Genomic DNA, 72,089 nt, shown 5'->3' on the forward strand with positions numbered 1-72,089 from the left:
GATTCTGTGACCTACTGGTACCCCAGCTCCCTCGCCCATGTGACTTGTTAATGCAAATGTATACCAGAAATAACCTGGCGAGCATGGTGTGTGAGAGCAAGTTCATAGAATCCCTATAGTGTAGAAGGAAGACATTCAGCCCATGGAGTCTGCACTAACCACAATCCCACCCAGGCCCAATTTCACTAACCTCACATTTTTACCTTGCTAATCCCCAAACACTAGGGGCAATTTAGCATGGCCAATCAACCTAACCCGCACATCTTTGGACTGTAGGAGGAAACTGGAGCCCCTGGAGGAAACCCCTGCAGACACGGGGAGAACGTGCAGACTCCGCACAGACAGTGACCCGAGGCTGGAATTGAACCCGGTTCCCAGCGCTGTGAGGCAGCAGTGCTAAGCACACATGTAGCTGAGAACAGAAAAGAATTCGCCTATTTAGTGTCCGCAGGTGTTCGAGGAGAAATAAAGTCATTTAGCCCATTTTTTGCATTCCAGAAGAGGCCACTGTGACATTCCGGAATGAATGAAGGTTTGCACCAATCATTATTATCTTTAGCACACTGGTCACCCTGATCTGCCGGAGTGGGCAGCCAGTGTGCAAAGAGAAAAGTTAAGCACTCCAGCCTCCCACTCTCCACTCGTTCCATTGCAGAACACGCCGCCGCGATGAAGTACCATCTCCTCTGGCTGCTCTCCGTCTCCTGGGCGGCCCTTTCCTGCTCTAACCCCCTCCCGATCCAAGAAACCTTCAATCTCCGGCCAGATGAACTTATCCCAGCGCCAAAAGGAACTGGGGACTTTCAAATTGTCGGTAAGAAGCGCATTCATTTCCACCCCATTGGAACACAAAGGCAGAACTTTGTAACGTGGGTGTAAATCTGATCGTTTTTGCTAAATGATCTAAAGCAGTCATTATAAAGTTAAGGATAAAGAGCGTTCTAGTTGCAGATGAACTTTGCATTAGTTGTAAAAGTGTCGTTCAGATTGATTCCATCTGCGAATATATTTTGCGATGTTTTTGCTATCCTCTTTAGCTGATGCAATGAATACATTTCCCATCCAGTGAGAGTTGTACAGCATGGCTATTGTCCCCCCGCTGCTGACCTGATTTCACAGCAATGTTGTACCATGTCTGAGAGGCATTACCATCCCAATGGGGGCACTGGTGTGTGTTAGCTATTGTAGTCACATCGGAGGCATACACGCACAAGTTACTAAGGACAGCATTGCAGGGTTTATTCTCTTACAACCAAAAAATAATGCCGGTTAGCATTCAGTCTGTGGCTGTTTGATCTCTGGGACTCGTTTTCCTGAAGTATCTGATGACACTGCATCTAAACAGCCTGGGCTGCACACTATCTCTCCACTTGGATCTCTGCACAGCACTCAGATACCAACAACAGTCTGAATGAGGTCGAGATTAGCACTGCTGCGTCACAGAGCCAGGGACCTGGGTTCAATACCAGCCTCGGATGACCGTCAATGTGGAGTTTACACGTTCTCCCTGTGTTCGCATGGGTTTCCTCCAGGTGCTCCGGTTTCCTCCCACATAGAATCCTACAATGCAGAAGGAGGCCATTCAGCCCATCAAGTCTGCACCGACCACAATCCCACCCAGGCCCTATCCCCATGCATTTACTCTAACTCGTCCCCCCCGGTACTACGGGAAATTTAGCATGGCCAATCCACCTAACCCGCACATCTTTGGACTGTGGGAGGAAACCGGAGCACCTGGAGGAAACCCACTCAGAGATGGGGAGAATGTGCAAACTCCTGCATCTTGAGGGGAATTGCTTGATAGAGCAGACGCAGCACGGTTTCGTTAAGGGAAAGTCGTGTCTGACAAATTTATTGGAGTTCTATGAGGATGTGTCTAGGGCGGTGGATAGAGGAGAGCTGGTGGATGTGGTCTTTCTTGATTTTCAAAAGGCCTTTGACAAGGTACCTCACAAGAGGTTATTGCAGAAGGTAAGGGGGCATGGAGTTGGGGGTAGGGTGTTAGCGTGGATAGAGGATTGGTTGTCAAATAGGAGACAGAGAGTGGGGGTTAATGGGTGCTATTCGGATTGGCGGTTGGTGACTAGTGGAGTGCCCCAGGGGTCGGTGCTGCGGCCTCAGCTATTTACCATTTATATAGATGACCTGGAGGAGGGAACCGAGTGTATGGTGTCGAAATTTGCTGATGACACCAAGATTGGTGGAACGGCAAATTGCGCGGAGGGTGTGGAGAGTCTGCAGAAGGATCTAGATAGGCTGGGCGAATGGGCCAGGAAATGGCAAATGGAATTTAATGTTGGCAAGTGCGAGGTGGTCCACTTTGGTAGGAATAATGGTAGGAAAGACTATTACTTACGGGGCGAAAAACTGCAGCAGGCGACTGTGCAGAGGGACCTCGGGGTCCTTGTGCATGAGTCGCAAAAATCCAGCCTGCAGGTGCAGCAGGTGGTCAGGAAGGCTAATGGGATGCTGGCCTTCATAGCGAGGGGGATTGAATATAAAAGTAAGGAGGTCTTGCTGCAGCTGTATAGGGCATTGGTGAGGCCGCAGCTGGAGTACTGTGTGCAGTTTTGGTCGCCACACTTACGCAAGGATATTTTGGCCTTGGAGGGAGTGCAGAGGAGGTTTACTAGGCTGATACCGGAGTTGAGGGGTTGAGCTATGAGGAGAGGCTGAATAAACTAGGCTTGTACTCGTTAGAGTTTAGAAGAATGAGGGGAGATCTCATTGAGACGTATAAGATGATGAATGGGATGGATAGGATAGAGGTGGAGAGGCTCTTCCCGCTCAGAAAGGACAGTAGGACTAGGGGGCACAGCCTCAAGATAAAGGGGGGGCGGTTTAGAACGGAGTTGAGGAGGAACTTCTTCACTCAAAGGATGGTGAATCTCTGGAATTCTCTGCCCGTTGAGGTGGTGGAGGCTGCCTCGCTAAATATTTTTAAGACGCGGGTTGATGGGTTTTTGATAAGCGAGGGGATTAAGGGTTATGGGGAGAGGGCGGGAATGTGGAACTGAGACACGACAGATCAGCCATGATCTTATTGAATGGCGGGGCAGGCTCAAAGGGCTAGATGGCCTACTCCTGCTCCTATTTCTTATGTTCTTATGTTATGTTCCTCACAGACAGTGAGCCAAGCCGGGAATTGAACCCAGCTCCCTGCCACTGTGAGGCAGCAGTACTAACCACTGTGCCACCGTACCATCTCTGAACAGTACAAAGATGTGCAGGTTATGTTGCTTGGCCATGCTAAACTGTCCCTTAGTGTCAGGGGGATTAGCAGGGTGAATACATGGAGATAGCGGGATAGGGCCCGGGTGGAATTGTTGTTAGTGCTGGTTTGATGGGCCAAATGGCCTCCTTCTGGGATCAAATGGCACCGCATTTTCTCAGCAAGTGACTGGCCTTATGGGTGCACTGCCACTATCTAAATATCAGTGAGAATAAACAATGCCCAGTGAATTTGCAATGGTCAGTGATTAAAACTTTCATGTGCCTTTTACAGAACCAGACAGTACTCTTGTAGAAGTGGGTTTGGAAGGGTTGAAAGGTGTAATCTTCATTTTTTTAAATTCATTTATGGCCTGTGGGAGTCACTGGCTGGGCCAGCATTTATTGCCCATCCCTAACTGCCTTCCATTTTACAGAACATTTGAAAATCAACTGCACTATTGTGGGTCTGTAGCCACATGTAGGCCAGGCCAGGTAAGGATGGCAGATTTCCTTCCCCAAAGGACATTAGTTAACCAGGTGGTTTTTAGGTAATTTTCAATGGCTTCATGGTCATCAGTAGACTTTTAATTCCAGATTTTTATTGAATTCACAGATCAAAACTGCCGCGGTGGGATTTGAACCTGGGTCCCTGGATCTTGCCCGGGGTCTCTGGATTACTAATCCAACGACAATACCATGACGACACTAACGCTTCTACCTGTCCGCAGACATACATGGCCCCATTGTATTAGACCATAAGGTGTAGAAAACAGAAGAAAGCTACTTACCCCATCAAGTCTGCTCTGCCTTTCAATGAGATCATAACTGATCTGATGTGATAATCCTCATCGCCACTTTCCCACCTTATCCCCATAACCTTTTGTTCCCTTAAAAATCTGTCTATCATCGCATTGAGCTATTTAATGAACCAGCCTTCACAGCCCTCTGTGGTAAAGAACTTCACAGTCACTATCCTCTGGGAGAAGAAATTCCTCCTCATCTCTTTCTTAAATGGGTTACTCTGAGATTCGGCCCTATGGTCCTAGACTCTCCCACAAGCGGAAACAATCTCTATCCTGTCAAGCACCTGAAAATCCTGTGGGTGGGTTTTTCTGGCCACGCATACCCCAAAACCAGAAAATCCTGCCCGAGGTTAAAGCACCTTTGCATGGTCTGCCCCTCATCCGCCAAGATTCCCGTGGTGGGCGGGACAGGAAAACTCCACCCCCCCCGCCCCATATGTCTCAATAAAGTCAACTCTCAGTCTTTTAAACTCCAGTGAGTATAGGCCCAATCTACTCAACCTGTCCTCATAAGAAAATCCCCCCATACCTGGGATCAACCTTGTGAACCTCTTGGATATTTTGCCTCAGCCTGGTGCTGAGGCCATGAGTTTACACGTGCAGCCTTGGCACTGATCTCCTCAGCTGGTCAATTGTTTTCTGCTCACACAGCTGCAACAATGTGAATTGCCAGCAACAGTATCTGTGTCTGAAAGAGGCTGGCAGTAGGAAGAAGACAAGAGTAATAATTAAAGCGGCATAGAAATTAACAACATTGAGGACACAAGAAACGAGAAGTTTTTTTATGCCATGAGCAAAAGTGAATTCTTTAAGGACACTCCTTAAGCAAAGGAGGAGAAAGAGGGTAGACAAAAACAGAAAAATGATGGAAAATCTCAGCAGGTCTGGCAGCATCAATGGAGTAAAAAGTCTGACAACACCAGGTTTCAGTCCAACCGATTTATTTGACTATCACCAGGTTTCAGTCCAACCGACTTATTCGACTATCAAATAAATCAGTTGGACTGAAACCTGGTGTTGTCAGACTTTTTACTGTGTTTACCCTAGTCCAACGCCAGCATATCCACATCATGAGCATCAATGGAGAGAGAATAGAGCCAGCGTTTTGAATCTAGATGACCCTTCATCAGAGTTGGGTAGAGATAGGATTGAGCAGATTTAGGAATGACAGTGAATGAAGAATGAGTACATAAATGAAGACAGCAAGGAGCCGAAATGTGAAAACAGTACAAAATAAATCATAGAATCCCTACAGTGCAGAATGAGGCCATCGAGTCTACACCGACTACAATTCCATTCCCTATCCCTGTAACCCCATGTATTTACCCTGCTAATCCCCCTGATGTGGAGATGCCAGCATTGCACTGGGGGTAAGCACAGTAAGTAGTCTTACACCAGGTTAAAGTCCAACAGGTTTATTTGGTAGCGAAAGTCACAAGCTTTCAGAGTGTTGCCACTTCGTCAGATGAGTGGGAGTTCTGTTCACAAACAAGACATATAAAGACACGAACTCAATTTACAAAATACCGGTTGGAATGTAAGTCTTTACAAGTAGTCAAGTCTTAAAGGTACAGATAATGTGAGTGGAGAGAGGGTTAAGCACAGGTTAAACAGATTCATGTCACATTATTTGTAACCAACATGACTTGCCTGGGTTTGCAAAACCTCACTAACTGTCCTGGCTGGAGACAATACACAGTCTTTAACCTGTGCTTAACCCTCTCTTCACTCATATTGCCTGTACCTTTAAGACTTGATTACCTGTAAAGACTCGCTTTCCAACCATTATTTTGTAAGTTGAGTATACATCCTCCTGACACCAAGGGAAAATTTAATATGGCCAATCAAGCTACCCGCATATAGAATCATAGAATCCCTAACAATGCAGAGGAGACCATTTAGCCCGTCGAGTCTGCACCAACCACAATCCCACCCAGGCCCTATCCCCATACCACATGTATTTATCCTGCTAATCTCCTGACACTAGGGTCAATTTAGCAAGGCCAATGAACCTAAGCCTCACCTCTTTGGACTATGGGAGAAAACCGGGGCACCCAGAGGAAACCCATGCAGACACAGGAAGAATGTGCAAACTCCACACAGTCAGTGATTGAGGCTGGAATTGAACCAGGGTCCCTGGTGCTATAAGACATCTTTGGAGCATGGGAGGAAACTGGAGCACCTGAAGGAAACCCACACAGACACGGGGAGAACATGCAAACTCCAGACAGACAGTCACCTGAGGCCAGAATTGATCCTGAGTTCCTGGCACTGTGTGACAGCAGTGCTAACCACTGTGCCACCATGAATAAGAACTAATAAATGAGAAAAGGTGCAAAAGGACAATAGTTTACAAGAAACGTATTGAGTCGAGGTCACAATGCAGGAGTCATTCATTGCAGGACAATTTAATATTCCCTCAAGTAGAATTCCCAAAGTGCAAAGGTAATGCCTCTGAAATTCTCACCTGCAAAATGTCAGGTTACCCTGAGCTTGGTGCAAGATGATACCTGATCATAGTCCCATTGCATTTGATGCCAACCATACCATTAGCTTATGAGGAAACAAGGACCAAATGCAGATGGACATAATTCACATTGGTAGAAATCATCCCTTTGTGTTAACCAGAAGTCAGTGGGTGTGAGGTGATGTGGGGGAAGGAGTTATGTTTGGATGGAGAATGTGCATTTACATCTTCAGGATGGTAGTCCAGTGCTGGTAATGCATTCATTTCTGTGTACGTAGCAGAATATTGAATTTAAGAACTGATTTCTCCAAAGCGTGCAAGGGAAATCGAGGCCCTAAAGGTGGACATGATGACCGAAAAGATATGTTGGATATTTGTAAATATTCAGTTGGCACTCTTTACTAATGCTTGCATTATTCAGGAACAAACTATATTCATATGGTAACTTTCACTCCCTCGAACTGACCCAAGGGGTGGGATTTTCCGGCCACACTCACCTCAAGACCAAAAATCCTGCACAAGGTCAGTGGACCTTTGCCTGGTGCTGTCCCACCCATTACGATTCCCAAGGCGGGCGGGAAGGGAAAATTTCGCCCAAGGTGTTTCACAGCCAGTGGAGTACATTGGAAGTGTAAACACATGCAGTAGAGGGGAACACAGTCACCAGTGTTTCGCATGGTAAGATCCCACAAATGACAATGAGATAAATGATCAAATGGTTCTGCTGGCCAGGTTTGACTATTAGCCAAGAGATCACCCCTGTTTTTCAATTATTCAATTTGCAAGATAATGGTTGGAATGCAAGACTTTACAGGTAATCAAGTCTTAAAGATACAGACAATGTGACTGGAGAGAGGGCCAAGCACAGGTTAAAGAGGTGTGTATTGTCCCCAGCCAGGATAGTTACTGAGATCCTGCAAGCCCAGGCAAGTCATGGAGGTTACAGATAGTGTGACATGAACCCAAGATCCTGGTTGAGACAGTCCTCATGTGTGCAGAGCTTCTTGTAAATTGAATTTGTATTTGTATATGTCCTGTTTGTGAACACAACTCCTCACTCATCATAATAAGATAATAATAATAATAATAAGATCAGCCATGATCTTATTGAATGGCGGGGCAGGCTCAAAGGGCTGGATGGCCTACTCCTGCTCCTATTTCTTATGTTCTCACTCACCTGAAGAAGGAGCGAGACTCCGAAAGCTTGTGCTGCCAAATAAATCTGTTGGACTTTAACTTGGTCTTGTGAAACTTCTTACTGTGCCCACCCCAATCCAACGCTGGCATCTCCACATCATTTCAATTATTCCCACAGGATCTGTTACATTCACCCAGAGACAAGTGGCCCTTCTTTTGACTTTCTATAATTTTCATTCCTGTGATGTTTGTCACTAAACGCTGCTTTTCTTTTTTTTACAAAATATGGAATATTTTCAAACATCCAAATTAAAAGTGTAATTGCCCACAAGCAAAATGCACAATTGTTTAACAAGCTGATATTTTGTGTGTAATCCGCAGAGATACCAAGTGAATTTGCAGCATACGATGTGAACAAAGATGGATCAATCAGTCTCAGTGAACTATCAAATGTCACGGAAACAAATGAAGGTGATGCAGACCAACCATTTCACACTGCTGATGTTGACGGTAAGATCACCCAGACTGGAAAATATTTCAGTCCAAAAAGCATTGGAAACCCAGGAAGCTAATGACAGGCAGTGTGTTTAAATGAGAGTTTGATTCCTAAACCTTTGAGTAATGTTAATCCAAATCATTCATTTTATGTGCCTCCAAAGCAAGGAATGACAAAGCAAGGGAGTGATGCAAATGATCGACAACACAGGATGTATCATTTAAAATATATTTTTATGAAAACCAATGCCCATAAACGTGGCTCTGCTGTTTTGATTATCTGTAACTAGATGAGATTATTTGCAACCATTGTTTGTGACAACGTCTGTAATAACTATGATTCTCTTTTCAGCAAACAGCTATCCTTAAGCTATGGGAGAGTGTGCAATGTATCCAGAGGGTGTAAAGTGTTCTGCTTGGACATTTTTTAAGTAAATGAGTAATTTGAACCAATAAAAGCAGAAAAGCAGAGACACATACATTCTGAGGAGATTCTCTCTGTCTCCCATGGCAACACCGCACAAAGGGCATTGGAAGCTGCTCTCAGCCATTTGCGTTGTTTCTCAAGGAGTTCAGCCTGTTACCTGCCAATGTCATGGTGGGAGGCTACAGGAATCACTGCAGAATTTCAGGACCTAACTATATTTCAGTATTTCTCAAAACAAAATGAAATGAAAGTATTTTGGCATCCGGCTGGAAATCAAATTTGTAATGGGATTGAAGAAAAAAAATCATCACGAGATGTACCTATTCCGGCAGTTCATAGAGTCTCTACAGTGGAGGAGGCCATTCAGCCTATCGAGTACACTCTGACCATATTCCACCCAGGCCCTATCCCCATAGCCCCATGCATTTACCCTGGCTAGCCCTCGACACTAAGGGTCATTTTAGCATGGCCAATCCACCTAACCCGCACATCTTTGGACTGTGGGAGGAAACCCACGCAGACACAGTGAGAACGTGCAAACTCCATGTAGACAGTGACCTGAAGCCGGAATTGAAGCTGGGTCCTTGGTGCTGTGAGACAGCATTGCTAACCACTGTGCCACTGTGCTGTTCTTCTGAAATAAAATCCCCCTGAATGGTTAACACAGTGGGCAGCTTTGATCCAAAATAAAAGATACAGGACCACTTTTATGTTTCACATGGATATCTCACTTTATTTAATCTTTCTGGCGGTATTGAATAAGCAGCCATTTTTACCGTCTGAGGAATATTTTGAATGCAGTGAAATTGAAACTTTCACTTCTTCAGCAACCAGATGCTTGTGATTTTGAGGTCATGTCAAACTTTAAAGTAATAACAATCTATAGTGGGATCTGTTGTTAAGGTGATGACATAATCGGGTTGCTGAGCTGCTAAATTCAGAAAGAGCCACAATTTTCTCTAATTATTATTTGCTTTCTCTAGATTACAAAGTAATTTGTTATGTTTTGTCATTCAGTAAACTCCACGTGTGTGCTGATCATGTTTGAACTAAAAATAATACAAGAATGAAAAAGTCTATTCCCACAACAAATCTAGTCTTCCAAAAACTTTTTGATTTGATTTATTATTGTCACATGCATTGGGATGCAGTGAAAAGTATCGTTTCTGGCACTCTGTATAGACAAAGCATACCGTTCATAGAGTACATAGGAAAGAAGGAAAGGAGCATGAAGTGTTACAGCCATAACTAGGGTGTAATGAAAGATCAACTTAATATGAGGGATGTCCATTCATAAGTCTGATGGCAGCATGGAAGAAGCTGTTCTTGATTTGCAATTAGTCTTCTTATGGACTCCACCCAATTTACATGCGTAGATTAGCGGGATTAGTGGAGTAAATAGATGGGGTTACACGGATAGGGCCTGGGCCTGATTCTTTGTCGGAGAGTCAGTGCCGGTTTGATGGGCTGAATGGCCTTCTTCCGCACTGTAGGGATTCTATGTAGGGATTCTGTATGACCTACCAACATATATTCCCATCAAATTTACCAATGTATTTTGTTACTTCTCAAATGTAAAGTGGTGTTATTTTGGAGCTTATTTTGCCCATTTTCAAATGTTTTCCACGGTTCATGCAGCTCAAAGGCTCTTATTACAAAGAAGCTGATCACCTCTGTCTCTCGTCTGCCTTACAGACAGGAATAATTTTTCTTCCTGAGTCGTATTTGAAATTGATATGAATGCCGTGTGCAAAATCTTCCAAATATTGTAGAGCAAGAATGTTGTAATGCCCGACAGCAACAAACAACTTAGAGGAACATATTTCTCTTCCATCCCAGGTAATGATGTTCTCACTGAACAAGAATTTGAGGTCGCTCCGTGGGTATTTCATGTCCCAGAGGATATTGTCAACCCAGTGAAAGAAGACAAATATGGACATCTATTATTTGAAAAGAAGCATAAAGAAGATGAATAGTTCAACAATCTCTCTTTCAGCGCAACAAAAGTGTTTTTTTTTTAACTTGCATCTTTCAAGTTGTTACTCCCAACTCCCTTTACTATCATTCTAGCTGCAGAAAATATTCCAAGACTTCCAGAAGCTCCAGGGAATTCTGGGGTTGCTTAGGCTTGATCATTTGACATTTAAGTTTGCTCACTACAAGGCTGAAATTCCTAAAATGTTCCAATTAAATTGCTATGATTTCAGGGATATCTTTATTATCTGAAATTAGCCAACTTTAAAGACGTCCAGCTAGATTTTAGAGACTACTCGCATTTTGCCAATCCTCCTTTTTCATCCTGTTCCATTTCTTTACACTTACACAGAGTTCTGCTTAGACCACAGTACCTAGGGTGCTGTGAGTCCAGCAGCATCAGGCCAAAGAATTAATCAATTGGGCTTGGAGTGAGTGCAGTACAGATTTCCCATAATTAATATCTGGACTCGGTGGGCTTAGGTAGCAAGGAGAAATGACACAAATTAGCTTTATACTGCCTGGAATTTAGCAGGTAAAAGGATGGATTGATCAACTTTTTCAAAGTGTTAAGGAAAATAGATGGGATAGATGGAAAAGAACTATTTCCACCTGTTTGGGTAGTCCAGAGCATAGTTTAAGATTAGAATCAGATCTTGAAGGAATGGAATTAGGAAACACTTCTACACATTGAGGTTGGTGGAAGTTTTGAGTTTGACTCAAAGGCTGGATAAATTATAAATTTTAAACTGAGATTGGTAGATTTTTGTTAACCAAAGGTGTTAAAAGATACAGGGCAAAGGTAGGTTTATGTAGCCAGGTCACAATCAGACCATTGTATGTTGGAACAGGCATGATGGGCTGAATGGCTTCCTCTGATCCCAATTATTTCTACCTTCATTTTATATATTTTTTTACTCTTGTGACACAGTTCAGACTATACATAATTGTCCAGGGATAGGATTGTGGATGTCAAACTCAACTCTTTGGCTGAAAATTGGATTCAAAAAGTTGACTTGTCGACCAACCAGGTGACAGAATATTGAACCTTGACATGGTCCGGTTACTAAAGTGTGATCTTATAAGCTCCTTAACTGACATTTGCAAGATTGAAAAAAACCATCGAAATAACTAGCTCAGTAGGGAAAGTAATGCTAGAAATATTATCGCCAGATTTAAGGCATTAAAATATTTCCTAACACTGTCAGTTTAGGGCAACACCATGCTAAAGTTTCACATGAAGAAAACTGAATGAACTTTAGAAGCAAGTAAGTTTTTGAAATTAGAACATACACTGGGTTAAGCAAAACAATTGATACACATCATGTACAGTGTATATCTCACTGTTAATTCCAGTCTGTATTCCATATAAATGTTGTAAGCCATATCAATTTTTTTGAAATTTCACAGCCATGAGAGTAGAGCTAGATATTTGGGGGAAGATCCCAGACTAACATCTGAGCTGGAGAACATCTGCTTTACAATTTGTCTCTTGTTTATACGTATACTACGCGGTCTCATTAAAAGTATAGTTTAATACTCGAAGATTAAATGAATAGTTTTTTGTTCGTCATTTATTAAACAAACTATTTTAATCAATCATCACCAAATGTTGGCCCAGTGCCCTTACCCAATCTGCAGGTGCAGCAGGTGATCAAGAAGGCGAATGGAATGATAGCATTTATAGCGAGGGGGATAGAATATAAAAGTAGGGAGGTCTTTCTGCAACTGTACAGGGTACTGGTGAGGCCACAACTGGAGTACTGTGTGCAGTTTTGGTCGCCGCATTTGCGAAAGGATATATTGGCCTTGGAGGGAGTGCAGAGAAGGTTCACTAGGCTGATACCGGAGATGAGGGGGTTAGCCTATGAGGAGGGATTGAATAGACTGGGTCTGTACTCTTTGGAGTTTAGAAGGCTGAGGGGGGATCTTATAGAGACATATAAGATAGTGAAGGGGATAGATAGGGTAGAGGTAGAGAGATTCTTCCCACTTAGAAAGGATAGCAGAACTAGAGGGCACAACCTCAAAATAAGGGGGGAGTCAGTTTAAATTGGAGTAGAGGAGGAACTTCTTCACTCAAAGGGTGGTGAGTCTCTGGAATTCTCTGCCCATTGAAGTGGTGGAGGCTACCTCGCTGAATATACTTAAGTCACGGGTGGATAGGTTTCTGATAGACAAGGGAATTAAGGGTTATGGGGAGAAAGCGGGAAAGTGAAACTGATCCAATTCAGATCAGCCATGATCTTATTGAATGGCGGGGCAGGCTCGAAGGGCTAGATGGCCTACTCCTGCTCCTATTTCTTATGTTCTTATGTATTCTTAAGTTAAAAAAGATTGTGGGTCCAAACCCCATTATGCCTCTAGACCCATTACACAGCTGGGTCTGGAGGGAGAATTTAACTCCCTCCATCTGATAGAAAACAGCCATAACAGGAGTTAAAATTACAAGTCACGAATGTTGACCTTAACAAGGCTGTTATGGTTTAAAATGTTTTCTTTCGTTTAAGCAGAAGGGGCTGGTAATCATACTAAATGTCGGCCTGGACACAGGCCCATGTGATCTGGTTGTCATTGGCAAAGAAACCCAAACCGAAATATATTGAAAGTCAAGCGACAACTTTCACATCTAGACACAAAGAGATTAACAGCTGATTTTTTGGAGACAAAGAGACACGAAGTGAGAGGGACAAAAGAATTACAGCTGTGTGGAGAAGCAGCAGCTACTGCTGTGAAGAGGGGAATGAACGGTGTTTGTGTTAACAAATAAGTAGACTGCTTATGAAAGATGCAAATGAAATACAATCGTTAACATCACCCTGGTGTCTCATGGAGAATCCCAGACTGCCTTGCTGCCTAGGAGCTAAAATGCCTACTGGATATCAGTGTGAACCAAATTTGGCCAGAATTAGGCGTTGCGTAGGCAGGCATGTGCCCCACCCAAAAGCATGTGACATTGTGAGACAAGATGTCAGACGCATATTCCAACATCATTGTACAACATTTTGGTTGGCAGGTGCACACAGAAGCCAGAAATGTGCCCACAGACGATCAAGCAAGCAATTATGCCCATTAAGGGGCCAACCTTTTTTATTTGTTCATGGGCATGAGTGTCGCTGGCTGCCTAGCATTTATTGCCCATCCCTAATTGCCCTTGGAGGGCAGTTGAGAGTCAACCGTGTTACTGTGACTCTGGAGTCATATGTGGACTATACCGGGAAAGGATGGAGGATTTTCTTCCCGAAAGGACATTAACGAACCAGATGGGTTTTTCCGACAATCAACCATGCTTTCATGTTCATTAGTAAATCCTTAATTCCAGATACTTTGTTTAATTGAATTCAAATTCCACCATCGGCCATAGCAGGATTCAAACCCAGGTCCCCTGAACATTAGTAATAATCTAGCAATAATACCACTAGGCCATCACCTCCCCTGGGTGCAATTTTACATGGCCCATCTGTTCTTACCATTGTCAAGTGGGCCAGAGTTTTACCTTCATTCTCGATCCACCTGGGATGAAATGAAATAATATTAAAGAACATCAGGCGTGTGAGGTTTGTGTTTGAATGTGCTGACTAGATGCTCTTTGCATGGTTTTTCCATTGCAATATTTTTTTTGCAGGTCAGCAGCTGCCTGAGAGAGCTCCGCAGTGGCTTTCCTCCTCAGAGGGCATGTTAGAAGTCCTGTCCACCCTCTCCTTTTTCTTGGCACCTGTCTTGCTCCCATCCTCTCTGGCATTGCTGAGCCTTTCCCAATGCACAGTTCATGCCCGCATATTGGCCAGCCACTGTGAAATCACATTCCGAGGCTGACTGTGGCTGGAAGTGAGTGTTGTGTCCACTCCCAGGCTTGTCCAGTGTGTGCGTTCTGACGGACGAAGAATTCAGGCCCTCATCTTTTCAGGAATTGATCTGAAACTTAGAATTCAGTCACTCTTCTGTTTGCCACATGAATTCAAAGTGGAATGCGTTTGAGTGGCCCAACTCACAAAACTGGTGAACATTTATCCGTAGATAAAAACATCACCGTTATATCTTATTGAGAAAGTATGAGGTTGGCATGTTTTAAAATGTTTGTTTATTAGTCACAAGTAAGGCTTACATTAATACTGCAGTGAAGTTACTGTGAAATTCCCCTAGTCACCACTTGTGCAGGTCAATTCACCTAACCAGCACATCTTTCAGGGAGGAAACCGGAGCACCTGGAAGAAACTCACACAGACATGGGGAGAACGTGCAGACGCCACACAGACAGTGACCCAAGCTGGGAATCAAACCCCGGTCCCTGGCATTGTGAGACAGCAGTGCTAATCAGTGTGCCACTGTGCTGCATGGGTGGGAACTGTCACATCTGCCTTCTCAAGTGGACATAAAACATTCATGAGTCTGTTTGGAAATGAGCAGTGGAGTCCTGGCCAATATTTATTCTTCAAACAACAGCACAAAAGAACATTATCAAATTACTATCACTTGGGAAGTTTCTGTGGGCAATTCAACTGCTATATTTCCTGCATTACAGCAGTGACCGCATATCAAAAATTAATCTATTAACTGAGTTCATGAAGGGCACTATCTTTTTTTTTAATTTTTTTAAATTTCAAGGCATTATCTTTTAAGTTCATTGTCAGGATGATAATCATTAACATGTGCTATACTAACCTGGGAGTGCTTGTTTCTAAAGAATGGGACCCTAGCCCAAAATCTTCTCAAATACTAATTAAATCAAATTTTAATGAATCCTTAGTTTGCTGTTTCATCTTCTGAAAACTTTTTGGTGAATGAAATACCAGATAGGGCAATGAAAGCTCAACGTGTGGTATCTCACATTAACACATTGTCATTCTGTGTCTGTATTTCATCTTGTCAAAGAGATTCAGTACTTTGGCTCGGTTCAAAACTGAAACAAAGGATCAGGTTGTCTGGCTGGTCAGAAGCATGGCAATGAAATAAAAATGTTTTGTACGGCATATTTCAATCACGTTAATTAATCAATGTGAAAATACCTTATTATTGCGTGGGTTACTAACCATTAACATAATTGCATTCTTATCGCATGAATGACTGGGATTTATTTCTTACGTTCCAATCTCTACCCTCTTTACCTTAAATAGACTCGCACCATCAGCATAATTAGTATAGAGTCATAGAGGTTTACAGCATGGAAACAGGCCCTTCAGCCTAACTTGTCCATGCTGCCCTTTTTGTTTAAACCCCTAAGCTAGTCCCAATTGCCCACGTTTGACCCATATCTCTCTATACCCATCTTACCCATGTAACTTTGATTTTAAGAGGTGATATTTTGATTTATTTATTGTAAATACAAATCAGTATAAATGTCAGCCTTTTACTGCATTGTATACAATCTTAATTGTTAAAGGGTCAAAATTAAGATCTTGCACACATGTTATGTTGGAGTTATGTGCCTGCAGTAGCTTTGATTTAAATGTATATTGGCATCGACCCACTAGAGAGTAGCTAGTTCAGTGTAATCAGACAAATCAGTGTGATTTGTTCTTTATTCATTCCCTTGTGAATGGCTTTACACAGCTAGTTATTTTTAACTAGTTTTGTGTTGAGAAAGAAAATTTCACATCCAGTTTCATGAATCCTAATACAAGAGAGTTGGATCCTCTTGTGCAGGGTACATACATATCTTTGGAACTTGATCTGATTCTAGGAATCTCAGCTAAGAAAGAAAGATTTCAGGTTTCCACTTTCTCACTTGCCATTGTATGTCACCTGAGTGTTAAATCACTTGGAACTCCCATATCAAAATGTTGTTATAACATGTTGCAATCCTTATTTAACAATGAGGCAATTAGGCAATGTTAGCTGCTATACCCATCTGCCTAAGAGATTCAGGAACAGACTATGTATGATGCCTCGTATCCAGCAAAAGCGTGCTATTGACTACCCACAGATGGCAGGAAATGAATACTGGCCTTTCCCCCTTGTGCTGAACCATCTTTGTTCCTTAAAAGATTCAGGAGTAATGCTGAATGAAGGCTTCCCAACTGGAAACTGAAATTGGCAGGGAAAGAACTGCTATCCCATTTCCGCTGCGACAATGATCACTGAAATCCTCCCCGGCGCTATTGAAAAACAGCTGGAGTTCCCGCCTGCAATAATGAGTAGCTTAATTTATAATGCAAAAAACGGTGTTCCAACATACATAGGATATGTGTTGACATCTTAGGACAGACCCGATGCAAGGTACGCTGTACAGCTGGATCAGCAACTCAACAGGTATGTTATGGGGGTGGGAGGAGCAGACATACTCCTTCAGCTTCCACAAAATCAGATTGGCCCTCCACCTTCGCAAGGATCAGCCCCAGTGAACCTACATTCTACTGGTCCAGAGATCGCCCAGGCTTGGCAGTATCACAGTGTTTCAGAGCCATTCTGCTGCCCCATTTGGCTGGCTTCTGCAAGTAATCCATCACCTGATAATTTGCTGTAGGCCTCAAACAGAACCAGGCCTACAGTCGGGCCTATCGGACAGCCATCTGGAATTGCATCCTGCTTTGCATTGGTTGTGTTTTCAGGGAGGGAAAATCTGATAATCAAGATCTTTGTAGCCAGTAGAAAATCTTGAGGAGAGCTCTGGTACTCCCAAAGTATTCTTAAATGCATCAAGCTCTTTTCCAAAAGCCTCTCTATATTGGATTGTGTTGTATGTGTTGCTGCAACTTGGCAGAATAACAAATCAGTTTCTCATATGTATCAAGTGTTTAAATAAATAATTATGACTTAATTTTTAAATGCAATTTCTTCATTGAGCTAAAGAACAGAGTTCTAATTTGCCAAAGAAAACCAGGCACAAACCTGAGATAAAAGAGATACTGAAAGATATATTGAAAGACTGAGGTGAGGTAGATGGAATACAAGGAGAGCCATGTTGAGTTTAAACAGCCGCACAGATGAGTTGGGGCAATTGGTTCTGTCTGGTATATTTTGTATAATTCTGTGAAGCATCAAATATGGCACACATTTCCAGGCTGTTAAAACAAATCCTTGCGTTGGCTGTTGTCTGAAAGTAAATGACACTACGTTACATTGGAGCACACAATACTCTGTCCTATTCAAAAATAAAAATCCTTTCTCCTCTCAGGCAAAGCTAGGTCTAATATATTTGTACTAATTAAATAATAGAATGGAGTTTTTATGTCTGTTCAGTGTTCAATTTTGGGTGCATTACTCTATGAAAATGAAACCAAGACATTTCATAGCGTCTTCATAGAATCCCTACAGTGGAGAAGAAGACCATTCTATCCATTGGGTCTGCACCTACCACAATCCCACCAAGGCCCTATTCCCATAACCTCACATATTTACCCTGCTAATCCCCTAACACTCAAGTCAATTTAGCATGACCAATCAACCTAACTCACACATCTTTGGACTTTGAGAGGAAACCGAAGCACCCGGAGGAAACCCATGCAGAAACAGGGAGAATGTGCAAACTGCACACAGACAGAGACCCAAAGCCAGAATTGAATCTCAGTTGCTCGCGCTGTGAGGCAGCAGTGCTAATCACCTTGCCACTGTGCCTCCCCTCGCAAAATACTATTTAGAATTTTGAATTGGTGATAAACTTTTCACAAAATGCAATAAACCAAATAAGACGTAAAAGAAAACATAAAAATTCAAAGAAACCCATAAAAGGGCAGGAATAAATAACAGCGATAGAATCAATTGACATTATAAGCTTAACATAACAACATCTCTTAAATGTTTTTTTATTTACTAGTGTCACAAGGAGGCTTACATTAACACTGCAATGAAGTTACTGTGAAAATCCCCATGTTGCCACACTCCGGCACCTGTTTGGGTACACTGAGGGAGAATTTAGCATGGCCAATGCACCTAACCAGCACATCTTTCTCACTGTGGGAGGAAACCCACACAGACATGGGGAGAACATGCAGATTCTGCACAGACAGTGACCCAAGTCAGGAATCGAACCCGGTCCCTGGTGCTGTGAGGTAGCAATGTTAACCACTGTACCACTGTACTACCCCCAGAATTACCTCCACCCCCCACACAATAGCAGGATTCAGAATTAATCTAAATCCTTGCTTCAGCTGCACCCGCTTCCCCTCCCCGAGTTTGTGCATCTTAACTTTCCAGTCTATCACTTCCTAATTCATGCTAAAACAATGGACTTCTTCACTTCATTTAATATCTGTTCTCAGTAACGTTGCTATTGAAAAAAATCTCTCAGGTTTGTAGTGCTGCTTTATTCCCCCTGATGAGAGCAGTCTAACCACATGATGGAATCCATCAAATTGAAATATGAATTGTAGGGTCTTAAAAACAGTATTGACTTTTTCTTCATTCTCATCAAAGCCCAGCTGAGTGGTTGTAGTCTTTTACCATTGTATTCAGCCGGCACAAGAAATAAAACCAGTAAGTTTGAAACACAAATTCAGCGTAAAGGATATCATCTGATAGCCATTGCAGACACTTGGGCTACAAACAGAGTATGTTTGTGAGTTAAATATTCCAGGTTGCAAAATCTTTAGAAAGTGAAATTAGAAAAGGTGGCTATGGCAATATTGATAAAGTTTATTTATTAGTGTCACAAGTAGGCTTTCACTAACACTGCAATGGAGTTACTGTGAAAATCTCCTAGTCACCACACTCCAGTGCCTGTTCGGGTACATTGAGGCAGAATTTAGCATGGTCAATGCACCTAACCAGCATGTCTTTCAGACTGTGAGAGGAAACTCACACAGTCATGGGGAGAAAGTGCAGACTCCGCACAGACAGTGACCCAAACTGGGAATCGAACCTGGGCCCCCGGCACTGTGAGGCAGCAGTGCTAACCATTGTACCACCATGCCACCCCCTAAAGGTAAAAGATACTATTACAGTGACAGGGAGAAAGGACTTGAGGAGTAGTGAACAAAGAATAGAAACAATATAGATTGAAGTAAAAACAGTCAAGGATGTACGGATCTGGTGGGGTTTTTTTACAGGCATCCTGACAGTACCGATAGATTGGGTTAGTTGGGTTACGTGCAGATTTAACCATCGGGGGAACATGTTTGTCATGGGCAATTTAAATTTTCACATAGGCAGGGTGTGATTTCTCAAGTATGTTAGGGATAGTTTTGCTGGAATAATTTTGGAGTGGTGAGTAACAAATCAAAACTAGCAAGAAAAGAGGCATTATTAAGCTAAAAGTAAGGTTGAAGTGAAATATATCATTAAAAACACTCTGACAGAGATATCAAAAACAGTAAATGTCTTTATGAATGCATTAAAAGTAAGTGAACAGTAAGGATGAATATGGAGCCACTACAGACCTATCAATTTCATTTTGACTCATTTTGGTAGGACAAACTTGAATGAGGATTACAGGGTCAATGGCAGGGTTCTGAGGAATGTGGAGGAACCGAGAGATCTTGGGATTCATACCCACAGATCTCTGAAGATTGCCACTTGTCCTAGATGCTATGAAAGTGCAATGCCTTTTCATCAAGGAAAGGACCACTGTATGCCTCTGGTACAGTTATCAGAGTGAATGTTAGCAGTGGCTCAGCTGATAGTACACTTCCCACTAACTCAGACAACTCAGGGCTCAAGTCCCACTCCAGACTCTTGGATGAAAATGTCTAGACTGGTATTCTGATGCAGCAATACATGCTACACTGATAGAGGCACTGTTTTATGGGTGAAATGTGAAACTAAAGTCTGGTCTGCTGCATCAGTTGGATATAAAGGATAACAGAAGAGGGTCAGGGATTCTCTTCCTAGTGCCCTGGCCAATGTTTATCTCTCCATCAATTGAATTCAACAAAAACTGATTATCTGATCATCATTCCACCAAAGCAGAAGGATTGCCATTTACAAAGCACTTTTCATGATCACCAGATCTCAAAGTGCTTTAGAATCAACAAAGTACTTGTTGAAGTGAAATCAGTTTTGGAATGTGGCGAACACAGCAACAAATTTAAACACTTGAAAGCAGTGGGAAAAATGATCAGAATGGATAAACAGTAAAAAAGGGGAAATAACTGGTCCAAATTGGCATTCCATTTTAAGGTATACAAGGCCAGTTCAGATCAGTGCACTCCCAGTTTTTGCCCATGTTCCTCTTTTTTGCATTGCCAGTTGAGTGATAATGGCCAGCACGGTGGCACAGTTGTTAGCACTGTTACCTCACAGCACCAAGGACCCAGGTTCGATTTTTGGGTTGGGTCACTGTCTTTGCAGAGTTTGTAGGTTCTCCCTGTGTCAGTGTGGGTTTCCTCCGGGTGATCTGGTTTCCTCCCACAGTCCAGAAGATGCGCTGGTTAGGTGCATTGATTATGCTAAGTTCTCCCTCAGTGTGCCTGAACAGGCACTGGAGCATGGCGACTAGAGGATTTTCATAGTAACTTCATTGCAGTGTTAATGTAAGCCTACTTGAGATACTAATAAGTACATAAGAACCTAAGAAATAGGAGCAGGAGTAGGCCATCTAGCCCTTCGAGCCTGCCCCGCCATTCAATAAGATCATGGCTGATCTGTCGTGGCTCAGTTCCACATTCCCGCCCTCTCCCCATAACCCTTAATCCCCTCTCTTATCAAAAACCCATCAACCTGCGTCTTAAAAATATTTAGCAAGGTAGCCTCCACCACTTCAACGGGCAGAGAATTCCAGAGATTCACCACCCTTTGAGTGAAGAAGTTCCTCCTCAACTCCGTCCAAAACCGCCCCCCCCTTTTTCTTGAGGCTGTGCCCCCTAGTCCTACTGTCCTTTCTGAGCGGGAAGAGTCTCTCCACCTCTATCCTATCCATCCCATTCATCATCTTATACGTCTCAATGAGATCTCCCCTCATTCTTCTAAACTCTAACGAGTACAAGCCTAGTTTATTCAGCCTCTCCTCATAGCTCAACCCCCTCAACTCCGGCATCAGCCTAGTAAACCTCCTCTGCAGTCCCTCCAAGGCCAAAATATCCTTGCGTAATTACGGCGCCCAAAACTGCACACAGTACTCCAGCTGCGGCCTCACCAATGCCCTATACAGCTGCAGCAAGACCTCCTTACTTTTATATTCAATCCCCCTCGCTATGAAGGCCAGCATCCCATTCGCCTTCCTGACCACCTGCTGCACCTGCAGGCTGGGTTTTTGCGACTCATGCACAAGGACCCCGAGGTCCCTCCGCACCGTTGCCTGCTGCAGTTTTTCGCCACGTAAGTAATAATCCTTCCTACCATTATTCCTACCAAAGTGGACCACCTCGCACTTGCCAACATTAAATTCCATTTGCCATTTCCTGGCCCATTCGCCCAGCCTATCTAGATCCTTCTGTAGACTCTCCACACCCTCCGCGCAATTTGCCGTTCCACCAATCTTGGTGTCATCAGCAAATTTCGACACCACACACTCGGTTCCCTCCTCCAGATCATCTATATAAATGGTAAATAGCTAAACTTTGCATAATGGCCGGAGCACAGTTTGCAGGAGGTGGAGGGGGTGGGGAGGGGGTGGTGTATGAAGGGTGGGAGAAGGATTTATCTGTTTATCTTCAAAGTAGCACCATGGGACCTAAAGCACCTTCCCGATGAGGCAGAGGGAGCCTCAGTTTAATGTCTCATCTAAAATACAGCACTCCATTGAGCCAAGGCTGAAACCCTTTAACTCACTCATTCTGAAGCACAAATAGCTTTTAATGTCGTACAGTAACAAGGATTCACATTGTGACAAGAGAATGTTATTGCAGCTGGGTTGGAAGTATTTGTGTTTAGTTTTGGACACATTCACTCACTAGAACAGAAAGTATTATCAGGTAACTGGCAGATGCTGAAATAAAAACAGAAAATATTGGGAAAACCTAGGTGTGGCAGAATTTCTTGGGATTTTCTGGCCTTTCCCGCTGTTGGAATTGCCCAGTCCCGCCGATGGCGGCACCGTGCCATGGGTTCCCCGGTGACGGAGGGTGCGAACAATGAGAAACCCCATTGGCGTTGGCAGGACTGGAAGATCCTGCCACCAGCCAATGGAAGGCCAAAAGCCACCTCCACCATCGCAATACATGCCGTGGGTGGGGGAAGGTAAAATGCCACCCAACATTTTCAGTTGATATGACCCTTCTCCAGAACCAAGTCAAAAAATATTTTATTGAAGTATCTTGGTAAAACTTATATTCTAACATGAAACATGTTGACATGGATTTGCATTTAACCAGAATTAGGTTCTGATCAATAGTGACCCCTCGGGTGTTGATATTGGGTGTTTTATTGATGGCAGTGCCATTAAGGGTCAAGGAGAAATAGATTCTTTTTGGAGATGGCCATTGCTTGGTATTTGTGTTATGTGAATGACACTTATCAACCCAAGCCTGAATGTTAAGCAGGTCTTGCTGCATTTTGACATTGCCTGTTTCAGAATCCGGGGAGTTGCAAATGGATCATCAGTGAACCTGTGACCTTATAATAAAGGGAAGGTTATAGCTGAAACAGCTGGAGATGGCTGGGCCTAGGACATTACTCTGACAAACTCCTGCAGCAATGTCCTAGGACTGAAATGATTGACCTCCAACAAGCATCATGCTTTGCATTAGGTATGATTTATGTTTTATTCATTTGTGGGACGTGGGCATCATTGGCTGGTCAGCATTTATTGCCCATCCTTAGTTGCCCTTGAAAAGGTGATGGTGAGCTGCCTTCTTGAATCACCGCAGTCCATGTTCCGTAGGTTGACCCACAATGACATTAGGGGGAGAATTCCAGGATTTTGACCCTGCAACCTTGAAGGAACAGTGATATATTTCCAAATCAGGATGTTGAATTATAGGTAGTAGTGTTCCCATGTATTTGCTGCCCTTGTCCTTCTAGATTGAAGTGGCTGTGGGTTTGGAAGATGCTGTCTAAGGACCTTTGGTGAATTGCTGCAGTGCATCTTATAGATAGTACACACTGCTGCTACTGAGCATCGGTGGTGGAGGGATTGAGTGTTTATATATTCCAGCCAGTGGAAACTTTTCTTCAATTCCCATTGACTCTTAAGTTTTGCGAGAGTTTCTTGATGCCATACTCAGTTAAATGCTACTTTGATGTCAAGGGCAGTCACTTTTGCCTCCCATCTGAAATTCTGCTCAGTTCTCCATACTTGGACCAAGGCTGTCAAGGGCTGAGCGATTTTGGCAGAACTCAAACTGAGTATCAGTGAATTGATTATGAATGACTTGTTCCAAAGTTTTGCTAAAGATTGAGAGTAGGCAGATGGGGCAGTAATTGGCAGCTTTTTGTAGACAGTACATACCTGAACAATTTTCCACATTGCCAGGTAAGTGCCAGTGTTGTAGCTGTACTGGAATAGTTTGGCCAGGGATGCAGCAGGTTCTGGAGCAGAAATCCTCAGTACTATTGTCAGGATGCTGTCAGGACCCGTAACCTTTGCAGTATGCAGTATCTTCAGCCTTTTCTTGATGCCATCGCTTAGCTCTGTCCATCACTTGCTGCTTCCAGTGTTTTGCACACAAGTAGTCCAGTGTTGTAGATTCACCACCTCATTGTTAGGTATGCCTGGTGTTGTTCCTAGCACACCCTCCTACACTCTTCATTGAACTAGTGTTGATTTCTTGGTTTGATGGTAATGGTGGAGTGGGGAATATACCAGACCATGAGGTTACATATATTATTCGGGACAGTGGCACAGCGATTGGGGTGGCACAGTGGTTAACAATGCTGCCTCACAGAGCCAGGGACCCGGATTCGATTCCCGGCCTGGGTCACTGTTTGTGTGGAGTTTGCATGTTCTCCCCGTGTCTGCGTGAGTTTCCTCCAGGTGCTCCGGTTTCCTCCCACAGTCTGAAACATGTGCTAGTTAGGTGCATTGACCCGAACAGGCAACGGATTATGGCAACTAGGGGAATTTCACAGTAACTTCATTACAGCGTTAATGTAAGCCTTGCTTGCGGCTAATAAATAAACTTTTATTTGAATTCAATTCTGCTGCACCCACGGAACCACATGAATGCCCAGTTTTGAGTTACTGGGTTTGGTTGAAATTTATCCTATTTGGCAAGGTGGTAGTACCACTTAACATGATGGAGAGTCAATGTGAAGACAGGACTTGTATTCTAAAGAACGGTGCAGTGCTCACTCCTACCAATACTGTCATGGGGCAGATGCATCTGTGACAGGTAGATTGATAAAGACAATGTCAAGTCATTTTTTTCAGTGTTGTTTGTCCCCTCATCACCAGCCAATGGCCCAACCTAGTGGCCATGTCTTTCAGGACTCAGCCAGCTTGTTCAGTATTGGTGCTACCAAGCCATTCTTGATGATGGGCATTGAAGTACTCCACCCAGAATACATTCTGTGTCCTTGCCAACCTCAGTACTTCTTCCAAGTGGTGTTCAACATGGAGTATTGATTCATCACCTGAAGGCAGGCTGTGAGTCATGATCAGTATAAGGTTTCCTTTCCCTTGCTTGACTTGATACCATGGGTCTGGCATCAATATTGAGGATTTACTGGCCAATTGCTTCAGGATCTGGGGCGCTCCAGGGATTAGCAGTGCTGCCTCACAGTGCCAGGGACCTGGGTTCAATTCCAGCATCGGGTCACTGTCTGTACAGCATTTGCACATTCTCCCTGTGTCTGCATGGGTTTATTCCCACAGTCGAAAGACGTGCGGGTTAGGTTGATTGGTCATGCTAAATTGACCCTAGTATCAAGGGAATAGCAGGGTAAATAAGTGAGGTTACAAGAATAGGGCCTGGGTGGGCTTGTGGTCAGTGTAAACTCAGTGGGCTGAATGGCCTCCTTCTGCACTGTAGGATTGTATGAGCTGAGAAGTTGCACATAAATCATCAGTGAACTTCTGACCTTACGATGGAAGGAAGGTCATAACTGAAGTAACTGGAGATGGTTGGATCTAGGACACTACCCTGACAAACTCCTGCAGCAATGTCCCAGGACTGAGATGAGCAACCTCCAACAGCCACAAGCATCATCTTTTATGCTAAATATAATTCCGACCAGTGGGTCTGGAATCAATGTTGTAGATTTTTAGGCCAATTCCCTCCAAATTGTATACCACTGTACCTTGTGCTGCCAACTTTGGTGGGTCTGTCCTGTCGGTGAGACAGGACATACTCAGGGATATCCTAATGGAGCACAAGCCTGTGTAAATGTAGCTGATACAGTTTAAAATGGTTGGGGATTAATAACAGCACAATGGAGTTTCCTGCTGTTTATTAAAACATAAGATAAACAATGTGGAGATGCCGACATTGGACTGGGGTGGGCACAGTAAGAAGTCTCACAACACCAAATTAAAGTCCAACAGGTTTATTTGGAAGTTCATGATTCCAAATAAACCTAATGGACTTTAACCTGATGTTGTGAGACTTTTTACTTTAGGAAATATAGGAATACAATCAATAATATAAAATTAGGGTGGCACAGTGGTACAATGGTTAGCACTGCTGTCTCACAGCACCAGGGACCTTGGTTCGATTCCCAGCTTGGGCCATTATCTGTGTGGAGTCTGCACATTCTCCTCATGTCTGCATGGGTTTCCTCTGGATGCTCCAGTTTCCTCCCACATTACGAAAGATGTGCTGGTTGGGTACATTGACCCGAACAGGCACCGGAGGAACCAGGGGAATTTCATAGTAACTTCATTGCAGTGTTAATGTAAGCTTTACAAATAATAAATAAACAAACTTTAAAATTATGTTTGATATAATAATTTCGCTACAATTAACAAACAGTGAGAATTACCTCCATAGATTTCAGTCTTGTGCTGTCTTCTACAAACTATGTCTCACTGCATGGTACCTTTCCAATGTCAGAATGAGCTATTTACTTTTAATAAATCTTGTTCTTGCTGAACCTAATTAAATACAAGTTTGATCGTGGAAGTCCCAATTTCATCACTATCGTGTGTGGCTGCAACTTGTAGTTTTCCTACTTCCGGTAAGTAGCTACAATACTTCTTTCATGCTTCATAATGCTACTATTGTGCGATTCTACAGGTCTGGATCCATCCCAGTAACTCATGCCCAAAAAGGGAAAAACACTTTTATTTTGTTCCAGTGAATCACTCAAGGTCTTTTTTGTTTTCCACATGGACAATTTTTATTAGGGATTACTTTCCAGAAACAAACCAATGGCATTGTCAATGGGTTGTTTGATTTTTTTTGTACTATAAGGGTATATTTAGTGTTTCATTGACAAACCAGAATCACAGAAAACAGGTCAAACAAAACACGGAAAGTGATTTAACCTTTTGTCTTTAAATCTTTAAAGGGGACCGGATGTGAAGAAATGACACAAGTTAACAGTGAGTAAAATGAAAAAATACAAATCTTGCACACTGAACAGAAAAATAAAAAAAACAGAAATACATAACAGGGCCACCAGTATCCATATAAGGTATTCAAAGTTTCATAGAATCCCTACAGGACAGAAGGAGGTCATTTAGCCCATCGAGTCTGCAGCGACTGTTTGAAAGAGCACCTTACCCAGGCCCATCCACACCACCCCCCCACCCCCCCTTGCCCTATCCCTGTAACCCTGCGTATTTACCATGGCTAATCCTCCTAACCTACACACCTGGGGTCACTAAGGTGGATTGAAGCTGCATATCTTTTACAATTGTACGAATTGCATTTTGTTCTTTCCTTCTCTTTCCAGCACTGACCGATCATCAGAAGCAGTGGCAGGATTTTCCATGCCAAACCACTCCACCACCAAGCCCCCACCAGGTTTTCCCATTATTCGCACCCTCCGCTGCCGGGGAACCTGCCAGAGAGAACGGCTGGAAAATATCGGCCAGTATCTATTGCTAATTCAACAGCATGCAGTGAGACATAGTTTGTAGATGACAGCACAAGACTATGGAGCTAATTCTCACTGTTTGTTAATTGTAGTGAAATTATTATATCAACAGCATTTATTTTGTGTATAAATAAACGGTCCATGGCAAGAATAGAGCAAATTGAAACTCAACTCCTTCCTGTGTCAGCAGTGGTTCATTTGACAGCACCCTCACCAATAGGTCAGTAACTGAGTGCATTAATCTCAGCTGAGATTCCAGAGCTCTACCAACGGGGTGCTGCACTGTCAGGAGAACTGTCTTCAGAACTGGAGGTTAGATTTAAGACCCCATCTGCCTTCAGGTCAATGGAAGTGATCTCAAGCCACTATCTTGAAGAGCAGCAACGGAGTTATCACTGTTCGTCACTCAATCAACATCACAAATAAAAAAAATTATCTGGTCATTATGCGTCGCATTGCTGTTAGTGGGAACTTGCTTCATTAACATTGAGATCAGAGCCCCAGGTTTTTGATAAGATCCAATTAGGGACTAATAATGTTTTGTTTAACGTATCAAAGTTTGAGATTCAAGATGCTAAGTAAGAGAATAAAGCCGCAACATTCCATAGGTTTTGAACAGTCAAAATAAAACTTTACTATACAAGATCAGAAAGATAAAACAATTTATAATAGCTTTCTTACACTCTATACGTATACACTTGCACACTCTGGGCAGAATTTTACTGACATGTTTGCTCAAGTTTTGCACGATCCCACCCGAGGCCAATGGAGAATGCCATTCTCCGAGCCGAGCCCGCCCCCGGAATCAGGGCTGGCATGCTGGTAAAATTCCGGTCTCTGTCTACACTCCCTGCTGCCTCATCAAAGCAGTTAGCGTAATAAAGGACCCCACGCACCCGGACACTCTCTCTTCCACTTTCTTCCGCCAGGAAAAAGTTACAAAAGTCTGAGATCACATACCAACCCGACTCAAAAACAGCTTCTTCCCTGCTGCTGTCAGACTTTTGAATGGACTTACCTTGCATTAAGCTGATCTTTCTCTACACTCTAGCTATGACTGTAACACTACGTTCTGTACTGTCTCGTTTCCTTCTCTCTGAACGGTATGTTTTGCCTGTATAGCGCACAAGAAACAATGCTTTTCACTTTATGCCAATACATGTGATAATAATAAATCAAATCAAATTAAATCAAACATTCAGAGTTCATATAAGGTACATGTGAAGTAACAGGCAAACTGTGGTTGGGTGCACTACACTGTAAAAACATTGGCAAATGCAACCAAGACTACAACCTATCCAGACATAAGTAAACACAGTGACACAATCAATCTCATTGAAACTCTGTCTCTAATGCGGGATTCCCATCTTCATCTCTGATGATTGCAACTTGGAATTCTCTCCAAAATTTGCTTGAACTGAGATGGCGACAATGATGGCCCACTTCACAGGTTTAACCTGGTTCCCCAAGATTCCATTCCACTGGGTTTTGTGGTGCCAAGAAAAACCCGACTTCTCCAAAGGGGTTCCTTTGCCCCAATGGCGCGCCAGAGGGAGTCACCAAACTTTCAATCGCCAGGGCTTACTCTGAGTTCTCTGTGATTTCCTAGGTTTCTCTTGGGTTCTCTTCAACTTCCATGGCTGCTCCTTAACATTCAACACTTCAAGACCTCCAACTGCAGTGCTGTTTCTGCTTGACACATCTCTCTTTGCTCCATTAATGCAATTGAAACCTGTCTCTGTTCTCGGACTCTGTCTGGGAGCCCTCTTTTGGGGTCATTCCCTATTCTCTTCCCCTTTTGGATCACTCCCTCTCCCGTGCCCTCTTGTCTCCAATAGCACTTCCCTCCTGGCCGCATGACCCAGAATTTTGCCCCACTTTTTCTTTTTTCATACGGGCCTCAGCCCAAAGAACTTAAATACTGAACTGTGCTTGCACAGCTTAATCCTGTCCACACATGCGTGTAAGCTCCAAGATCTTGGAATTTCCCACCTCTACTTTTGCCTGGAAGATAATAGAATAGAATCCCTACAGTGCAGAAGGAAGCCACTCGACCCATTGAGTCTGCACCAACCCATGCCCTATTCCCATAACCCCACATATTTACCTTGTTAGGCCCCCGACACTAGGGTCAATTTAGCGCAGCCAATCCACCTAACTCGCAAAACTTTTATGATTGAGGTGAGGAGAAATTTCTTCACCCAGAGAGTGGTGAATGTGTGGAAATCATTACCACAGAAAGCAGTTGAGGCTAAAACGTTGAGAGATTTCAAGAAGAAATTGGATATAGCTCTTGGGACTAAAGGGATCAAGGACTGTGGGGAGAAGGCGGAATCAGGATATCGAATTTGATGATCGCAATGATCAAAATGAATGGCAGTGCAGACTGGGAGGGATGAATGGCCTACTCCTGCTTCTAGTTTCTATGTTACTAAGCAGAGAATCATAGTACCCTAGTTGGGAAGAAGGAAAAAGTGTTTTGTAGAGGTTTTGGGGGGAGGAGAAATGGATGGACATTGCACTGGAATGTGCTAGAGAAAACCAACTGTGAATTGGGATTGTTGAAGTATATCCAAGTGAATGGATACTCTGGGAAGAAAGGAAGGTAGGAAAAGGGAGATATGCTTCATGGTGAAATAATTTTAAGGTTGCAGAATGTGAAGGTTGTTAGGATAGTTTATCTTGAGTTTTTGGTGACATGGTGGCATGGGGGTTAGCACTGCTGCCTCACATTGGCAGAGACCAGGGTTCGATTCCCAGCTTGGGTCATTGTCTGTGCGGAATCTGCACATTATCTGCGTGGCTTTCCTCCGTTTACTCCAGCTTCCTCCCCACAGTCCAAAAGACATGCCGGTTATGTGTATTGGCCATGCTAAATTCTCCCTCAGTGTATCCAAACAGACGCCGGAGTGTGGCGACTAGGGGATTTTCACAGTAACTTCATTTCGTATTAACATAAACCTACTTGCAACACTAATAAATAAACTTAACTTAAAAAAATTAAAAACTTTTCATAAGATATATTTAACTCTTACAAAACCCCTGTGCATTTAACCCAAAGTATAGTCAGAAAAATGCCGGAAAATCTCAGCAAGTCTGACAGCATCTGTAGAGAGAGAGTGGAGCAAAAGTTTCGAGTCTAGATGGCCCTTCGTTCTCTCTCTCCACAGATGCTGTCAGACCTGCTGAGATTTTCCAGCACTTTTCTGGTTTTGTTTCAGATTCCAGCATCCACAGTATTTTGCGTTGACCGAAAATATTGTACTGCCCAACCATCCGATTTCAGAATTATCACTTTCTAAATCTTTCAAACAATCAAGTGCATCAGTCAAAAGACCAGGTCCTGCTTGATAAAAGGTTTTCTCAACTTGATAGAGATGTGACTGCCAGCTGCTGAAACCCAGTGAATTGAAGCTCAAGCTGCGTTGTAACCAGCCAATTGGCTACTTGGAAACTAAACTGCGTGTGTGTGTTGAAGGTTAATGTGGGTCCCAGATATGTTCTTTTTCTACTCTATAAGATAGTGACTGCTGCCAGAATTGTACAAGAATTTGTCTCTCTGATGACAAAGAGCAGAATGCCAATTTTTCCCCATAATTATTGTCCACAGCAACATGCCAGTTCTGAAAATTCCGTTTCATTAGTGGGCCATTAATTATGGAGAACAGCAGGCATCCTTGTGCTCTTTGTCAAAGAGAAAATTCCACCCCCCCTCCTCCAGCTCCAGCCCTTTCCCCATGGTGGTTAATTATTTTCAAGGGAGAAATGAGTTGCCAGTACTGGCTTTAACCCAGCTGATCACCAGTAATTGTAAAATGACCACTTTTGGACTGCATGCACATCTGAGATGAAAGTATATACAATGTCAATTTGACAATGTCCCTTTGATAAATCTATTTATCTCCTGTTTGTACTCTTCATGTTACGACACGCTTACCACATATTTTATTATCGATTTGAACTAATGAGTTCCCATAAAAGTAGAATCATCACGCAGTTCATAAGCAGACATTGGCAACTGAAGGAAAATTCTGTGGGAAAGAATTTGCTCCTTACACATTAAGATTTTTAAATAATAAAGGCTGACAGCAACGATTGTGCCTTTTTTCACAGAGACATTGGAAATCAGTCGAGAGTGATTTATATTAATTTACTTTTTTTGTGTTTTTGAACACAAAGGGACAAAAGGAACCAAGATGGTCAATGGCGAGCACACATTAATCATCTTGTACAAGAACTAGATTTATACAGGACAAGCCACCCAAAGCTACGCTGAACGTCAACCAATAGAAGTTCTTCATTCTAACACCGACTGGACGGAGCCGAGGGTGATGGGTGGGGTGGGGGGAGCACTGGTCTCAACTTTCAGCTCCAATTTTCATGGCAAGTCAGGGAATCTCCACTGCACCATGTCGAAAACCACATTTACATTGAATATCTTTCCATCCTAAAGTTCCCTTTAGCCGCCTAATGGCACGGCACATTGGCACAGCAGTTAGCACTGCTACCTCACAGAACCAGGGACCTGGGTTCGATTTCCAGCTTGGATCACTGTCTGTGTGGAACCTGCACATTATCTGCTTGGATTTCCTCTGGGTGCTCCAACTTTCCCCCACAGTCTGAAAGACGTGCTGGTTGGGTGCATTGGCTGTGCTAAATTCTCCCTCAGTGTACCCAAACAGGCACAAGACTGTGGCAACTCAGGGCTTTTCACAGTAACTTCATTGCAGTGTTTGTGCACTGTGGGATTCTATGATTCAGATTAATGTAAGCCTAATCGTGATGCTAATAAATAAACTTCAAACTTTTTAAGTTACTACAGTTCATGCATTATAGGAACACCCTTTGTGCTGTTAGGATGGATTTGACCCAGTGAGAATGAAAGAGTAGTAATATAGCTCCAAGTCTGAAGAATAGAAAATCAGAGGCTTCCCTAGAGGTTAGAAAAGTGCTGAGGTGCACAAGTCCAATTGTCCTTGGCTGAACTTGATCAAGTATAATACTGAACAAACATGTAGGAGAAGGTTGCAAGAAAGGGGGCAACAGGCAAGTAAGCCTTGATGGAAAGAGGGATTGAGTGTAGGTTTAATGAGTTGAGTGTTCCAATGGACTTGGTGAGACCTCACATGAGAATTTGTTCGGCCTGTTTGCCTCCTTATTAAAAGGAATAGATCTCACTTAAAGGGATTGCAACCAATGTGCACCAGACTTCATTAAAGAACCAGGGCATTGTTCCACGAGGTGAGAGTGAGTAGAATGGGCTTGTGTGCTGCATCAGACAGAGTACTGGGAGCCTGCCTATGTTAAACAGCACGGGCTGCAGAGTCCATGCAGGAAAGACGTTGAACTTGGGTGTCCAGAATGATGGGACACAGCCACACAGTAATACTAAAGCCATCCAGGACTGAGATGTATAGGACTCCCTGCGTTCGGGGGGGGTTGTGCGTGATTGGTCCCTCATATCCGATAGTGCAGTGAGGCGTTGTCAGTGGAATGCAAAGTTACTTTGATACCTCTCAGAATTATAAAGATGCTGTGGGATATGAGGTTACCAAGGGTGATTGGAGACCGGAACTAGTTGACAGAATTTCCCCAGTTATGCCTGGAGGACCAGTCTTGATGGGTCCAGCCCTGCAGTTCTTCCCTATATTTTGGGTTCTGCCTGAAGAAGCTCTTGGCAAGTTCTACTCATCAATTGCTGAAGCCCTTGAGCAACCTGCAGCATCTGGGAGTGGTTCAGAACGTAGGCATCATGAGAGCTCCCTGGGTACTGAGCACAAACATGCAAGATGTGCCTGTCTGATCATATAACAGGTGCACCATCAAAGAATGGAAACCTTTCCTATTGATGATATGACTGTTGGATGCCAGGGAGCTCTCAATGCACTTGTGGGGATCCTAACACTCTGGTTGCCTGGCTCACGGGGTCCAAGTGGAATTGGACAAATTGACGCGCTCCCCTAAAGAAGGTATCTGTCATCTCCCAGATATACTTATGAGTCACTGACTTGAAAATGCTGCAGAGTTCTCCAGTGAAGCCCTGGAAGGAGCTATTAATGAAGAAGTTTAGGTCCATGGTGAACCTTAATGCCACTGCATGGGATTGCCTCCAAATCCTTCGGGGCACACATCTTCATGGAAAGGTTGGAATATGTGAGCCACCACATTCTGGGACATGCTAAGGTACCTCCAGTGTGTAGCTGGCACTGCCTGTAATATGTCTGAGTTTGGGTCAATGCTCACTGTCACACTGACTCCTGGTCACCAATACCCTGATCTTTCTGAGCCTCCGCTGCCTCTTGCTGCTCGGGCCATTGCTCCCTCTGGCTAACCTGTGCTGGTTCCTCCTCATCTGAATCAGTGGAAAGGTAGAGTTGCCTGGAATCTGTACCTGAGTGAATCTGTGAACAATGGTCATTGATTCCAGCATGTTATTTATAGATTCTTCTCCAACTCTGAGGCTTTAATCCAATGCTAAGCTCTGTGCCTGATATCTGTCTAGACATTGCCTCCCCACATCACCCACTTCGTGTGAAAGACAGACAAGTGTTCCTCCTATTCATACCCAAATGTGCGTGAAGATATTGCATTTCGACTGGGGTAATGGCAACTATGTGTGAGAACACTCCCTCCAACACTATTCAGCTTGCCTCCAATACCCCCGAGAGAGACCATTGCCTTGGCAGCAGAGAAAGACTTGCCACATAAGTCCTTGCCAGCCATGCCCATTTACCCAGGAGAATGGAGATTTGAGTCTGGACTCTGCTTGAAGTCCATGCCCCTTGGAAGCATCCAGCTCTCTCCCTTCACCCCTGTCTCTGACAGGGGCAGATGCCAATCGGGCAAACAATGTACAGCAGCTCCACACCTTGGTAGATTCTCACTGGGATATGATCCATTAGTCATGGAGCACTGCAGGTTTATTGTGCATTGGAACCTTGATAGCAGAACTCAGTTGAGTTTGGCTCTCCGTGGAGTGGACTAATAAATAATAAGGTGCCCCTTTACTCAGTCCAATAAAAACAAAGCACTAAGTTCTCCCATCAAGGAACCCCTCCCACATCAAATGCTTGAGAGCTTTTATAAACTGTGAAACAGCTTGAGAGAAGCAGCATGGTTTACCAGTGTGACAAGAACCTTCTAATCTCCCCGCTACCCAAGTGCCACCCCCATTATCTGACACGGTCATGGCTCTTTCATTCCTCTCCTTTCTGTAATCCTTCAACATCCTCATATTACCCTGGGCCTATTCTGATCTATGTGGATATTCTTGGTCTTCCCCTGTCCCCGTAACTGTCAATATGCCCATACCTCCATTCTTGTTCGCCAGTTAAGGGAAAAACAACATTGCTTACTTACAGACAAAGGCTGATCCAGAGGCTGGCAGCCACATGGCTGCTATCAGCTCTCAAGAAGTTCGAGAACAGATACCCAAGTTCGCCAGAATGATCCCGAACCTTGCTCCGCTATTGGCTCCCCAGGGCACCCCAGGGCATGTGATCTTTACTCTCCAATTCTTGTGGCCAGCCATAACCCTGACTTTTCATGACCTCCTTCATGAGATTATCCACAGCCTGCCCATGACTTGGGCACTTTCCCTAACTAATCCAACTCCCCTTCCCCCCCACCCCCCGACTGTCACCATACTTTCTGCCTCCCAGTACTCTCTTTCAAACCCATAGGGTCAAATGCTTCAGATTATTGATCCACCCTTGAGACCCATCTCTCACCATGTTCACTGGCCAGAAAGCCCACCCCACAACACATGTGTGACGTGTTTACCCTTCTAAATGGTTCAGGCTTCCTTTCCCAGAAAACTTAGCTTCCTTCCTGCGATAACTTCCCACCCTTCCCAGCTGATCATGCCTCTTTTGTTCATCTTTCACTCTGCTTTTCCCGACTGATCCTGTCTCTCTTACCCAGCCTCCGTAGCTTAGGCTCAGATAAGGTGAGGTTGGGGGGATGTTGGTGACAAAGACTGCATGCATGGAAACAGCCCCAAGATATTGGGCAGGATTTTACCGGCTTACCTACCCATCGATGACCCCTGCATTAGAAGTCGGCATATGCACAGTTGCTCCCTCAACAGTTGCTATTGTGCATGTGCAGATACAGAGGTCCGCACATGCGCAATAGCTCCCTGTGCAGGCTGGCTGACCAATTAAGCCCAGCCTACTGCCTGCAGCAGCTAGAAAGAGTCTAGCCCATATTTTCAATGACTAAGTGAATAAGATTGGGCATGAAAACGCACCCAAAGAGATGGATCAGGAACTTTCCCATTGTCACAACACATATAATCATTCTCATAATATTCTGCCCATTGAGTCCCATGCACGAAGATTGGAAATATTCCACCTGTAGTGGGAAGCCTGCTGGGTGATAGTAAAAGTAAAAGACACACAAATGGGCTAAAAATGGGTTTGCTGCTGTTTTTGGGTGGAAGTGGGGGAGGGGGGGAGCAATTTGTGAAAAATCATACCCAATCCAACTAATGCAGGATACAAGCTAGCTGTCTGCTGATTCCTCATTTTCATGAGTGTGAAGTTCAGCTGATTGTGGTGAGCTGCAGTCTCGCTGAAAGGGCTTTAATGGTGTGCACGGCTAGCAAGTGTTCCAGTTAACCTGCGCCTTGTAAAGGCATTCTGCCCTTCTTAATAGTGAGCTGCACTGATTGCAAAGAAACTGATTGCCTCTGTGGGAATTGGCTGGAAGGAAAAGCACCCCAAATGAAGCAACATGAAGCAGGAAAAGCTCCCAGGGTCTCGGATTCGGCACAAGCAACCTTAGTCTGGAAGGTTGACAGGAGGCCCTGTTTCCATGGAGGGCCAAGAGGCCCTCAGGAAGCAAACTCAAAGGGGAATAAGATGAGGGGGCTAGGGAGGTCGGTGCTTGGAGTCTTCAGGGATCTTGTGACAGTGCCACAAGACATCCAATGGCCTTTGGTGGGTGTCAAGACCAATCAATGCATCCTCACATGGCAGCACCTGCTTGCCACACCACCAACCTGGAATGAGTGGAATTTGCAACCCCACAGTGTGGTAAGTGTTGGGACAGTGAGTAAATTTAAGAAGGAATTAGACAGATTTTTAACTGGTAATAGGTTGAAGGGTTATGGGGAAAGGTAGGAAAATGGGGATGAGGAGCTTATCAGCCATGACCGAATGGCGGAGCAGACTTGATTTGCCAAATGGCCTAATTCTGCTCCTATATCTTATGGACTTACGAACATCTCATATTTCGCGAGGCAACGCACCTTTGTCACCCACCCAGCAGCTGCCTGCAGCAGCCTAGGCTCACGCCTAATGCTCAGATAATCCACTTCAGCCTCACATAACCACTGACCATGCCAGCCTTACATACACCTCTTGCCTTTAGTTAGCACTACTGTGTGGAGGCCTTGGTAATCCCTTGTGCAATATTTGCTCACGTTCATCTGGGAGTGTTTAAGAGGGGATCTTAACAGGAGCTGAGAGCTCTAAAATGGCAGAGCAGGTTCTAACCGGCTGATTGACATGATCTAAGGTCACACCCATGCAGGCATCCTTCCAAGTATTACATGCAGCATGGGATGGGTGGAAGGAGTCTATCAACATTGTCAATGATTCTAGCTTCTGCAGTATTGGCACCATAGAATCCTGACAGTATCATAGAATCCCTACAGTGCAGAAGGAAGGCATTTGGCTCATCAGGTCTACACTGATTCTCTGACAAAATATCTTACCCAGTCCTCTCCCTTGCCACATCCCGGAAACGCCATACATTTCCCAAGGCTAATCCATCTAACCTATACATCTTTGGACACTAAGTTGCAATTTAGCATGGCCAATCCACCTAACTTGCTCATCTTTGGACTGTGGGAGGAAACTGAGAACTCAGAGAAAACCCATGCAGACATGGGGAGAATGTGCAAGCTCCACACAGACAGTCACCTGAGGCTGAGTCTCTGGTGCTGTGAGGCAGCAGTGCTAACCACTGTGCCATCATGCTGCCCAAAGGAATATGAAGCCAATTTCATAAACTGAGTTCCTTAGTGGCTTTTAAACCATTCACATACCACGTAACAACTGATGGTAAGCCACAGTTTGACATGGATTGAAGTTCATCTCACTTCACGTATCTCGAATATCTACAGTATCAGTCAAATTATTCCATTTCTTCCTAGATTTATTTGTCCTGGACAATCAGTCTTTTTCTCTTTCAGAATTGGATAATATTAATACTGAATGAGCAGTAACTTTGTCCATTGAAAGATTGGAGACACTGAAGGTATTGTCTTCAGTTCCTGCCACAAATTAATATTAACAATGTTAAAACTTAGCTTGTTCAATAGGATTAGCAAGGACAATAGTTTACATTTCTGTAGTTCATTTAGCATAGTAAAATATCCCAAGGCACCAAACAAAAGTACAATTGATAAAAACATTTTTTGACATTGACCCACAGAAGGAGAAATCAGGACATATGGGCCAAAACCCTGATCAAAGAGCTGGGTTTGAAGAAGCATCTTAAAAGATGGAGAGGTTTAGAGAAGTTCAGAAATTCGGCTGGAATTTTACCGTCCCGCCCACCACGGGGGCAAGGGGTGGGCCATGGAAAGGTCCGTTGACCTTGGGCACAATTTTACACTTTTGGAATGAGAGAGACTTTATAATCCTGCTGAACTTCAGAGCTTAGAGCCAAAGCAACTGAAGGCAGGATCTCCAGTGGTGGAGCAGTGCAGAGGCAGTGGTGTAGTGGTATTGTCAGTGGACTAGTAATCCAGAGACCCAGGGTAATGCTCTGAGGACACAGCAGATGATGAAATTTGAATTCCATAAAAATGTGGAATTAAAAGTCGAATGATGACCATGAAACCATTATTGTAAAGAATCCTTACCTGGCCTGCCTTACATGTGAATCCAAATCGACAGTAAAGTGGTTGACTCTGGAATGACTGAATAAGCCACTCAGTTCAAATTGGGATGGCAGAGATTTAAAAGAGGGGCATCGAGGTCTCAAGGACTTGTAGCGGTGGAGTAAGGCTGTGGGGGGATTCAAATCCAGATTTAAGAAAGGATATACTTGTGTTTGGAGACGCACAGTGAAGATTCACTAAATTGGTCCCTGGGATGAGGAGGTTGTCTTAGGAGGAGAGGCTGAGCAAATTATTAGCAGAATAAAAGGCGATCTCATTGAAACATACAAAGTTCTGAAGAACAGTCATTTTGGACTAGGAACATTAACTCTGTTGCTCTCTCCAGAGACGCTGCCAGGGTTTTTCCAGAATTTTCTGTCTTTATGTAAGATTCTGAAGGGACATGACAGGATAGTAACTGAAAGATTGTTTTCCCTGGTAGGGAAATCTAATATATGGGGGTACCATCTCAGGATAAGAAGCCAATTATTTAGGACTGAGGTGATGAGAAATTACTTCACTCAAAGATTTCTGAATCTTTGGAATTCTCTACTCCAGAGAGTTGTGGATAGGTAATGTTTGAATACATTTAAGTCTGAATTAGACAGATTTTTGGTATCTTTCGGGGAATCAAAGGATTACGGGGAACAGGCAGGAAAACAGAGTTGAAGTCCAAGATGAGCCATGTCCGTATTGAGTAATGGAGTAGACTTAATGGACTATATGGTCTACTCCATTCCTAGTTCTTGTGTTGTGTGCCATTGGGTGAGTGAGATTTGGAGTGAGTTAAGATCCGGACTGCTGGATCTTTGGATGAGCGCACAATGATGTAGGGTGAAAGATGGGGGGTCAACTGGGAAAGCATGCAAATAGATATGTCCAGAGATAACAAGGTATGGATGAGGTTTATAACAGCCCGTGAGATGAGGCATGAATGGAGTTGAGCAATGTTCCAGAGATGAGAGTAGATAATCTTGGAGATGGTGTGTTTATCTGGATGGAAGGTCATCTCAGGATTTTACTGGGCACTGTGGTCCCCACCTATCCCACCCCCTCCCCATTTTCCATCTGAAAGATGAGCGGGTAGCCTGTCCATAGGAAGATCGGTGGTCCTTCTGTTAACAGCCATTTGCCAGTGCCACCTCTGACAGCAGTACCAGGCAGGAATGGTGGCAACTGCTTGGATTACAGGCAGCCTCCAATAGAGATCACCACTGGAGCCAGACAGCAGGGTAAGTGTAGGAGATTGGAGAAGCAACATATTGCCAGAATCAGGCTGGCAGGCACCAACAAGGAGGTGAGGTAGTTGGGGGCAGTGGGGGCGGTGTGATCTTACGGCCTTCAAGGGACACCCATAAAGGAAAACCCACAAAGGAAGTGTCCCCCCATTTGCCCAATAATGTGCCGGTGTACCTGCTTGGCATAGGCCTCTCCCTGTTGTGAGTAAAACAGTGGTCCGATGGGTTGAGGCCATTACATGGCCAATGATGCCAACTGCACCCCTGTAAAATCTGTGACAGGTCGGGGCCTGGTGAGCCAGTGGCAAATGTTGGATTTTACGAGCCCCCATCCCTATCCTCAAACCCTGACGATCTGGACATCCTCAGAATATGGAAACAGTTGTGTTTTCAGAATATTTTTACTGACGTGTAACACGTAGGTGAGAAATGGGGGAATCCTGGGGTATGATAATTGTAGCAGAGTAAGTGAGAAGGATATTCCCAAGGAACTAATATGCCGTGCCATAATTGGAATATAGGAGTAGGGCCATTCAAGTCTATTGCACCACCTAGCTAAATAGTGGCTGGTCTGTATATCCATTTACCCATCTTAATTCTATATCTCTTGGCATCCTTGCCTAATAAGAATAATATACCGTGGATGCTGGAAAACTGAAAACAGAAAAATGTTACAAATACTCAGCAGGACAGACAGCATCTGTGGGGGAAAAAACAGAGTTAAAGAAGATAAGTTGCATTCGCACAGTCAGATGAAAAGTCACTGACCTGAAATGTTAACGCTGCTTCTCTCTCCACAGATGCAGCCAAAACTAATGTAGCTATTTTTTCCCCTGCTGTGACACGCGTTCATGTTGCTAATAAGATTAAAATGCTTAATTTTTATTTAATTCTCCAGGTTTATTTTTAATGGTTGTGTCATGGGTTTTCAGGCTCTCTCCTTCAGTGACTTATTTCCCCATTAATTTGCTATGCTGGTGCGGTGGTAATGGTCTCAGCGTTGGCTTGGGTGTTTCTTTCTCTTGTCATGCTTGATAGGGGAGGTTTATCAGACAGGAGCGTGTACGCGACTTGAAAAATGAACTAAGCGAAACATTCAGTTGTGCTATTTCATGTGGAATTAACTGACAATTTCAAAATCAGCAGCTAATGTTCCATTTTATAGCCCGCGAATCAAAATGAACATCTAATCAGAAATAAAATGTAGGGCCTTTTATTTGAAATGTATTTCACATGAAGGTAGATATTCGATTGTGCTTTATCAAAGATTTACTATTTATTTAAGCCACCTGCCTTCACTGATGTTCAGAATGAACTTAACAGAGTATACGTTTTTCTCTGAGCTAATACCAACAACTGCGATTGTGAACTCACTCACCATCATTGTCCTGTGCCATTATACTCCATTAAGGTTTATTGTAATTTCATAAAAATGATCTTCACAACAAATTTGCTAATTAATTCATGGTTTAATGTACAAATTAACCCAGCTGGTGAAGTTGTTCTCTAACAAGGGGAGGGCATGGCCTAGGGGTATTGTGATGTGGAGATGCTGGCGTTGGTCTGGGATGGGCATAGTAAGAAGTCTCTCAACACCAGGTTAAAGTCCAACAGGTTTATTTGGTATCACGAGCTTTTGGAGCACGGCTCCTTCATCAAGTGAGTGGAGAGTTGGGTTCACAAACAGGGCACATACAGACAAAGACTCAATTGCAAGAGGTAAAGGTCAGAGGTTGGACAATGCCAAAAGCCTTGGCGGGTTGCTGCAGTGCATCTTGTATATTACACACTGCTGCCACTGTGAGATGATGGTGGAGGGAGTGAATGCTTAGGGTAGTGGATGGCGTGCCAATCAAGCAGTACGCTTAAAGCTGAATAACATCAAATTTCTTCAGAGTTGCTGGGGCTACACTAATCCAGGCAAAGTAAAAATATTCCATCACGATCCTGACTTGTGCCTTGTAGATGGTGTTTAGGGGTTTGGAGAGTCAGGAAGTGAGTTACTCATTGCAGAGGTCTAGCCTCTGACATGTTCTTATAGCCACAGTATTTGTAGACCTGGTCCAGCCAGCGTGAGGGGAGGTTGTGGGGGGGGCGGTGGAGGTGGTCGTGGTTAAACATGACTGGGAGAAAACTGCTGAGCTCCTCCTCTGTGTTTCGAATTCTGAAATCACGCAAAATGGCGAGATTGCCCAATTGCTTTGTGGTTGTCGGTTACAACCCCTGACAAAGCGATTTTGCCATTGTGTAACTCCATCATCAGCATGCTAACTAATTAAACTGAACTGGACCAGGTCGATAAATACTGTGGCTATAAAAGCATGTCAGAGGCTGGAACACACGTGTCCCAGACATGAATAAAAAGTTTCACTTCATTTTTCAATTTAATTCCAGAAATGCTTCTCAATGATTTCTGGTACTTTTGGTCAAAGAAATATCTTGTCCAGTCAATGCCACTGGAGATGTTATGCTATTGAGGTACTTTTGATTCTGATCTTAACCTCTCAGTAATATCAGTGACATAAGCACCCAATGAAACAGCTAATTTCCTGCAAGATCCTGATTTTGAACAAATTGCCAGGGAGGCACTTAATCCCAATGACTAAGTGAACTTAATCAAAGCTTGACATTCTACATCAATCAATGTCAATCTGTCTCTTCGAAGCAGGTTAGCTCTCATCCACCAGCCTCAGTTCAGCTCCCACTGAAACCAAAAGTGGGTGGCTGGAGATGGACTGGGAGTCAGGATTCAGATTTTAAACACTTTAAACGCTAAAATTGACCCACAGCAACAAATGCTTTTGGGTTATGGATGGCACAGTGGCATCCATAGTAGTTGGTACTGCTGCCTCATAGCACCAGAGACCTGGGTTCAATTCCAGCTTTGGATGACTGTCTGTGCGGAGTTTGCACCTTCTTCCCGTGTCTGCGTGGGTTTCTTCCGGGTGCTCTGGTTTCTCCCCACACTCCCAAAGATATGCCGGTTAGGTGGATTGGCTGTGCTAAATTACCCTTTAGTGTCCCAAGTTTAGAGGTATTGGTGAGGTACATACGTAGCATTAGTCACTGCATACTCGATGGGCTGAATGGTCTTCTTCTGCACTGTAGGGACAGAAAAATAGGAATTAGGAGCAGAAATAGACAGCCCTTTGAGCCTGCTCTGCCATACAATCAGATCATGGCTGATCGCTCCCTGAACACAAATCCACCTCCCCACCTGTTCCCCATATCTCTTTATCCCTTTCTTAAATTAGGAATCTCTTTATCTCCTTCTTGAAACCATTCAACGATCCAGACTCCCCCATGCTATGGGGCAGCGAGTTCCACAAATTCACCACCCTCTGTGAGAAGTAGTTCCTCCCCATCACAGAGATTAAACTGCACCCACCCCCGCAAACGCATGCGCCCCCCCCAGCCCCCCCAGACCCAACTCCCCATTATATTTAACAATGCCAGAATAGCTATTTCTGTATCATTTTGGTTCCCTGAGTTGCAGTAACAAAGCCTGACATTTTAACTGCAAATAAACCTCTTCCACATACCATACAAAATAATACTGGAACGTATATGTTAAAGCATCATCGCATTATCCACAGAAGACTATGCATGACCTTATTTTGTTTCAACGAATGTACACAATTAACAGCGATCGCAACTTTTTATCACAGTATTTAATTCTTTGTTATGGTCCGCAAGTTACTTTGACTAAAAATAATTGCCTGGAGATATTTAAGCCTTTATGCCTTGCTTCAGGTGGAACCATTTAGCAGCAAACACCCTGAGTTATCCAGTGACATGCCAAATGCTGCTTTGCAGTTATCTCACACAAACATACACAACATAATTATGATAAAAGCGTGAGTTCTGATTGCTTTAACAAGCCGGGGCCAGAATATTGTTATAACGGAGGAGCTTCATCTCTTCGTGCAGATTCCAATTCAGGTTGAGCGTTGAATATTTCCTTCAGTTGCCTCCCCTCCCCCCCCCCGCAACATTTGCAAGTCAAATTATCTCATTAATGCCTCCCATTCAAATATGACAAGTAAATTGAGCATCTTTTACTCATGAGGCAATAAAGATGCTCCGAGAAGCAGATTCCAGACCTAATGTGGCTGCGAACAAAATCTTTTGAACATATTAATAAACAAAGATTGAAGCCAGGGTATTCTACTGTCCAATTTCAGATGGATTCAGGATAAGTGTTTGCAAGACGTTGGCTGATGGAACCATTCCACTGACGCCCGATGGGTCGCCATTCCTTCTGAGGTTTTTACCACCACTAATGGGGAACGTTAAATATGACACACTTCTTGTCACTTCTACCATAGCAAAACTGGATGCTGGGTGTCATGGTGGCACAGCGGTTAGTACTGCTGCCTCACAGCGCCAGGGACCCGGGTTCAATTCCAGCCTCAGGTCACTGTCTGGATGGAGTTTGCACATTCTCCCCATTCCTGCAAGGGTTTCCTCCGGGTGCTCTGGTTTCCTCTCACAGTCCAAAAAGATGTGCAGGTTAGGTGGATTGGCCATGCTAAATTGCCCTTAGTGTCAAGGGGACTATCTAGGGTAAATACATGGGGTAATGGGTATAGAGTCTGTGCGAGATTGTGGTCGGTGCAGACTCAATGGGCTGAATGGCCTCTTTTTGCATTGTATGATTCTGTAAGAAACTTCATGTAGTCCCATGATATCATTGCAGTGGCGAGGGGTAAACTGAAATTGCAAGTAGCCCAGCAGAGTGTAATTATTACCCTTCCTTCAGGAGGTGTGATAATCTTTTTTCCTTGCTCTTTCCTCCTTTGCCCCGCAACAGAGATGACCGTGCTTTAGGAACAGGTTCTCTTCCCTTCCTAAGGTATACTCCCAAATGCAGGAACCTGCCAGAAGGATCCCGAAAGCAGCAGTGGGATCGTTGGGTGGGACAAATGGGTGTAAAACCTGCCTCACCAAACATACATTGGGTCATTTTCAACAGGTATTTGCATTTTGAGAGTAAGTCCTCTTAGATCTTAGTCCGTGGCCTGTGCAGGAATTAGAGTCAAAGGGCAGAATTTTACCATCCTGCGTGACACAGGAATCGTAGCACATGGGACACAGACCATCCAAACGTCCATTGATCTTGGGCAGGATTTTCCAGTCTGGAGCAAGCAACGGCTGGAAAATCTCCAACATAGAGTCATACAGTGCAGAAAAGGCTCTTCGGCCCATCGAGTACGCATCGACAACATCTACCACTAAAGGTGCATTAATCTCATTGTCCTGCACTTGCCCCATACCCTTGAATGTCATGATATTTCAAGTGCTCATCCAAATTTTTTTTAAAGGTTTTAAGGTTTCCAGCCTCCATTCTCTTCCCCGGGCAGCGCATTCCAGATTCCCACAATCCTTTGAGTAGAAATGTTTCTTCTCAAATCCCTTCTGAATCTGCTGCTCCTCACCCAAAAACTATGTCCCTTCGTGATTGACCCCCTCAACCAAGGGAGAAAACACCTTCTTTCTGTGAGACGAAATCTCCTGATGCTACACATCTTGCTCTTATGTTCAGTAAATCTAATTTTGTGTTTCCTTCCCTACTTCTTTTCTGTGGTTCTACCCCTATATCTATCTGGCTGGTCTATGGCAACCCATTTTGGAAATACGATGGGTTGTTACGTAATCTGCTCCCTCTGTGTTCAAAAGCGAGTCTGACATCTGCTTGTTGTGGTGTTTCCATGAATATATAAAAAGAGACACGCATTAAATCAAAAGCTTTGTATGTATATTTGTTTTGTTCATTCATGGGACAAGGGCATCGCTGACTGGCCAGCATTTATTGGCCAGTCAGCACCAATAGTTGCCCTTGAGAAGGTGGTGGTGAGCTGCCTTCTTGAATGAACTGTGGATTGACCCATAATGCCATTCAGGAGAGAATTCCAGGATTTTGACCCAGCAACTGCGAAGGAACGGCGATATATTTCCAAGTCAGGATGGTGAGTGGCTTGGAGGGGAACTTGCAGGTGGTGATGTTCCCATGTATCTACTGCCCTGTTCTTCTAGATGGAAGTGGTTGTTGGTTTGGAAGGTGCTGTCTAAGGATCTTTGGTGAATATGGTTTAATCTATTCCCCATACTGTACCTTTCACAAGGAATATCAAGAGTCTTGACATTTTCTATTAACATAAGTTTGGAAGGTGAAAGAAAACATGAGAGTACAAGTGCTCAGTTGGAATTAGTCCACCTCTATCGATCTCCTTCTGTTGTTACATTGGTCAAGTCCCTTCCTTGCAGGTTGATAATCCTTTCTCAAACCGAGAGACTTCCTGAATGGGAGCAGATCTTTGTCATGTGGAGTTGGCCTGCCTTCCTTCTTTCACCTGTCAAATGAGACCTTTGTTATACAAAGGACCTGAATGCCCTCCAACTTTAGATGAGGTACAGTAAGGAGTTTCAGTGGGGTTGCATTATATAATTGTGTAAGGTTTTACAGCCTTCCAGGAACTTACGTAGATTCAATGTATGGAGATTCTGAGCAAGAAACATCCTTAAATGAAGTTGCATTTATGTGGCTCTTTCATAACCTCAGGATATCCCAAAGTCCTTTACAGACAGTAAAGTGCTTTTAAAATGTTGTAATAAAAGAAAAGTTCTACCTTAAGTGGTTGACTCTTCTGCTGGTTTACATCAGTCTAGAATTTCCAATCTAGCTCAAACCCCCATTTCCGACACAAATTAGATAAAAAGTGACCTACCTACCTTCCTATATTGTATCTTTCTAACTTTTCCTGGGAATCTATCCAGGTAAGTAAATCAGAATCAACCAAAGTCTCTGATTCTAACTCTGAGTTGGAGACCTTTTCAGAGACTTACAGAACCCATACAGTGCAGAAGGAGGCCATTCGGTCATCGAGTCTGCACTGACTCTTCAACAGAGCATACCACCCAAGCCCTATCTCCCTAACTCCATGTGTTCGCCCCACAAATCCCCCTTACACATCTTGGGACACTAAAGGGCAATTTAGCTTGGCCAATCTACCTAATCCGCACACCTCTGGAAGTGTGGAAGGAAACTGGAACCCTCAGAGGAAACCCACACAGACACAGGGAGAATGTGCAAACTCCATATACACAGTTAGCTGAGGCTGGAATTGAACTAGGTCCCTAACACTATGAGGCAGCAGTGCTAAACACTGTTGCCCCTGCCTCTGCTGCAGGGGAATTGCCCACCAATTGCAGACAATTCCTATTCAGTCAGTGCGCAGGGACACTGAGGGATCCACTAGTGCACTGTGGAGGTACAGCCATTTGGAGATCAGACATTCTGGGTCATTATTGAATTCAGCCAGACATTTCAATGTGTTTTTGATTCTGTGTTACGAGTATTGACGTATTGGGAATCTGATTATACTTTGCTACTCCCAAGCAGAGCAGCAGTACTTTGAGAAATGATTCTGGAGACTGAAGACAATTAGTTGCCCATGGATGATCTGGGACAGGGGGTGGGGGGGTGCGTTGTAAATAACCTGCTCTGGTGGGAGTGTATAAATGTGTCATTGCCTGAAAGTGGAACGCCACAGTTATCTGTCTCCAATTACATTGTGCCAACAATGCTTTGAAGAACACTCAGGCCATCACTTGCTTCCCCAGTGTAAAGGTTAAAAATCCTTATGCAAATCTGAGTCAGATTCTCAATTGTACGCTATTGTGCCTAATTATGGCCAATTCTCTGTTGTGGTTGAAGAATGTGAAATTGATGAGGGAAATTGGAACAAAATACCAAAGCCATAGTGCAGGGGGCATATAAATGTAATGATACAGTAAAAAGCAATGACTAATTACATTTTATAACGTTAATACTGTCTTACAAAAAAAAGCAGAGGACAATAATTTTGCCCTATCTGGCAGCCTCATGTGATGAAAATACATTTCATACCAATATTCTATGCTTGGTTTATGCCAGCATAGTTCATGAAATTAACCCGTCTGAGGAAAATGCTACTAAAGATTTAAAAAGGAAGTATTTCTGGTTGACAATCTTAACTTTATGGTGCCTGAATGAAAACTATGTACACAGATGGTTAAGCAGCAGAAAAGTAGGTGTGCTAAGCTCCATCTAATTGCAAGACTCACTTTATCTTTGCTCAAAGCCATACGGACATATGAGAAAGCCATGTTGTGTAATCAGGGAAGCATTAAACCTCCCTAAAACCTGCCCTTCTTCCCCTGAGGCTAAAAGTTTTTAATCTTTTCTGATCAGAAAATGCCAGAAGTATTCTTGAGAGAATATAAGGAGGCTTTATTCGGACAGAAAAGAAATATGACCACATTGCTGCAAGCTATCAAATTCTTTCTACACTGTAAAAAGATTTTCATTTGGTAATTTGAGACTAGAAACTGCCCTTGAAATGCTCTTTTGGACACAACTGTGGGCCACGAATTTTATTTTAGGGGGAATCTCATCTGGTCATGTATCCTTAGTACTGCTGCTCCCATTCTGAAACAATGCAACCTTCCACCCGCACACTTCTTTGTGCAATGGAGTGTTAGAAATTGTTATTAAACAGAGCAATGGTTTGTTGTTTTAAGTTGACAATTAAATCCCTATATTTTACACAGGGGAGAGAAGTCCCTGGCTTCCTCAACCATTTTCCTGTATAAGGAAATCAGGAAGAGCTAGACCAGAAGGTTTGATAATTCAGCAAGGAAAGCGCAATTCCGAGAATTTAGGAAAAAGATCACTGTTATGCATGGAATACAAAAGCACCTTCCTCAAGAGTACCAGTTCAGCCTGTTTGGGAACAAATCAGTCAAAGATTATTGCATGATATGAAGTCGGAATTAACTGAAAAATAAAGGGGGCGATTGTGTCGAATTCAGGGGAAAACCGGAGTAATTCACGCTGGTTTTTTTTCTGTGGGAGTTCAAATTAGAATCTCCCACTTTTTGCACTGCAGAGGCTACCAGAGTGAATATCATTAAATTTCAGGGGGTGGGGTCTATTCACACTGGAGAGGCTGAAATCAGCGGGTCTCTGCGCATGTGCAGTGGCCCTGGAGTCTCAGTGTCTCATTTGCTGGCCAGCTCAATCACAGGCCAGCCCGGGATCTCTGCAGTGCTGCCCTTGCAGCCTTCCCCCACAGCCCGATCGTGGCCCTTCCGTCCATTCGTGGGCTAGCCCCAAACCCCCTCCAGTCCTGGCCCACCCCAATCTCCAGCCCTTCCCCCCCACCCCCACAGCAGTGACAATCCCCCCCACCCCCTCACAGGCAGAACGCCCCCTCCTGCAAACCCCCAGATGTAGATTATCAGGCCCTGGGGATTTATTGGTTTTCAGTCCCATTTCATTTCTCCAGCACCATTTTTCTAGTAATACTAATTTCCTTCAATTTCTCTTTCTCACTCGACCCTTGGTTCCTGGGCATTTCTAGGAAGTTATTTATGTCTTTTTTCATGAAGACAGAACAAAAGTAATTGTGTAATTGCTCTGCCACATCCTTGTTCCCTATTATAAATTCTCCTGTTTCAGACTGTAAGGGACGTACATTTGTCTTCACTAATCTTTTTCCTTTTTATATGCTGAGAAGCTTTCACAGTTCACTTTTATGTTACTTGCAAGTTTACTCTTAACTTTATTTCTCCCTCTTAATGAATCTTTGCATCCCTCTTTGCTGAATTATGAACTGTTCCCAAACCTCAGGCTTGCTACTTTTCCTAGCAACTTTACATGACTCTTCTTTGGATCCAATACTATCCTTAATTTCTTTTGTAAGCCATGGTTGGGCTGCTTTTCTTATTGGGTTTTTGCACCAGAAAGGAACGTATGCAATTGATACATTCATTCCTTAAATACTAGCCATTGCCTATCCACCATCACGCCTTCTAATGAAGTTCCCCAATCTATTTTAGCCAACACACACCTACATAATTTCATTTTATTTAAAGTTAGGATCCTTGTTTCAGTTCAGACTTCTTCACTTTCCATCCTAGTGTAAAAGTCTATCATGTTGTGATCACTGTTCCTCAAAGGACCACCCACAGCAAAGATTATCAATTAACCCCTCTCATTGCATAATGCCAAATCTAATTTACTTTGGTTCCCTATTTGGTTCTCAACATACTGGTCTAAGAAACCATCTCATACACACTCCGAGAATTCATTTGCCACAGTATTGTTGCTAATTTGGTTTGCCCAGTCTATATGTAGATTAAAGTCCCCCATGATTATTATAGCATATAAGGAGAATATAAAGGGAACACTGAACTGAACTCAGTCAAAACAGGACAACATGTTAAATGATGCAGAAAGTGATGGAAGGGATGGCACTTGATTGGAAAGTAAGGGCACCTTCTTCAATAGTTACACAATGGATTCAGCTGCCTGCATTTAAATGAATAATGCTAGCAAACCTTGATAAATGCTACATGCATTGAAAGATTTTTGTTCCTATATTCCTATACATGTTCTGATATTCCTATATGTGTTCCTATGTTCCTATATGCTTTTAAATGAATAATGCTGGCAGACCTTGATAAATGCTACATGCATTGAAAGATATATGTTCCTACGCTCCTATATTTGTTCTGATATTCCAATATGTGTTTCTATGTTCCTATATGCTAGTAAATGAATGATGCTGGCAGACCTTGATAAATGCTACATGCATTGAAAGATATATGTTCCTATGTTCCTATATATGTTCTGATATTCCTATATGTGTTCCTATGTTCCTATATGCTTACTGGCTTCCACAACATGTATGGGCGATTCCACACTTCATGTGAAGATCTGTTAAACTGACTTGAAAACATGCAGACATCCTCTGGAACAGGTGGCAACTCCAAGGCCTGGTTTAACTCAAATGTGATGCCCAACATGACAAATAGCCTACGAGCACTCGTTCACCAGTCTCATACTTGAACAGTAGATGCAGCAGTGAAACATTAGAAAATGAATGATGCCCACGGGAACTGTAGCTCAGCAAGAAGTCATTATCTTTGGAACTAAATCAGAACAGAGATGGAAACTGGCAAGGGAAGAAATTGATTTCTGTATTTAAAGACATTAGTAAATATATATTCTGAAATATGCCACAACCTTTACTTCATTACATAAACAAAAGCAGACTGAAAATTGCCTGAGTTCCAACAAGAATCCTTCAGCAAAATGGCCCAAGATGATTAACCATGTCAGCTGTAAAACAAGCTCGCAGAATAACACCAACTGCCTAAGGAGTTTTAAGAATTACAACTCAAAAAGAACAAGGTCTCTGATCAATGATGCTCAGTGTTTCACGTCTGAGCACCCCTGGGTTTTCCTCTGATCTATTCATCATTAACAATCACTGGACAGCAGCAATGGAGCTAGTTAAAATGAATGAAACCAATGAACACAATATAAGGACACTACTGTCCTCTGCAAACAATGCAGCGAGGGTTTCCTCTGAACATTAAAGTCTCATTTTGTGCAATGATTCTACCCACTTCAGAAGAGGTCAGCGTGGAAGAAAAGGGGCCAAGAATCCTTGGCCACCTTCCACCGGCATAAGCGCGACGCAGCTTGTGCTGGTGACCTCTGCTCCTGACCCTGTCAGTGTTTCCAGGGTCAGGACGGGTTCACTTAACTTGAACGCTGCCAGCAGAGGCACTGGGATTGTGTGACGAGGTCGCAGCTGGGCTGTGAATGAGATAAATTGTGTACAGGCATTTCTGCTCAGAAAACGTAAAGCAAACAAACCATCTGTTTTACAAATTAGATTTTCAATTAACGGCAAAATGAAGAATAAAAGCACTTAGACCGTGACTCGCAGGTCAGGGATTATAAAATAGATGGGATGAAAGTATTGTACTTCCATAGTTCTCCAGCAAACACAAGAGGTTTTAAATAGGTACCAACATTATTTAACCTCTTGCCCTCCTCACTGTGTTTGGAACAGAACAAGCATAGATCTGGATTAAAAGGCATTCAGTGAGAAGATTGGCCTCGCCCCTATATTACAATGATACAATGACCACATTCATACTCAAGCAGTGAAAAATTTCTGCACGTGAAACCTTCCTTTTATATGTGTACGCTAAACATCCTCAATATGAATAAATGTCAGGTAAATTCTGAGTCTCATGAATGAACCGACAAGTAAGCAGCTGTTGTAATGAATACACTTATTGGAATTCATCATGTTGATCACCACAAACAAAAATTGTTACATTGAAAGCCCATGATTATTTGAATATTATATAATTGTTGTATTCAATGAAATGACCCAGAAAGGAGTAAGCCATCTCCCACCGTCCTATTAGATAGGGATAGGGAACCTAGACGCTACCTGTCATGTGTAGCTGAACCTTTCAGGGAATTACATGGTCACTTTACCGCATAGGTCCGTCTCTATTTTTAATTTGTAATTGTGAGTAAGGTTTTCTGCGTCAAGGAGCCAATGCTTGATGCAAACATGTGAAATTTCTTGTATGTTTTATACTCAGTACAATTATTTGCTTACAGTGTGTCAGTGGCACATCAGGCAAAAATGCTTCGGATTAAGCCATTGCACTTGGTCATAATCGTTCTTACTTCATTGTCCTCAGTAAGACAAAAAAACTCATTTTTCAAATTAGAAACCATGGGTGGGATTCTCCGGCTGCGCTCACCCCAAAGCCAGAGAATCACGCCCAAAGTCAATGAACCTTTGCATGGCCTACCTCCCGCCTGCTACGATTCCCGTGGCGGATGGGACGGGAGAAATCCCCCCCCCATGTTTCACTCCTGCTTCTTCTGTTTAAAATACATTTTATTGCAAAACACTCAGAGACAGGAGGTGCAGTTTTCTTCTTCCACTCGCCAGTGGAATTGTAGCGGGCAGGGCACAAACTACGCAAGGGTTTATTGACCTCTGGCGGGATTTTCTGGCCTTAGAACGAGGGAAAATCCCACCCGGAATCATAGCAAAGAATCTCTGACTGGATTTGATTTGATTTGATTTATTGTCGCATGTATTGGGACACAATGAAAAGTATTATTTGTTGCACCCTAAACAGGCAAAAAGTACCGTTCATAAAGTACTTCGGGAAAAGGAAAAGGATAGGGTGCAGAATATATTCCTGAAGTTACAGCTAGGGTGAAGAGGAAGATCAGCTTAATATATGGAAAGACCATTCAAAAGTCTAATGACAGCCAAGAAGACGCTGTTCTTGAATCTGATGATATGTGTTTTCAGACTTTTGTATCTTTTTCCTGACAGAAAAGACATATAGCGACATATAAGATAATGAAGGGGATAGATAGGGTAGAGGTAGAGAGATTCTTCCTGCTTAGAAAGGATAGCAGGACTGGAGGGCACAGCCTCAAGATAATGGGGGGGGGGGGGCTGCAGTTCAGATCAGAGTTGAGGAGGAACTTCACTTAAAGGGTGGTGAATCTCTGGAATTCTCTGCCCGTTGAAGTGGTGGAGGCTACCTCGCTGAATATATTTAAGTCACGGGTAGATAGGTTTCTGATAGACAAGGGAATTAAGGGTTATGGGGAGAAAGTGGGAAAGTGGAACTGATCCACTTCAGATCAGCCAAGATCTTATTGAATGGCGGGGCAGGCTCGAAGGGCGAGATGGCCTACTCCTGCTCCCATTTCTTATGTTCTTATGTACATAGAAGAAGGTGGAAGAGAGCATGTCTGGGATGTGTGGGGTTAGATTGAGCTTAGAGTGAAAAAGCACGTCAGTCACAGTGGTACTTGTGGATGTCCGAACAAAATATCAAAAGCCTGCGGCAAAATATCATCAGAAGTAATTGAAATCCCAGAGTTCAAACCTGAGTTCCCATTGTTGTGCCGCTGCAGGAATCCATATAACACAGCTACTCACCCTCGCTGTTAAAGGAGGCTGCATTCAATCAATGGACTTTGATTCACTGGGGACACATTAAAAGAAACACAACATTGACAAGCTATTATCATTTAGCATTGATAGTATAGGCATTTAAATATTTTTTTAAACACATATTAATCAACATTGTTCATCTATTTGTATTGAACAAAACATTTCCTTTTCATCATAGAATCCCTGTGGTACAGGAGGAGGCCATTTGACCCATCGAGCCTGCACCGACAACAACCCGCCCAGGCCCTATCCCCATAACCCCATGTATTTACCCTGCTATCCCCCCGATACTAAGGGGGCAATTTAGCATTGGCAACCAACCTAACCTGCACATCTTTCAGACTGTGGGAGGAAACCGGAGCACCCGAAGGAAACTCACGCAGGCACAGGGAGAACTCTGATGACTCTGCGCGGACAGTAATCTGATGCCAGAATTGAAACTGGGTCCTTGGCTCTGTGAGGCAGCAGTACGAGCCACTGTGCCATCCCACTGACAATTTTACATCAGTGAGCTTGAAGATTAGGATAGATGTGAGGGAGATGGGGAAATTTTTACCAGGCTCTTGGAAGTTGCTTTGGAGGCTGAGGGAGGGGTTGGAGAGTAAGAAACCTTAGGAAAAAGGTGTTGAACAGGAATGCCAGCATGTTCCCGCTTCCTTTTGATTTTCTGCTGTGGCCTCCGGGCATTGAAGGTAAACTGTCTGGCAGGAACGGTAAGCCAATCAGGGTTGTTAAGGAAGCAATCAACTGGTATTTTCTATGGGCAGTGGAATTTTACTGGCAATATCTGCAGCTCATTATCTCACAGAAGGCTGGACAGGAGGTCTGTGCACCATGAAAATCAAAAGTAATCTGCGCGTTAAAGGTACAGATTAGTCAAGGCTGAGGTCATGACAGGCAGAGGTTTGCAATCAGGTGATTATCCTCTGACTGATGTCATGGACAGTTCTGCTATTGAAGAGGTGGCTACTGTTTCGAACATATGAACAAGGAGCAGAAGGAGGCCATTCAGCCCCTCGAGCCTCTTCTGCCATTCAGTAAGATCATGACTGATCCAATAGCAAGCTCAAATCTGCCCTCCATCTACTCCCAATAACCTATCACCCCTTGCATACCATGAATCTATCCACCTCTGCCTCACAATTATTCAAAGACTTTTCCAGACTTACTGGAGCTGTATACTAGCCTTTCGCACTCAGACACCTAGATTCTTCTGCACCTCAGAGCTCTGCTTTTTCTCATCGTTAATTAATATACTTATTTTTATTTTCTTCCTGCCATAATGGAGAATTTCATATTTTGCTCTGAGCCAAAGCTGCCAAACGTCAAACATTTATTGCAGATGTGTTTGCCCAGGATCAAACTGGCATCTGGGGGCTCCCACATGTTGCAGCTGCAACACATCATGTCCTGTCATCCTTAATGTGTCCTGATTAATTATTTTATTCAATTATATGTTTTGCCTTTGCTTTTTCATATTTCATTGACCTTACCAAAGTTGCAATGTTCTTTTGAACTTCAGGAACTAAGAACATAAGAACATAAGAAATAGGAGCAGGAGTAGGCCATCCAGCCCTTCGAGCCTGCCCCGCCATTCAATAAGATCATGGCTGATCTGTCGTGGCTCAGTTCCACATTCCCGCCCTCTCCCCATAACCCTTAATCCCCTCTCTTATCAAAAACCCATCAACCCGCGTCTTAAAAATATTTAGCGAGGTAGCCTCCACCACTTCAACGGGCAGAGAATTCCAGAGATTCACCACCCTTTGAGTGAAGAAGTTCCTCCTCAACTCCGTTCTAAACCGCCCCCCCTTTATCTTGAGGCTGTGCCCCTAGTCCTACTGTCCTTTTTGAGTGGGAAGAGTCTCTCCACCTCTATCCCATCCATCCCATTCATCATCTTATATGTCTCAATGAGATCTCCCCTCATTCTTCTAAACTCTAACGAGTACAAGCCTAGTTTATTCAGCCTCTCCTCATAGCTCAACCCCCTCAACTCCGGCATCAGCCTAGTAAACCTCCTCTGCACTCCCTCCAAGGCCAAAATATCCTTGCGTAAGTACGGCGCCCAAAACTGCACACAGTACTCCAGCTGCGGCCTCACCAATGCCCTATACAGCCGCAGCAAGACCTCCCTACTTATATATTCAATCCCCCTCGCTATGAAGGCCAGCATCCCATTCGCCTTCCTGACCACCTGCTGCACCTACAGGCTGGGTTTTTGCGACTCATGCACAAGGACCCCGAGGTCCCTCTGCACCGTCGCCTGCTGCAGTTTTTCGCCACGTAAGTAATAATCCTTCCTACCATTATTCCTACCAAAGTGGACCACCTCGCACTTGCCAACATTAAATTCCATTTGCCAGTTCCTGGCCCTGACTAATCCATAGTCACTTACCATATACTCACCAAATAACTGGCTTCTTTTCCTGTATCAAAGTAAGAGCACTTCCTCAAGGCTGAGAAAGTTAGAAAACAAAAAGCAAGGAGCACCTCTTTCCCCTCGTCCCGAACTTGCTTACTTATCCACTCCTAAGTTCTAAGTTCTAAACCTTATCCAAAGCACACACAAAAACAGAAGCTGCCAGAAATCTCAGCAGGTCTGACAGCATCTGTGGAGAGGGAATAGAGCCAACATTTCGGGCCTGACTTTACCATCAAGTTGCACCTGTTTTCAAGCGTGAAAACTTGGTGAAGTCGGGCGTGAGGTGAGTAGCGCGACCACCTCTGTGTCCGTTCCCCTTTTACCAATGGCCGAAGATGGCGGCGAGCAGGATCCGCCCAAAACAGGCACAATGGCAATTTAAATGCATTTGCACACCCAACTTTAGCAGCACGTCCCCCTTTACCACACGTTCACCCGTCCAGATTCGGCACTAAACAGACATGGTCCGCAGAAGTCCAATTTGGGCGCTCCAGCTTCTGAGGAGGTAAGTTCAAAGCTTCCGGTGGCTCTCTGACTCAGACCGGGGAAGAGGGGTGGTGGGTGAGGGAGGTGGGTCAGATGGCTCTCTCGTGGGGAGGGTGGTGGGGTCCACTGCCACTCTGCGTGCGATTGGTGGTTCATGATAGCTCTTCTGAACTGCCTTCGGAAGCTGGCCTGACTCCATGAAAATTACAGCTGGGAGGACCGCTGCCACTCAGTGAGTGATCAGTCGGGGTAAGGGGGGCCTAGTGCCACTCTGTGAGTGATGGGGGGGGGGAATGAGAGGTCCACTGCCACTCTGTGAGTGATCAGTGGGGCTAAGGGGGGCCTAGTGCCACTCTGTGTGTGAGTGATGGGGGGTGATGGGAGGTCCGCTGCCACTCTGTGAGCGATCAGTAGGGGGAAGGGGGCCCCGCTGCCACTCTGTGTGTGAGTGATGGGGGGGGGAATGGGAGGTCCACTGCCACTCTGTGTGTGAGCGATCAGTAGGGGGAAGGGGGCCCCGCTGCCACTCTGTGTGTGAGAGATGGGGGGGAATGGGAGGTCCGCTGCCACTCTGCATATGATCGGTGGAGTGAATTAGAATCCACTGCCACTCTCCGTTTGACCTATGTGAGGGAGGGGCGGGGAGGCGCAGGGGGCCGGCGTCAATCTGGGTAGTGGGGTGGTGGAGGAATAAGAGCGACTGTAATATTGTGGGGGTGGGGCAATGTCTATGAGGGCCAGGGGGATGGGGAGTGTTCTTCTATTTTTTGTTCTGCGCACGTGCAGTTGAAGGCTCCAATTGGAGCTGCAGGACTTTGGATGTGTTAAACCCAGTCCACAAGCTTCTGCAGCACAATTCAGAATCACTGATTTTTTTTTATAGGCAGAGTCTGTATGGGGGTGCCTGAGAACGGATCTAATAGTCGGATCTGAAACACTCTCAGATTCAAGTCTGCCCAGCGGTTAGAATCAAAATAGTAAAATTGGGCCCTTCAAGTCTGGATGATCCTTAAACATTAGCGCTATGCTCTCTCCACAGATTCTGTCAGACCGGCTGAGTTCCTTCAGCATTTTCTGTTTTTGTTTCAGATTCCAGCATCCAAAGTATTTTTGGCTAAAGCACCTCTTTCTCCCAATGCAATGAATTCCCACTTTGAACCACATTCCCCAAATATAGGAATATTTGTCAGCTCTGACAAAGGGCCATCTAGACTCAAAGCGTTGGCTCCATTCTCTCCCCACAGATGCTGTCAGACCTGCTGAGATTTTCCAGCATCTGCTGTTTTTGTCCCAAATATAGGGCTGAATTTCTGACCTCGCCCACAGCTAGGATTCTACAGTCTCGCTGCAGCGAATGGAGATTTGGCTGAGCACCAAATTCCCTGTTCTCATTAATGGGGCATAAATGGTTGGAGAATTCTGGTCAAACTCAATTGGTCCCTGTCTCGCTCAGATCAAAGTTCCCCATACTGACCCCCTGGCATTTCCTGCCTCATCTCACTCTTTTGGATCGCATTCATAGAACCATAGAATCCCTACAGTGTAGAAGGAGGCCATTCAGCCCATCAAGTCTGCACTGACCGCAATTCCATTCCAGGCCATATTCCTGTAACTCCACATATTTACCCTACTAATCCCTTGATACTAGAGTCAATTTAGCATGGCCAATCAACCTAACCCGCACATCTTTGGACTTTGGAAGGAAACCAGTGCACCCAGAGGCAATCCACTCAGACACAGGGAGAATGTACTGAGGTTGGAATTGAACTGTGGTTCCTGGTGCTGTGAGACAGCAGTGCTAACCACTGTGTCACCACGCTGCCCATTGACCTCAGCAATACTGCAGACATGGTGATGGTTACCAGCCATCTCTGCAATCATCCTCTATTCTCCTCAACTGGCTCACTGATCCCTAACTGGATGGTAATCCTGGAGATGCCCTCTTAATTGGATCCCTCCGGGTAGACTGTGCTGTTTCTCTGGGGATCGGGGTTGCAACCTGAAAATGGCTCCACCATCCAGAAAAATTCTATGGTAGGAAACTTCAGCCTGATGCTTCAACTTTGGGTGGAGTTCAAAACTACAGGCAAGAAATACAAGAGAGTTACTAAATAAATCCAATAAGGAATTCCAGAGAAACTCTACTTGTACTCAGGGAATGGTGAGAATATGGAAACTGCTATGAGATTCAGTGGCTGGGGAAAACAGTATAGATGTACAAGAGGGAGAAAGGAATGGAAGTTTAAGTTTATCACAAGAAGTTTTACATTAACACTGCAATGAAGTTACTGCAAAAATCCCCTAGGTGCCACACTCCGGCACCCATTTGGGTACACTGAGATAGAATTTAGCACAGCTAATGCACCTAACCTGCATGTCCCTTTGACTGTGGGAGGAAACCGGAGCATCCGGAGGGAATCCACACAGACACAGGGAGAATGTACAAATTCCACACTGGCAATAACCCGAGCCCAGGAATCGAACCCAGGTCCCCAGTGCTGTGAGGCAGCAGTACTAACCACTGTGCCATCTTGCTACCCATATGGATGGAAATGCTGATAGCGTTGAATGAAGATTTGTGTGGAGCATAAATAACAGCATCGATCAGTTGGGCCAAATGGCCTGTTGTAATTTCTATGTGATAGACTCTGTTAGACTGGTACGGGGGGCCATCTCAATACTTCCATTTGAAGTCAAACCATTTATACCCATCTCTCTCTGAGGTTTCAGGCAATCATCATTAGGATTAAATATTAAAAATCACGGGAAGATGTAAAGTTTTCATAGCTGTACTGCATTTCCCAAACTGATCAGCGCCTATGAGCCAACTGCATCCTTGCTAATCTGCTCTGACCTCTGCAGTATTTAAATGTGCATCGTATACCCTGTTATACCTCAAGCATCATGTGTGTTTGAAAGAAGCTTAATGTTATTCAGTAAAGAAATTCAGCTATGAAGAGACAGTTCTGACCTCTGGGGGAGAAATGTAGATTTTTTTTGAAATGCATGGTCTATCTCAACATCAAATATTCCACAACTGCATGATGGATTCAGTCAAATCTTCCTAAAGATCCTTCTGGTAAGATAAATAGCTCAGGGTGAGTCAGGATGTTTATCCATTGAACCATAGTGCATTTTGCAGAGGGAAGAATATTGTTCCTTGCAAGCTGCGTGATTAACAATTTCAGTTTCTATCCTTCAAAACTCTTTCCTTTTAATTGACACTCTTCCTCTCCCAAATAGCTTTGTATTGACGAATATTATTTTCTCTTTCTAACTCCAGAAAATGTAGAGCTGGATTTAGTTGGTTTTAACTATTAAAGTTCAGAATCCCGCTCTCGGGTTTGTGCTGGTGACATGACAGCTGGAGGCGCTATTCCACTCCGCAATGACATACCTTCGAAGGCGTTTATCTTTTCTCAGTTCATTTTTCTTGGCACCTCGTTTATTTTTTCCCTTTCTCTGCTTGGACTCCTCATAGTTCCACAGGCCATGTTTTCCTGCGGGAGGTCAAATAGTGAAAGAAAAGCAGGCTGCTGGACCCTGAAGGGCATCACTAGCCAGTGCACTTTCATGGCTCATCCATGCAATCAACCCCCACCCCCAACCATCAACTCAACCCCACCCTTCCCCTCCCTGTAATGACATCAGTCAGGCCATGGAGGTTGGCCTATTGGAGTATGAACTCCCTGATTAAGGATCCAATTGACGGGACAATCAGGGAGTCTTTGCCTTGTATTTAACCAGGAGTTAAGAACATAAGAACATAAGAAATAGGAGCAGGAGTAGGCCATCTAGCCCTTCGAGCCTGCCCCGCCATTCAATAAGATCATGGCTGATCTGTTGTGGCTCAGTTCCACTTTCCCGCCCTCTCCCCATAACCCTTAATCCCCTCTCTTATCAAGAACCCATCAACCCGCTTCTTAAAAATATTTAGCGAGGCAGCCTCCACCACTTCAACGGGCAGAGAATTCCAGAGATTCACCACCCTTTGAGTGAAGAAGTTCCTCCTCAACTCCGTTCTAAACCGCCTCCCCTTTATCTTGAGGCTGTGCCCCCTAGTCCTACTGTCTTTTTTGAGCGGGAAGAGTCTCTCCACCTCTATCCTATCCATCCCATTCATCATCTTATACGTCTCAATGAGATCTCCCCTCATTCTTCTAAACTCTAACGAGTACAAGCCTAGTTTATTCAGCCTCTCCTCATAGCTCAATCCCCTCAACTCCGGTATCAGCCAAGGCTGTTCCTCTGACACCCAGAAGGTAGACTGTGGACTGCTACCATTTTGTGTACTGCTGTTGGAATTGTAAATAAAGGGATTTTGCTGAAAGGATTTCTGCCTCCGTAGAATAATTACACCCCCACTGTGAACAGGTGGGGGCCACAATGCCTGCTGGGAGAACTGACAACCCTCGTCTGCTGCCCAGGAGCTGCATCTAGGCACTTGCCAAGCTCCAACATCAGGAAAGGGGCCCACAGATCATCTGGAAAATTCAACTCGTCTTCTGATTCATGGTTTTAATTCATTTCCCTCAGTTGGAATCTGTGCGCACAGGCACGCCCCTCCCCGCGCACCGTCATCTCCCCCCCATTCCCCTCCCCACCGCCCCCCACACCCCCACCCCATCACCTCGGACAGCACAAGCAGCATGTTATGGGGGATAGGGGATTGGTAGGAAGCTTGGCCCCTCCCCCAGGTACAAAGTCAGGGCGGAGCCAGCCCGCCAGCCATCTGTCTGCCCCAAAGCCATGACATACGAGGTCTGTATGGTTACGTGTAAAGCTTCAGCCAAACTATTAATTCAACCACGTCAGCTCACGGTAACAGCATCAATGTCCGTTCCAACATGGCACTTACTGGCTGCTTTGGAGAGAGAATCACCCCAGGCTGGAGGTGCACTTCCTAGTATCTGGCTTAAATGAAAGAAAGACTGTGGAGCAAACCAGCGACATTCCTTTTCATAGACTCATAGAACCCTACAGTGCAGAGAGAGGCCCTTCGGCCCATCGAGTCTGCACCGAACACAATCCCACCCAGCCCCTACCCCCATATCCCTACATATTTTACCACTAATCCCCCTAACCTACGTATCTCAGCACACGAAGGGGCAATTTTTTAGCATGGCCAATCAACCTAACCTGCACATCGTTGGACTGTGGGAGGAAACTGGAGCACCCGGAGGAAACCTACGCAGACATGAGGAGAATGTGCAAACTCCACACAGACAGTGACCCAAGCCGGGAAATGAACTCAGGTCCCTGGGACTGTGAAGCAGCAGTGCTAACCACTGTGCTACCATGCCACCCACACTTTCTCTCACAAGACCACTACCAAATCCATCAATAGAGAATGTCGACTGTATATTGATTTTTTTTCATTAATTCAAGGAATTTGGGTGTCACTGGCTAGGCTAGCATTTATTGCCAATTTCTAATCACCCTTGAGAAGGTGGTGGTGAGCTGCCTTCTTGAACAGTTGTAGTCCCTGTGGTGTAGATACACCCAAAGTGCGGTTGGAGAGGGAACTCCAGAGTAGCTAATTGGATGTATGTGGCGGACATCACAGATTAACTTGTGCTCCTGTAGATAGGAACAGACTGAACCTGTGAAGGGTGGGCGAGGAGGTATATGTTTGCAATGTATATGACTGTAAATAAATGTTTCTAAAGTGCATAAAGATTAAGCAGCTTCCCATCTGGCTTCATGGAACAAAATAGAGACTGTGCATGCTACACAAAAGAAAAATAGAAAACCATAAAAAGAGGGATATCATGTAAGAATCGGAGTTGACATTGATAAATTAAGTGCTGCAGCACTTACTCGCAGTGAAATCTGTTTGGTGTCATTCCCATTAGTCAGCCTAACCGGTTGAAAAACTTAACCAAATCTTTCATAAGCATGGCTCACAAATAGTCATGGATAACCCAATACCAGTATAACGTGGCAGCCCAGTGGAAGAAATATATCGACAATCTTGATCACTTTTAGTCAATTGCCTGTTCTTAAGCGTGCACCACAGTCACAGCGCAAAGATCAGAAGCAGCCATGGCTCTGTTATTTAGTTAGGTGGCATGTGACACGGTGGTTAGCGCTGCTGCCCCACAACTTCAGGGACCCAGGTTTGATTCCAGCCTTGAGTGACTGTCTGTATGGAGTTTGCACATTCTCCCCATGGGTTTCCTCCAGCGCTCTGATTTCCTCCCGCAGTCCAAAGATGTGCTGGTTAGGTGGATTGGCCTTGTGAAAATCTCCCTTAGTGTCTCTATATGTATCGGGGAATTAGCAGGGTAAATACCTGGAGTTACAGGAATAGGGCCTGAGCGAGGTGCTGAGTAGGTGCAGACTCAATGAGGTGAATGACCTTCTTCTGCGCTGTATGGATTCTATGATTTTGTTTGGAAATGGTTACATAATTTGGGATCATTAAACCAGCAATTTAAGCGAGGAATAAAAATAGTTAACAACAGAGAAAATGTTTTTGTACACTCAAAAAACAGATAAAAACTGTAGTCATGGTTACTGCTGTAATTAAAAGTGACAGCATCAAAAAGCACTGAGCCTGTAATCCTTACATAGAAGTCAGGTGAGGCGGAGAAGGTTGCTCAACCTAAAACTGCTGCAAATGATTACTGACAGTTCTGTTTTTCCTTACAATATTTAAACATTTAAGTTTATTCAGCAATTTTTAATTATAATCCATGCAATAATTAATGTCATGTATGCTGATACGCTTCCCTAACTCCACTTTCCTTTAAGTTAAATAAATTTACCTCAGTAAACTTACATTCTTCTGTTTTTTTAATGTATTCACTTTTGCAACCTCAGCGACCAAAATGCAATTCTCTCTCAACAACCTTTTGCCTTTCAAATCAATTAACTATTTCCTGAAATGGTTGAGGTAAATAATCACCAATCTCATCTCTCAACGGACCATGATCTGCTCCCGAGCGGTATTATTTATATGTGAGTTTGTCCAGAAAATCATTCCATTCATACTGAAAATGTTTAATTATACATAGCACAGAAAATAAGTAAGTGCGCAAAAGTTATTGATATATGATCAGTGGAGATTTTCAAGTAGTGCCTAAAATTGGGATGAATGGTGGATGGTGGTTGGGTGAGTGGGAAGGGGGCTGGGGAGGTGGGGGCGGGGGGGGGGGGATGCTGTGGTGGGGGGTGTAGATTTCTGCCTCAGTTCATTATAATGGGGTCAGCTGTCAGCATAAAGCATGATGAGAATTGGACAGTGAAGTAACTCCTCAGAGTTACTGGGGGATGTGCTGATTAGGTGCTCATTTCTCCCTCAGTGTATCCGAACAGGCGCCGGAGTGTGACGACTAGCGGATTTTCACTGTAACTTCATCGCAGTGTTAACGTAAGCCTACTTGTGACTAATAACTAACTAAATAAAATAAATAAACATGTAAGAAAGTTGCTGTGATAAAAATACAGTAGCCTTCCCACAGCAGGATAATACTTTTCTAGTAAATAAAATAGTAATGCAGACTTCAGCCATCACTCTATTTACTGTGGTTAACTGGGCTGATTCATTATGAGTTGGCAGAACAAAGAGAAACGCTTTGCTGAATTGTTGAATATGTCATCAATCAAAGTCAACTTTACTTTGAAAGTCCCACTGAATGCAGGTCATCAAACTTTGCTAAGTCGTGAAGCTGGAAGAAGCTTGGAGAAAATGTGCCTACACGCTGGCATCTGCTGCAAAACTAATGCCCATTTACTTTGTCTCCATCTGTTTACAGGGTCAATAATATGGGGGCAACAGTTTCCTCGGCCTTCACTAAATAGATTCAAGCTATTGTGTGAGCATCTTTTCTCAGTACTGTATTGAAGTACAGTGGCAGGTTAAGCAAGTAGGTCAAGTAGTTTGCAGACAAATATCATTGGCACTCAAGCCAAATTAAATCTTTTGTCTCATCGGTTATTTTTCTTTCTCACAATTAAGGCTAATTTCTACCATATTAGATAAAGAACCCATGTCATGGCTGACAGCGCTTCTAAAATAAGTCCAGTTATTTCTACTGTGGAAGCCAGAGAACGTACACAATAGACTGTAATTAAAAATGGTTTTGATTGAGGATAAAATGAGTGATAATGAATCTGATTACTTTAACGCCTGGGTGCAGAGATATTTCAACTTTCATTCATTAAAACCAGGATGCATTTTGTTTATTGCTTTATTTCCCTCAGATTTACTCCTATTTTTAACCCCCACCCCCAAAGAATAGAGGGTTGTGAACACAGCCCAGTCCATCACTCAAACCAGTCTCCCATCCATTGAGTCTGTATACAATTCCCTCTGCCTTGGAAAAGCAGCCAGCATAATTAAGGACCCCACGCACCTCGGACATACCCTCTTCCACCTTCTCCTGTCAGGAAAAAGATACAAAAGTCTGAGATTATGTGCCAACCGACTCAAAAACAGTTTCTTCCCTGCTGCCATCAGTCTCTTGAATGGATCTACCTCTCACTAAATTGATCTTTCTCTACATCTTAGCTATGATGGTAACACTGCATTCTCCATTCTGTCATTTCTTTCTCTATGAATGGTATGCTTTGTCTGTATACTACGCAAGAAACAGTAACTTTCATTATATAAAGTCAAAGTTTACTTATTTTGTCACAAGTAGGTTTATATTAACACTGCAATGAAGTTACTATGAAAATCTCCTAGTTGCCACCCTCCAGTGCTTGTTCAGTTATACCAAAGGAGAATTTAGCATGGCCAATGCACCTAACCAGCACATCTTTCAGACAATGGGAGGAAAGCGGAGCACCCAGAGGAAATCCATGCAGACACGGGGAGAATGTGCAAACTCCACACATACGGTAACCCAGGCTGGGAATTGAACTCAGATCCCTGGCTCTGTGAGGCAGCAGTGCTAACCACCGTGACACCACCAATACAGGCCCAAATCTTACCGGTACACCCGACCTGATTCCAGGGGTGGGCGAGGCTTGGAGAACAGCATTCTCTGTACCAACCTTGATAGTACCAACCTTGGGCGGATGTGCTGGTAAAATTCCACCCCAATAAATCTAAGCAAATCAAATCAAAAAGGTATTGACTTTGCTAGGAAACAGGTCCACGATAAGTGGCACCACCTCTCCCCGCACTGTCTTCATTATCATATCCATTCATGGCAATGGGTTAGACCATTGCAACTGGCTGCTCAATCAGGAAGTTATCAAAGGTAGTCAACAAGGAATTACAGGGTGATCGGGGTGGGAGGTGGGTAGGGCACAAATTTGGAGAAGGTAGATTGGGCAACCAGGAGCCGGGTGGGGGAGTGGGTGTGATCAGGTGATTGGGACCAGGGCCTCCTCAGCAACAGGATCTCAGGGTGATGAAGCGACTGAACAGAGGCAGAGGCAATCGGGATACCAAGAAGTGGAGATGTTAAGCAGACTGCAATTTTCAACTGGTAGCCAGCTGGAGCATCCAGACACAAACCCAGGAGGTCTATTCTTTTGCCGATACATATGGAGGTTGGCACATTTCTGGTTTGCACTGACTATCCTGCCTGCCACACTGGAGGTCTAGGCACCTGTCTACTGCCTGATAAATGAACGCAGAAACACCATTTTATAGGTCAGCATCTTTTAAATAGGTTCGCCTTATTATGTCGCTGTACGCTTCCTGTGTACCCATATGGTCCACAACCAGGCATTTTCGGTGGACAAAACTAGTTATTGTACGCAGATCTTGGATTGCACAAATATTCAAATTTTAGCAAGAACTGAAAAGGGAAAGAACCTTCACCAGTATTAGGGCACAAAGAAACGTTTCAGTTCAGTGCATGAACGGTCCTGGCATTCGACAAAAAGAGCTGTCACATGTCATTAACAAAACAGTAACCCAATGCAAACTATAAAAGAGCATTTAGAAACAAAACGTTCTCAGTGACTGCAGCTGAAGTTAACCAGGTTCTATCCAATACTGCTGGCTCTCCAATACCTCCCACATAACTGGCAACGTGCCAGGGGAATGGTACCAACAGACAGATTAGACGGACTAAGGTTCTACCCCTGAAAATGTTGCTGCTCCCGTATGTCCGTGACTGGAGGCTGTTTGGCAGGTCTGCCATTGCACCTTGGTGTGCACCTTCACCATTGTTCTCCTGTATATCACTCCACCAAAGCCATATTCTGAGTACCCTGCAGTGGAATCTGTCTGCCACCTTGTTGTTTGATGAGCTGACAGATCATCTATCATTTCCCCCTTAAGACTATGAGATATAGGAGGAGAATTAGGTCATTTGGTCCATTGGGTCTGTTCCACCATTTGATCATGGCTGATATGTTTCCCAACTCCATTCTCCTGCCCCTTTCCCTGAAACCTTTGATCCCCTAACCAATCAAGAACTTATTTATCTCTGTCTTAAATACACTCGATGACTTGGCCTCCACAGCCTTCTGTGACAATGAATTCACCACTCTCTGGTTGAAGAAATTCCTTTTCATCTTGGTTCTAAAGGGCCTTTGCTTTACTCTGAGGCTGTGCCCTTGGCTCCTAGGCTCCCCAACTAATGGAAACATCTTCTCCATGTCCACCCTATCCAGGTCTTTCAGTATTCTGTAAATTTCAGTGAGATCCCTCCCGCATTGTTCTAAGCTCCATTGAGTACAGGCCCAAATGTCAAGTCTTTCATTCCCGGGATCATTCGCGTAAACCTCATCTGGACCTTCCCCAAGGCCAGCACATCCTTCCTTAGGTAAGAATTTCCCCTTGGCCTGGTGACTCATCTCATGCTGATCTCAATTTTATATCCATCTCTAGGTTCATGCAATGTCTGTGGTTGAACATTAGAGACATTGGTGCAATGGTGTTTTTCTCCATCTCTTCTGAAATGGCCATACCTGGACAGGTGGCCACTGTTGGGTGTCTGCATTGAAACTTTGAACTCAATGCCAGAAAAGAGATTGAGTGTGTGGCAGGAGTTGAGATGGAGCACAGGGTGAGAGCATACTATCATCCTCACTGTTTTCAGTTATACCAGACGCCATTAGCTCTGTTGGAGACAGCCCTAGGATATGATACTTCTGATGTGGAGATGCCAGCATTGGTCGGGGTAAATGCAGTAAGACGTCTCACAACACCAGGTTAAAGTTGGGAAACTTTAACTTGGTGTTGTGAGATTTCTTACAATGTGATACTTCTTCAGCATTAGGAGATGCAGGTATCCTTGCCCCCATCAATTCTGCTGTGCTGTCAGTGTGTATGGGCCACCCTGCACTGCATCTGAGGGATGTGCCTGCACAGCTGAGTAACTGGAGATAAATGGAAGCAGTGAGAATCATTTGAGGATGAGATGGAGTATGTGGATGATTGGCCTAGTTGCTAGGGAATGCTGATGATTGGGTGTTGTGGTTGTACATGGACTCTGATGCACCGACTAGTCCCTTCATCATTCACTTGATGAAGGAGCAGCGCTCTGAAAGGTCATGCTACCAAATAAACTTTAACTTGGACTTTAACTTGGTGTTGTGAGACTTCTTACTGGGTGCAGTGGAAGAGGGGCAGACTGTCCAGGCTAACCTCACCATGTGATACCAATATCCGCTGCTCAGTTCCCTGCCAGCGGTTAGGCTGGCGTGAGCCCCACTCAGTGTTCATGCAAATGAAGAGGCAGCACTAAGAATGAATGCTGCCATCCTCAACAGGAACGGGTATGGGCAAATCTTGGATCACTAGTCATAAACAGACCTTAATTAAGTTTTAACCCTCACCTACGGCTTTAATTCAAACAGCACACGGCTGATTTTGGCCTCAAGTTTGGTGACAGCAATTTTGATTTTAGCATCATCTTCATGCATGTGGTCAATAACAACAGATAATTGAAGAACTGGAGTAAGAACCAAGAATACGACTTCAGTAACCTGAATCCTGTCACTTGTCCTCTGTAACTTGACTCCCTCCTTTACCTATCACTTCCTGGGTCAGATCAGGCTATGGGTTGTTCTAATTTTGCAACAGTCCAGAGGTGGCAGATTAACCCGAGGGGAAGTGTTCCACCCAAAACCTGCCAATATATGGGAATGAAGTTTTTGTTCAGAGTGGAGCAACACCCATCACAGGTAGAGCCAGCTAGCTCTTTGGAAATGGCTTTAAAAGTAAAAGGTCAAGCGGCTATTGGAGCCAGAGGGGTGCGTGTCACAGGGGGAGATGGGGGTTATGTTTATAAAAGATCGCAGTGGTGGCTGAGACCAATCCATCAGAAGAGCTTGCTCATTACCCCATTTAATATATTCGTCGAGATTCCAATTTTTCATCCAATGATGTCCAACTCTGTGTTGGCGTCTCCATGTGGGTTAGGTGCATTGACCCGAACAGACACCAGACTGTGGCGGCTTGGAGAATTTCACAGTACTTGTGACTAATAAATAAACTTTTAACTTTTAATATGTTAAGATGCTCTCGTGATTCCAGACTTGCCTCACAGCTCCCAATGCAGATGAGGTCCCAGATTGCCAGCCCTCTATTTGGCTGAGCAGCACCAAGAGCCTGCCTGTTGTCCTTAACCAAGCGTTGACATTGGAGGCCTCCTCAGTGACGATTGTTCAGTACATCGATCCCAGCTGGGAAAAGCTTGGAACCCCATTTTGATCATAACATCATGGTTCAGAAGGCTCTGTGAAAATATTACCATTCGTCTCTATTCCTGCCAATCACTGTTGCTTCTCCAACCCCAATGCATTGAATTTAAAGTTCACATATTTCTTACAATTCCCTCACTCCACCTCTGTGAAACTCTTCAATTCTTATATTCCAGCCTGCGCCTTGCAGTTTCTCAATTCGGTCTTCTGATGCATCCACCCGAAACAACTCTTGTCATCTTGAATCAATTTTCTGGAACTTCCTCCCTAATACCCTTCATATTGTGGAGTTGCCGGCGTTGAACTGGGGATAGGCACAGTAAGAAGTCTCACAACACCAGATTAAAGTTCAATAGTTTTATTTGATAGCATGAGCTTTCAGAGTGCTGCCCCTTCATCAGGTGAGTGCTGAAAGGGCCACTCACTTGAGGAAGGAGCAGCATTCCAAAAGCTCGTGCTACCAAATAAACCTGTTGGACTTTAACTTGGTGTTGTGAGACTTCTTACTGTGCCTACCCTTCATATTGCAACATCTCTTCCCACTTACAAAAAAGCCTTAAGCCATTTTTCTTGTTTCAATTACTTTCCACACACTTAACGGTTCAGTTTTCCCCTTCTACACACCTAATGGCTCAGCTTTCTCTGTGTCACACCTGCTCATGTTTAGCAGGTTAGAAGAGTCACGTCAATGAAGGTTGGTGCTGGAATGTTTCTTACCTGTCTTATCCTTCAACCTGAGATGAATGGACATTTCCCCAGTTTGAGCTCATTTTGCTCAACTTCCAGAGAATCACCAACCATGTAACAGTCTTTCATTCACTTGTGGGGCATAGGCGTCACTGACTGGCCAGCATTTATTGCCCATTCATAGTTGCCCAAAGGCAGTTGAGAGTCAACCACATTGCTGTGGCTCTGGAGTCACATGTAGGCCAGATCAGGTAAGGATGGCAGATTTCCGTCCCTAAAGGACATTAGCGAAGCAGATGGGTTTTTCTGACAATGGTTTCATGGTCATCAGTAGAGTTTTGATTCCAGATATTTTTCATTGAATTCAAAGTCCACCATCTGCCTTGGCAGGATTTGAACCCGGGCCCCCAGAATATTAGAGAGGTTTTGACAAAGAGCCATCTGGGCTCAAAACATCAGCTCTTTTCTCTCCTGCTGAGATTTCTCGGCATTTTCTTTTTTGGTTCAGAGAATATTAGTTCTGACAATTCTGACAAAGGATCATCTAGACTTGAAACGTTGGCTCTATTCTCTCCCCACAGATGCTGCCAGGCCTGCTGAGATTTTCCAGCATTTTCTGTTTTTGTTCCCCAGAATATCAGCCAAGTTTCTGGATGAATAGTGAAGTGATAATAGCCCATCACCTCCTCAATCCTTCACCCTTATTCCAACAGAGGAATCAGCTGTCGACCCTTGAAAAATAATTCAATCATGGGGAAAGAGAAGTAGATGTTATGACGTTTGCAGCTTACAAATGTCCTGAATTGAAAACTGAAGGAACACCAGTATGAAAGTGAAATGGAGAGAAATTTATGCAAATTACAAGTAGAAAAACAAGTGAAAGCTTGGTCTCATTTACCATAAATCCTGGGAGGCAAATTGCATTGGATCAGTTCTTGAGGCTTAGTGGAATTTGCATACACTTCAAAAGGCACCCGGCTTCCTATTTCTCAGGGAAAAAGAAAATCAGTTATTTGAACTAGTAAATGCAACTCTGAGCACTGGAAATCAGAGGGATTAAATTGGAGTGATAATCCTATAATGAAGAAGGCTTACAATGACATTTACAATTCATATGTCTAGAGAGATGGAAAATTCTACAGAATATATTTGTCAATATTTTTCATCCTGTTAATAAGATGCCGTTTGCGAACTGTGACTGCTGGACACTTATAGAGAAACTGTCAATGCTGATTGCTTATGTCAGGCTTCGTTTGACTTTTGTGCAAGGACATCATCAATGTATTTTGCACTGATAATCTAATTAGAATACCAGCCTCATAAAATCTGAAGCTAACATCAACAACAATGAATCAAACAAACCTACACATGCTGGTTAATATTAGTAACTGATATACACACACGCACACACACGCTACAGGGTTGCTGGTTAGCTCAGCTGGTGAGCTTATGGTTTAGAATGACACCAACAGAGTAGAGTTCAGTTCCTAATCCGGAGCCTGTTCTTGGGACCTGCATCATCGCCCTGCCCCCCATGAGAATGGAAGCCAATGGCAAATCACCACCGACAAAAATTGCCAAGGAAAACGGCCCCAGATTAAGCGTTGCATCAGCAGACAATAAGGCAGCGCTGAACTGAATGAATAAATACATACAGTGGGCTGAATTTAATGCCATTGGGTTTAATTTGATAACTAGGCATATTGCGCACAACCCGCACCCCAGAAAGAACAACAAGAACAGGGGGAAAGAATACTTGCCTGATCTGAGCTTGTATAGCTTAAAAAGGACCAGTAAAAACTGAAATAAGAATGCTTTTTTTTGTCCTATTGGGTATTCAATGAAAAATCAGTTGGCAGCACACTCACTTTAGCAGGGCTGTCCCACAGCAATAAAGTTTGAGATGGACTAAATAAAGGGAGAGTGGGAGTTCTGTCCTTCAGGGACAGGAAATCCCATCCTCAAGAATTGCCAGTTGATCGGATTGATTGGTAGCTGAGTAGTCCCAGCAACAGCAGTAGTGCCCTCTATTTTTTTAAATTTAAATAATTCATCTAAATCCAAATCCCATCGCCGCCGAAATTTCATGGACGGCACAATGACATACCGTTTAGCACTGCTGCCTCACAGCACCAGGGACCCAGGTTCGATTGCAGACTTGGGTGTCCGTTTGCAAATTCTCCACGTGTCTGAATGGGTTTCCTCCGGGTGCTCTGGTTTCCTCCCACACTCCAAACATATGGGGATTAGATGGATTGGCCGTGGTAAATTGCCCCTTACTGTCTCGGGAACTAGCTAGGGTAAATGCATGGAGCTATAGGGATAGGGCCTGGGTGGGATTGTGGTCTGTGCAGACTCAATGGGCCGAATGGTCTCCTTCTGCATTGTAGGATTCTATGATTCTATGAAATACATTACAATCCATATACAATATAATTTCACAATGATTAAAACATCAACTTGACATAATCATAACACCAAATATACCTTCCTTAATACAACAGTAAACAACCTCTTCCAATTAAAAAGCTATGTTATCCGTCACCTTCCAGGGTTTCACCTTTCGGAGTTTCACTGTCTGGCGTTTCACTAG

The 72,089-nt window shown here is 43.9% G+C and overlaps 1 protein-coding gene across 4 annotated transcripts; it reads left to right on the top strand.

The window, feature by feature from the left end:
• Nucleotides 1-578: 578 nt before the first annotated feature.
• Nucleotides 579-31,559, top strand: LOC145341357 (uncharacterized). 4 transcript variants are annotated; one of them, XM_080186284.1, is made up of 4 exons: nucleotides 579-814; nucleotides 8,002-8,130; nucleotides 26,777-26,810; nucleotides 27,164-27,423. In XM_080186284.1, exons 1-3 carry the CDS (start codon nucleotides 670-672, stop codon nucleotides 26,788-26,790), a joined length of 288 nt encoding a protein of 95 aa, XP_080042410.1. In that variant the 5' UTR covers nucleotides 579-669; the 3' UTR covers nucleotides 26,791-26,810; nucleotides 27,164-27,423. The 4 variants fall into 4 exon arrangements, with proteins under 4 accessions (XP_080042410.1, XP_080042408.1, XP_080042407.1 ...); XM_080186282.1 differs by lacking the exons at nucleotides 26,777-26,810; nucleotides 27,164-27,423 and adding an exon at nucleotides 31,487-31,559; XM_080186281.1 differs by lacking the exons at nucleotides 26,777-26,810; nucleotides 27,164-27,423 and adding an exon at nucleotides 10,382-12,054.
• Nucleotides 31,560-72,089: the final 40,530 nt, after the last annotated feature.

The sequence above is a fragment of the Carcharhinus amblyrhynchos genome, chromosome 3, assembly GCF_965287045.1.
Source record: "Carcharhinus amblyrhynchos chromosome 3, sCarAmb.v2.hapA, whole genome shotgun sequence".
NCBI classification, from domain to species: domain Eukaryota; kingdom Metazoa; phylum Chordata; class Chondrichthyes; order Carcharhiniformes; family Carcharhinidae; genus Carcharhinus; species Carcharhinus amblyrhynchos.

What these genes read in the sequence shown, in the direction of transcription:
- LOC145341357 (XM_080186281.1), top strand. Translation starts at nt 670, where the DNA reads ATGAAGTACCATCTCCTCTGGCTGCTCTCCGTCTCCTGGGCGGCCCTT. An exon ending in TGGGGACTTTCAAATTGTCG is followed by an intron (nt 815 to 8,001) that starts GTAAGAAGCGCA and finishes TGTAATCCGCAG; the next exon opens with AGATACCAAGTGAATTTGCA. An exon ending in TCACACTGCTGATGTTGACG is followed by an intron (nt 8,131 to 10,381) that starts GTAAGATCACCC and finishes CTTCCATCCCAG; the next exon opens with GTAATGATGTTCTCACTGAA.